Here is a 72,089-nt window from a genome sequence, read left to right on the forward strand (position 1 = left end):
AAAATGGAAGTCAATGGGGTCCAAAAAACAACACTGAATTTCGTTGCATTGAATTTAATTGGAAAAAAAGCTCAAAATATATTATTTTGTGTTCCACAGAGGGAAAAATTCAAACAGGTTTTGAACAACATGATGGTGAATAAATGACCTGTTCTTTTAACAGAGGCATAAGATTGTGATTGTGTTTTGGAGCAACGCTGTTAGTTACACACTTCGCCAGAACATTCTCCACTGTAGATGAAGCATGTCTCCAGTCCAAGCAGCCGTTTTGAATTTCATCAACCTAATTATTCTCCCTCCGCCATTGCAAGAAGTCACTGCGATGTGTAACATGGCTCCACCGTGTGTGATGTGTAGGTGGGCTGTAGGCATGAACGCCTGTGGTGGTCCCTCACGACGCTTGTTTGGTTTAGGGTCAAAGGTTAGAGGCATCTGTTCACTGACCTCTGGGTTTGTGTGTATATGTCTCTCTCTCAGGTGTAATTGAACCTCATTTCATATAGACTGCAATCAAACGCAGACATCTGGAGTTTCTCACTAACAATCTCTGGCACTGTATATGACACATCCGTCATGCCGCCTCCCATTCTCTTTGCTTTTCTCTCCTTCGCCCTTGTTTATCACCCGTCCGTCTCTCGCATTGAGTGCTGCAGTGCAATTTTGCTATGAAAGACAGATGGGAAGCTCTGCAGGCTGTTGAATGGAGTTTATGCTTGGCGTGTGGGGGAGAATCAAAGTGCACTTTTAGGTCAAAGTCAACTGTGGAGATATACAGTCTTAATTTTGACAATCAAAATGGGCAAATCTCACGAAACATGCAGAAAACATGTTACAACTCAAAAATAACATCTTAAAGTTACTAAACTTTTCATGTATTGGATTTCAGACATAACTTGGCACACCTAAATTTAAAGGAGCTACGATTGTAAATGGAAAAAAATTACTAGTTTTACAGAAATCCCCTTAAAGGGGTGGTATAATGCCCCTTTCACAAGATGTAAAATAAGTATTTGATCCCCCCAAAGTGTGTATGTGAAGTTTTAGCTCAAAATATGTAAATTTTAGGGTTAGTGATGTCACTAATCCGGGCGGAATGTCGTGTAGTCCCTACCAGCCGTTTGTTGTAGTCCTTAAAAAGCAATTTCTTTAAAAGAAAATATCTCCCTTTGCTTTTGATCCTGCAGCCAATGAGATTGCTTGCTCAACATTTAAATAATCTGGTTCAGTGTTTGCTGTAAAATGTCCTGCAGTGCGCTATCAGAGTTCCTCCGAACCCCTCCACCTCCCCCAGCTCCACCTGCCTAGATCTGCTACAGGATTTATTTATCTATTTATGCAGCAGCAGCGTAGCAGATCTAGTCCACCAAGACAAAATACATTAACACTGCCATATATTCAATAACATGCTAAAACTATTTCGAGAGTTGCAATGATTGAACCAGGGTTCTCAAGTCTCACGCATTGGCCGTGAGACACATGCAATTCAACCAGTTCACGCACTCACACGCCACACCGTGTATTTCTCACGCTGAAAAGGCAATGCCAACCAAGTTGTTCTGCAAGCTTTATATATAACGTTGTATACGAGGCGCAGGCACACAAAGTGAAGTTTCCTGCCGCCAGCACGTATCTCGGCCAGATTGCGTTCTATACTAGGCAACATAGATGCGCGAACACACGGAAGTTGACGGAACATTCTCGGCCACCGTACGTTCGTTACTAGGTAACAACAACATCGCGCGAACACACGTCGTGATGAAGAAGGTAAGTTGGAAGAAAGCTTTTCTAACATTTTTAGGCTAGAACATTTAATATATAGCCCATCGTATACATTATTATTGATGCAGTCAAAAACTCTACAACTACTGTGCAACCAGGCCAGAAGCTTTGGCTCAGTTTGGGTTGCTTACGTTATCTGAAACTAAGGGAAATGTTAGTGGGTAAGTTATGGGAAGGAATGAAGATGTATTTCATCATTTTATTTTAAATGATATATTATACTGTATTAATAGTCTTTCTAGTTACATTAAGGCTACATGTATTAAAGCAGAGTGCTCTGGGTAATATTTTAATTTAAATGTCTGGCATCGAGCCACAGTGCTTCAAGTGGGAGCCCCCTACTCCTGTTATCAAGGCATCAAAATGTGCAACAAACACTTAAGTTACAACACAAAACACATTTCATAAGCTGGAGTGTGTACTCTTGTGTACACACACACACACACACACACACACACACCTTATACTCTAATATGTCATTTGTTCACAATGTCCCACCACACAATAAATCATTATACCATTTCGACTAGACCACATGTCAAACTCAGTTCCTGGAGGGCCACTGTCCTACAGAGTTTTGTTCCAACCCTGCTTCAACACACACACACACACACACACACACACACACACACACACACACACACACACACACACACCTGCAGTTTTCAAATAAGCCTGAAGGACTTGATTAGCTGATCAGGTGTGTTTAATTAGGGTTGAAGCTAAAATCTGCAGGGCTGTGGCCCTCCAGGAAGTGAGTTGACACCCCTGGACTAGACAAACTGTTAGGAGCAATTTGTTATATTTTTGTATATTTGTAATTTTGAATATAATATTCAAATATAACATTAAAGAGTATATTTGATGTGATGAATTGCTCTGTCATTTATCAGATTTACCAATTGTTATCATTTCAATTTGTGCTGGTTAATTATGAACAATGGGTAAAATTGGGGGACGGGTGGGGGCGGGGCTCCATTAGGGCTCCTCCCCTAACCGCATGTGATCTCACTCTAAGCTTTTGATAAAACTTGAGAACCCTGGATTGAACTGAACTTTTGACAATCAAAATGGGTGAAGGTCACGAAACTCGCCAAAAACATGCCCGGGTCATGTTTCACTATTAAAACGTTCAACTTTGTTTCATAAGTTTGTATCACTGATCATGATCTGTTTATTATTGTGAAGCTGCTTTGAAACCATCTGTATTGTATAAAGCGCTATAGAAATAAAGGTCGACTTGACTTGATTAAAACATCAATTAAAGTAGGAAATAAAATTTTGCTTAAAGTGAAACCATTAAAATTTGTTGCAGAGACAATTAAGTGCATCTCCCTTCCTTGTTTTCGTGAGATTTACCCAGGAACATCTTTCACTTTCAGGCCCCATGACTGATTTCATCCCTGGATTTAGTTAGTCTCTAATAAAACACTCCATCTGCGGCACAACCGTGACAGGATTTATAGATCACACAGGAGGAGTGTGTGAGCGAGAGAAAGAGAGGGGCTGAGTCAGTCTTGGCAAACCGGCCTGTTGCTCACATTCTCCCACTCTGGAAAGACTGTGGCTGTTGCCCTCATCCTCTTCCTTCCATCCTGCACTGTCAGGATGCTGTTGTGATCTTGTATTGGCACTATTGGCATAAAGTCTGCTTCCCTTTGCAGAATTTTCTGACCAAGAACTGCTCAGGGAAAAAAAATGTTTCACCAAAGGCAATCATTTAGGCATGGACTGTACGCTTGTACAGACTGAGACACGCTGCCGGGAAACATAATATGTGGACTTGTTACACCTAAAATGCCTCAGGTTACTCTATTCAGTTCACTGACAGAGGCTGTGGAAATGTGAACTTGGACACCAATGCAGGATCTCGATCACATTCTTGTTTACTCAAGTTATTTGATCCTGAAGCATGGCTAATCTTAGTCTGAATCTTTTTCACAATCATTGCCATTCCATCGGAACTACTTTACCAATCTGTGAGGTTCACCAAACATCTGTTTTAGGCTCAGTGATTCATTCTTATCTTAGGAAGGACGCGTGGTAGTCTGAGTTCACGGTGCAGAAACTCATGAACTTCGATAGATAAAGAGCTTTTGTGTAAAGTCATTCTGGTCTTGAGTTCTACAGAAAGTCATACGGATGGTTTTCATTATGACCCGTGTAGTGTGAGGCGCTCGTGAAGAGTTTGCACGTTTGGCAGCTTCCTCCTCGTGTACTTGAGCTTTCCCTGGAGAGAAAACCAAATTGTGGACTGCGGGATATGCCCAAGCATCTTTCCTTTCTGCTTTTTTTCTCCCAGAGACCCCTGTGAATGTTCGACCAGAACTCTTTAAATTTCTATTTCGCAATGTGAGAACTCAGAATCAAACTCAGGCTTGACTTGATCACTCTATGCTCCTAAAAGAGTTAGTCAACATAGGCTCACTTGAAACACTTGCCTCTACTGTCCCTAATTGTAATTTTTTTTACCAAAAATGCACCAATACATAAAATTCACTGCAGTTTCCAGCTGAGATAAATAACACAGTCTCACCCCAAAACGTCACATACTGACGCGTCTTGACCATACGGCAACATACGACGAAAAGGGTACCCCTAAAACGTCCATATGTGACGTTTTGGGTTATGGGTAGGTTTAGGTATGTGTTAGGGTACCGCTAAGAGGCGCTGCTGGTGCGCTTATGTCTTCGTCTCATATGGACGTTTTAGGGGTACCCTTTTCGTCGTATGTTGCCGTATGGTCAAGACGCGTCAGTATGTGACGTTTTGGGGTGAGACCGGGCTGAGATAAACACTAGTGTCGGTAAAACACCAACATTTTTTTTTTTTTTTTCAATAATACTATCCTTTGTGTGTCATCTAGTGTAGTATTAGTCCAATAACACACACACACACACACACACACACACACACACACACACACACACACACACATATTACGCACACTCTACCTCTGTCTCACAGGGAAAGGAGCCTTTTTGTTCAGCAGAGAAGACTGTGGACAGATGGGTAATTGTGAGGATATCTGGCCCTTCATGTGATACACAAAAATATGGACACTTTCAAGGCCATGGCGAGTTTGTATTGTGATTTTATTTGTGTTATGCACCTTGAAGTTGTGACTCCCAACACCTGCACAGAAGGAGAGGACGGGGTATGTGGGAAATAGCTGACCTTGACCTGGAACTTACTTACTTACTTTAGGAATGAATGTCACTTGTAGAAATGAAATCAAGGTTTACAACAGGTGGACTGACAGCCGTTTTAACAGTAAAACGACAGGAAAGTGAAAATACAGCAAAGAAAAGGGTTGATTCTGTGAGTTTTTTCTATCAGGCAGCCCTGGTGCTCATATAGCACATACAAATTCAAACTCTTAAACAAGACTCAGTTCAGAATTGTACTTGTCCTCCTAACATTTCACTGGCCCCACCACTAAAGAATGCTCAAATTGTATTTTTCTGAAATGTGTTTTTATTTTTGCAATTATTCATTCATTCATTCACTCATGTATTTATTCATGCTCTCATGAAGTCATTCACTCACTCACTCACTCACTCACTCACTCACTCACTCACTCACTCACTCACTCATGCATCATTCATGCAATCATTCATTCACTCATGCAGTCATTCATTCACTCATGCAGTCATTCATTCACTCATTCATTCACTCATGCAGTCATTCATTCATTCACTCATGTATTTATTCATGCTCTCATGAAGTCATTCACTCACTCACTCACTCACTCACTCACTCACTCACTCACTCATTCAGTCATTCATGCAATCATTCATTCACTCATGCAGTCATTCATTCACTCATGCAGTCATTCATTCACTCATTCATTCACTCATGCAGTCATTCATTCATTCACTCATTCATGCAGTCATTCATTCACTCATGCATTCACTCATTCATGAATTCATTCACTCGTGCATTCATTCATTCATTCATTCACTCCTACATTAATTCATTAATTCATTAATTTATTCATGCATTCATTTACTCCTACATTAATTTATTCATGCATTCATTCATGCATTCATTCACTCACTCATTCACGCATTCATTCATTTATTCATGCATTCATTCACTCATTCATTTATTCATGCATTCATTCACTCATGCATTCATTCATGCATGCATGCATTCATTCATTCATTCACTCCTACATTCATTAATTTATTCATGCATTCATTCATGCATTCATTCACTCACTCATTCACGCATTCATTAATTTATTCATGCATTCATTCACTCATTCATTTATTTATGCATTCATTCATGCATGCATGCATGCATGCATGCATTCATTCATTCATTCATTCACTCCTACATTCATTCATTTATTCATGCATTCATTCACTCACTCATTCACACATTCATTCATTTATTCATGCATTCATTCATTCACTCATTCATTTATTTATGCATTCATTCATGCATGCATGCATTCATTCATTCATTCATTCATTCACTCCTACATTAATTCGTTAATTTATTCATGCATTCATTCATGTATTTATAGTATTATATTTATAATATATTTACATTAATTTCATTTTTAAAAGTGTTATTATGTTACACAATATAAATGTTTATATTTGTATCTATTGCATGTAATAAATAATATATAAATAAATAATAAATGTAATAAATAAACAATAATGTCAGATAATACAATTTTAAATGTTGCCTTAACTAAAAATAACTAAAAATAAGTTGAAGTTGAAGTATTTACATTACTAAAACTCAAATAAAAATAAATTGAAGCTAAACAGAAATATATATATAAAAAAAGAAAGAAAGACAAAAGCTCATATAATTACTGAAACTTAAAGTAAAATATGAATAAATACTATAATAGTATATAAATAATACTAAAACAACACTGTCCAAAACCTAAGACTAAGATTTTAAATGTGCTTTTCTTTTACCAGTGCTTTTCTTGACTTTTTTTTTTCCTTCAAAAAGCTGACATTACTGAATGCTGTGTCATTTTCAATTCATGTTTTACTGAAGCTTCCAAGACACGCATGTCATTTTAGTAAATTCAAGAAAATCTCCAGTCTGTTTTACATCTAGTAGCTGTTTCCATCATGTGGCAGGCATCTACTTGTCAGTGAGTGTTTGTCATTGGCATACCACGACACTAACAGCGCTCCATGTCCTCCCCTCACACACACGGCCCCGGGCATGTCTTAACCTGCGTTATATTGCTCATGACTAGCGCCCATAAAAGGGGGTTTATTTTGTGGGTGGCCATTTTGTAGTTAAATTGAAGCCTGTATAAAGAAGCCCACAGGCCTATGGAGCTACTATAGATGGAAAGTCTTGTGGTCCCACAAGAAGTCTTGTGACTAAAAACAGCACATTCCCTCGCTTGTGTGCACGCGAGCATGAGAAGGTCCCTGACATGCCTCAGCAGCGCACCTTATTCCAGGAGGTTAAAGGTCAGACGTGGGCAGCGAAGGGGGTACTAGCCCTGAGGCGGTAATGTGTGTTTCAGAGTCTTTCTGGTCAGGTAGTGTGTATACAGAAATGTTTCTTGCAGCATATTAGAATGATTTCTGAAGGATCATGTGACACTGAATTAGTAATATATTTCATTAAATCTAATCATCTTTGCGTGTTGAAGTCCTGGCCTGTTCAGAGCTGTCATCTCTTATAGAAGCGCTGCTGGACTAAGCTTGACTAAGCCTTTGTTATCTTAATCCATAACCATAACAGCTGCGCACAGCCCTGTTAGTTGAAACAGCTTGTCTAAATCATCCTTTTGGAGGTATGGCCTATTGCCAAGTTTTTACTCTTTTCACAATAAATAACGATAACTATAAAGTTTTAATAACCATTCTAATCCAATAAGAATAGGAAAATCCACACCCACAACTATAACCAACACAGGCTCATTGGAAAAACAAGCCTGTGGGGACATTTCTGCAAAATGATATTGCGTTGCTTATTGAATGTTTCACGACACCTTTGTGGAGAAATGATGCTCGATCGCATTTGAAAAAAAAAAAAATACAATATAAATATAGAAAGATATTCCAAGAATTACAATAACATTTTTACCACTTAATAAAGTGTTATTTTAGGGTCTGTTTACATTAATACGAATTTCTTATATTTTCTAAAATTTTTGTTAAAAATTGAGTATTTTTGTTGTTTTTATTATTTCTATTAGTTTTTTTTTTTGTCCATATAGTTTTAAGTTTTGTTATTTTAGTACTTAAAGATAATTTAAAAGAAAATGAGAAATGTAGCTGAAATGAAGTCTTTTTTTTCCCCATTTCATTTAATGTTTAATTTATTTCAGTATAATCGAAATACTATTATAGTATTTAACATTTTGAATTTTGTTTTATTTTTGTATTTTATCTACAATTTTTGTTTTTGTTGTGTTTTTGTAATTTTAGTTTTTGTTTAAAAAATGATATCCCTATATAGTTTTTATTAAGTTTTTCTATTAGTTATTTTAGTACTTCAATTTAAACCAAACAGAAATGAGAAAATGATCTGAAATAAATATTTACTTATGATATTTATTTATAAATAGCTGAAAAAGTAAAAAAAAAAAAAAAAAAAAAAAAATCATTTTGTTTAATGTTTATTTTATTTCATGTACTGAATTTAAAAAAAAAAATTATAATGGTTTTACCTTTAGTAACTACACTCCGCCTGAAAATCATACTTGTCAGAAATCGCATACTGTATAGGTACTACATTTTGTTTCAAACTTACTTCGTAACCATTAATGTTTGTAACCATTCGTAACGGCTGTGTGATAGTCACCGCCAATTTAGCATTTAAGTCCACTTTATCTTATCTGTCTTTAAAGTGAACGGTCCACGTAACCTGATTCATTCTCTTTTTATTTGCCGTTTTCATCTTCCTCACTCTTTCCCCCTCCAACCTCAGATCTGTTCTGAGAAGTGAGGAGTTTGATGTGGTGCTGTATATCTGCCAGCGCTGACCTGTGTATGAGTGCAGGAGGGGGCCGCTGACCGAGGGGCCCGTTTGAGCCATTATCAGACCCAACCATCAGTCTCAACTCAAGTTACAGCCATCCCCCACCTCCCTCTTTACACTCCATCCACCTCCTTTTTTCTACCTTCCTCCTCGTTATGAACCCCTGCAACCCTGACCCTGTATTATCAACGCCAGCTTTTTTTAAATAAATAAAATTCCTCTTCGTCTTTTCCCGTTTCCCCCACTGAGCGCTCTATAATGGGAACCACATTAGACGTGCTGCTGCGTTTAGTTCATAAGTGATTTAAGGCTCCTTTTGTATAGCGTCCATTGGGACAGTTTCTGTGTTCTGTGACAGACATCCACACAAATGTGCTACGAATGAACTGCATGTTCTGCTCCAGAAACATTATTGTCTTTGTCTTCATTTCATCTCAAACTCTTGGTTTTGGATTCGATTTATTCTCTGGAGTTAGAGCTCTCGCTAAAGTCCTCATATAAGCCCAGTCTAATTGAAACATGGTCCTTCTGACACAAAAAATACAAATACTGCATTTCTGAAAGGAGCTCTATTCTGAAGGAGTGTCGATTCAATTTCTCCATTCCTTCATTTTCAGGAATGATTAACAAAACAAGACTTAAGAGTAGAGGCTATTAGCTTTTTTTTCCCCTCTTGTTCATTTGCTTTGCCAGTCATTAAGACAAAACAACCCCTGACAGGATGATTAGGACTTTGTACATTATCCCACTTATGTTGGTGGTAACGCATTACAAGTAATAAGTCATGTACAGAGTTATGTAATCAGATTACTTTTTTCAAGTAACCAGTAATCGGTTTCCATTTAGTGTGAAAGCTCCGTTCGTCTGCTTTTCACTTAGCTTTATCATGTCGCGCTCAGTGTGAAAGTGCTTAAGTGTGTTGTAAGTGCGCTGTGTGAACATGATTATTGTATTGTAGTTCTAGATTAAATGTGAGCATGCATTTACTCATTTCACTTGCACAAAAACAGATTCAACATTTAGAGCCATGTAATGAAGAAACACACAACACTATATTTATATATAAGGAATGTTGTAGCTTAATTTTGTTCAATTTGTAGATAATCCCTGCAAAATTCTCAAAATGTTTGCATTAATTTAAAGCTTCAGAAAAAGTTTGATTAAATTATAGCTTTGTGGTCATGCTGTTACAAAATACAAGCATAAAGTTTCAGCGGGGAATAACAGTCACAGAAGAGTGTTTTTTCCATTTTATTTTCTCAACAGACGTCACATTTTTCTTCCAAAGAGTACACATTTTAACATCCAAAAAAAGAAGACTTGGCTTTGCACACAACTAAAGAGAGCAACAACAAGCATCCCAAAGTAAGCATGGGACTTGAAAGCGGTTTTGAAAATGTTTCAAATATTTGAAGCCCCTCATGCTGAGTAAAGCTGTTCCTCTTTCCAGTTCAAATGTTTGGATGTGCTAGACGCTGACATCTTCAGCGCACATACTGCATACGTTCACAAATATCTGAGGCGCAGGGCTAAAAAAGAGGCTGCTGAGAGTGGGGAGAATTTGACAATTGACCTTTCCTCACTTTGGATTAGAGTACTGGCTCCATTTCCCTTAACACAACTTTACTGCACTGATAATGCTCATAAATATGCAATTCCACAATGACACATTTGGCTTGAACACTTTCATGCTTTCACAGAAAAAAAAACAATCTCCTTGCACATAGGTTTTTTTTTATATTTATTTCTAAATTAAAAGGTTATTGAAGATTCAGTTAAAAGCTGAAGCAACTAATTTTGCTAAACAAAGATTTTTGTTATTGTATTTTTTTTTTCATTATTCAGTTCCCTAGTATTTACCATCGTATTACCATATGATACCATCATTGTACTATAGTACAGTTTTGTACGTTTTCATAGTCTGGAATAAACTGCGTTCAGCTCAGCAACATGTACAAAAAACCACCTGGCTTTGAAGCCTTACCCTAGTTTGTCTGTGTTTGGGGCCCATGCAGTCTGAATTATGACTAGAGGACATTTTTAGAAAACTGGCACGTCAAAAAACAGCTTTGTTAAAAGCGTTTGTTATCCATCTCCTTATATAGTACTAGTCTGTTTGTTAATGTGTGGAATTCATTTGAGGTCAAAAATGGCTGCGGTTGTTTATAGTCTTGCAAAGTGTTTCTTTGTCAAATGATTGCAGGACGGAGACTTCACACATGTAAAGTGAATTTGTTTTAATTAAGAAGTAAAAGCATTTTTACTTGTTGCACTTAAGTGTGAGGAGAAATAATGCTTGCTACAGTTTCATGTTTAAAAGTCAATACAAACACAACAACTAAACACAAAAAAGGACAGAAATGGCACTTAAAGGAAAAGGAAAATTCTGTAATTTACTATCCCTAATGATTTTCAAAGCCTGTGTGACATTCTTTCGGCAAACATGGAGGAAAATCATACAGGTTTGGAACGACATAAGGGTGAGTAAATAGCAGAAAAGAATTTATACTTTTGGTGAAATATTCCATTAAAAATACAAAAATATAATAACATAACTTTAACAAAACAGCGTAAACTAGACAAAGTAAGAAAATGTCTCTTCATTATGTTTTTTTCACAGCAAATCTCCTGTGCAGGACAGATGGGGTAGAGGGACAGAGGGATGCTTTGATGCTGTATAAAACCTGTTTGAAGCATCTTTTAAGAGGCTGATCACTTTCAGCTTCTTTAGGCACCTCACAGTCCCAGTGTTTCTGATCAGTGCAATTTTTTTTCTGGACAAAAAAAAGTCCAGGCGTCCAGGCAAGATCTTTTGACTCCTGTCTACCACTTCCAGAGCCAGCAACACAATTAATGAGCTACCTCTAAAGCGACCTGTTTTCCAGCCTAGCAATACTTTGCTCATTCATGTCTGGCCCCTTCTTAGAGTGAAATTCTCATTAGAGGCTGATATGCATGGTTATAAAAGGCACTTAAATTGTATCTGTAAAAAAATGTCAATTGCAAATGCAGCTGGTTTAAATACTGGCAGTCAGTTTAAGCGTTTGGCTGGGATGCGCTAAAATGTTCACCAACCCACCAGAGTCTATCTAGTGTCTGCATCGCACCTGCCTGCAGGAGTCATGGAGCACATTGCCCTCTGTGGGCTGGAGGTATGAATCCTAATATGGCTTTTACACATACAAAGGTTTTGTAGAAGCTACATTGTTGTTGGCTGGACACTGTCCTTGTATTAAAGGTGCCTCATATTCCAAGCTGTTTTGTGTTACAGATGAGCAAGGGGTGATGTCGGGTTGTTTTGGATGCGTCAGCCCATTCTCTGGACTGGTTTTCACTCCCTCCAACTCCAGAGGAGATGTCTCATGTAAGTCCATATCTACTGGATCCTTGGATTTCCTCCTGCGGCGGATGACCACAACAGTAGCTACGATGGCAGCAACCATCACCACCGCCACAGCTACTACAATGGGTATGAGAGAGGAAGAAGGTTCGTCAGGGCTGGGAATATGGGGGGGGGGCGGGATCCCTGCTGTGCGAGCCTCCATGCAGGCACTAACTGAGACTTGGACTGGCTCTCCCAGAGGGCTAGCACATACAGAATAGGTGCTATTTGGCTGTAGCCCTCTAAGCGTGTACTCTGGGTAAGTTGGAGGCACATTCAGCTGTAGTGGCCGCCGGTCGGGGCCTGACAAGTTTCGGTAAGTCAGACGAATTCCACGGATGTGTGGTCTTGTGTGGATGTAATGGTGAAGGTCTAATGAAATGGAAGTGCTGGTTATGTGAAGAGAGCTGATTGTGTTGGGCTGAACTGTAGCAATGGTCTCGATAGAAACTCTAGGTGAAGGCAGGGGAAGCAGAGCTTCATTTTTAATCTCACAGTAGAGTCCTGACATTGAAGGCGGACACAGGCAAACCATCCCATTTGAGTCAAATTTGCATGTTCCTCCATTTAGACAGATACTGGGAGGGCACATAATGTCCTCTTCTTCAGAATTTTCTATGATGATTCTGGGCAAGGCAGTGGTCTGGGAAAGAGGGAAGCTGTCTGTGTCTGCTGACGGCATCTCACTTGGTGGTGCTGGGGGAATGGCATGTGTTGTGCCTAATGGTGTTGTGGAGTTTGTGGGCTTGCTCGTAGGACTACTTGTCCCTGCGCTTGTTAACTCAATGGTTGTTGTGGGACAGCCAAAATCTTTATGCTCCAACTTTGCCAAAACCTTTCCCGAGTTTATTAGCGGAAAGTGGCAACGAGTCTCCTCCATCCTCAACAGCTCAACATTTGAATCCTTTAGCCATACTGGGAACCAGGCCAGTGGGCAGAGGCAGTTGAAGGGGTTTTCAGCTGTGGTGAGCTTCTCAAGTTTGGGGAAAGAGTTGAAGAAGCCCTCGGGGAAGCCTTGCAAGTAAAGGTTGCTCAAATCAAGCTCTAGCAAGTTAACCATATTTTGGAAGTCTTCTTGTTTTAGGGATCCCAAGGGATTCCCGGTTAAATTGAGATTTCGCAGGCCTCCCATTGCCTTCAGTGTAGGTTGTATCTCTACAAGCAGGTTCTGTGAAACATCCAGAACATGTAGGTTCGCCAGGCTCCTTAGCAGCTCCTCGTCCAGACTGGTCAGCTTCAATCCAGCTATTTTAAGAGACTCAAGGTGTGGTGTCTGTAAATCTTCAGGTCCAAGGGGTGGGATACTATTATAACTAAGGTCCAAGTGGAGCAGTCTGGGCAGTCGCAAAGCTGGCAGCACACTAATCTTATTGCCCTGAAGCTTCAGCTCCAGTAGATTCTCCAGTCCCTCAAAAGCAGCTGGGTGAATGCTTTGGATGAGGTTGCTGTAGAGATACAGCCTTTCCAGGTTGACCAGTCCAGTGAAACTGTCTTTGGAAATTTGAGTAATGCGGTTTGAGGAGAGATCCAGGTTGAGTAGAGAGGAGAGTGAGCTAAACACCCTATCAGGGATTTCACTGAGGGCATTCTGACTCAAGTCCAGCATTCCAAGCTCGCTAAGCTCTACAAAGTCCTGCTGTTGCAAGGTGTTGATGTTGTTCTGAAAGACATAGAGGTTCTTTGTGGAGGATGGCAGGCCACGAGGCATGTAGATCAAGTACTGCTGGACACAAAAGATGGAGCTACCAGGGATGCAAGAGCAGTTTTGAGGACATCTGCTGCTCAGAGATCCACACAGTAAGTGAAACAAAATGAGATGAGACAGGGGAGATAATGGCCGCATTGTCGGTCAGCGTCTGGCCTTTGTGATTGAAACCTGCAATAGAAAAAACAGAAACCCAATGTCAAAACTAAAATCTTTTACTGTATATACTGTATAAGTTTACACATTGTTGGGCCTTTCACAGGGGTGTCCGATCCTGCTCCTGGTGGGTCAATGTCCTGCAAAGTTTAGCTCCAACCCTAATTAAACACACCTGAAACAGCTAACCAAAGTTTTCACAACCTCAAAGGCAAACTTTCAGTCTGGTGTGTTGGAGCAGTTTGGAGCTAAACACTGCAGGATGTGGAGCAGGATTGGACATCTCATGGCCGGCCTATGCAGTTCATTGCAATATTGACATTTCATTGTTTGATGTTCAGTCTTTTAAAGACATTTTTGTTCGCTTCTGTCTGCTATACCATGTTGGTTCTTTTGTTAGGGCTGTATAAAATTACAAATTTTGGTCCTCAAGCAAAACCAGTTTTTAACAATTGCTTTGCATGACTTATACAAACAGAAACAGACATGTTTTAGGCTTTTGTCACGTCTTTGAAACGTCATCCCTACACAAAGAAAACAAGAACCACAGTAGGGCACAGTAATGTTGACTAACTAATTGTTGTGATGACCAGAATTGATCCAATCAAACTTTGATAATTAGGTTGCACAATTATTGCAGGTAAGAAAAAACAAGCTGGTCTAAAATGCTGTGGCAGAAATCACCCATTAACTACATTATTGTATTGCTCATTAATAACTAGAAATATTCAGTAAAAATTAATAAATGGGTACATAACTTCCCTGCTGATTTGTGCACTATAATTGAACCTTGTTTCGTGGTCTGGCTGATGAACTTTTATCGTTATTTTCCTGAATTTTCTGAGATCATCTTACAATGGCTGTGGTATATGGCCCAGTTGACCAAATGTCTGTTGACCTGCCTTGCATTTAGTTTCACTCTTTCCACTGTTTGCTTAATGAGTTCATCCCAGAGAGTTTAGACCTCATCCCTGAATGTGTCCTTAGATGAGTCCACCCAGTTTCTCAACTCTTCATTGACAACTAAGAATTTAAAAGTGAAAAAATAAATCATTACTAGCTTAAGCGGCAGAAGGCCTTGTAGTGATTTTAAGCCTCTTAATTTTCAATAAAAGTCCTTGTGTAATTTTGTCTAATTGTTCAATAATCTTTTAGATGTCTTTGATTTGGTGAACAAAGGGCTAACCAAGCCTCTCATCTTCTCCTCTGCTGAGATAACAATGTGTATGTTTGTGAGTACAAAGAATAGTTTACTGTTCCAACAAGAGTCCTGATCGCTAAAGGGCCAGACTATTGAGGGAGATGAACAACCATTCGTTTGGAAGGTACACTCACTCTTTTCATCCTTTTTTCCCCCTGTCCGAGTTCCCTTTTGTGAGCCTCTTTTTCTCGCATCAACCATTTATCTTTTTTCTCTGCCCTTTCTTTCCCTCTTCCCCTTGAAGGACAATGTCTTAGCTATTAGAAAGGCTTGTGATTATATTTGCTCATAGTCTTGTGATTATATGCTCACTCTGTTTGTTTTAATCTGATCTGATGTTTCCGCTGTTTGACTCAGTTGCGTCGCTGTGGAACATGACATCTACTTATTAGCTGGTTCAAGCTATAGTCATTGGCTGGTCAGCCAGGCATCACTTTCCAAACATCAGCTTTCTGTAGCTGGTAAAATATACAGTATCTACCAGTCAACTGGGACCAGCTAGAAACCAGCTACCTTGTTTCTGAAAGTGAACACCAACTTTGCCTTGTGTTTAGCTGATGTGACATTCAAATTGGCTTAATTAGTTGAATCATAATTATTCAACCATTTCATCTTAGTCTGATAATCCTTTGATTAACCTCTCCGTCTTATTTGATGTATATTTAGTATTGATATTTTACCAACTGTGTTTTAGCTGTAGGTTTTCCATATTTATTGTATGTATATCTTAGTCCTTTTTTTTTTCTTTTTTTTTGGCTCTTGCTAAACACTGTGTTTGGACTCTCTGTAGGTTGCTTGAATTTTGACAGAAACTAGAGACACTATTTCATTAAAAGTGGGTTGATACCTTTCATTTTGCCCTCCTTCCATTTTCCCTTTTTTCTCCGGCATATGCACAATCCCACCGGCACGGCAGGAATTTTGCAATAACCCTAAAAATCCATCTTCATCACAGGGAGCTATGGGGCTTCTAGAGGGTTTGACATTTCTTTCTCTCACTCTCGCTTTATTTGTTTCAGGGTTCATGCACTTGTCTGCCAAACTTCTATCACAACTAATTGCGTGAAAACAGGTTTGACGAGGGTGGCATGAGGAGCAGAAGGCGGTCACAGGTGAAGTGGAGCTGAATGCCACCAAAACACCTTTTGTTCCCTTCATTGCTCACACATAAAAGTGATTAAATCTTAATCATTGATTAATAATAATTGCCTGTAATTTACAGCATGATTTTTTATAAAGGGAGCGTTGGGGATTTGTACAAAAATTAAAATTGTCATCAGAATTTTCCTTCACTTTTCTTCACAAAATAAAGAAATGTTGAAAATAGTCAATGAAAATCATTTTGGACCCCATTGAATTGCATTGTACAGACAAAACACTTCAAACATTCTTGATGACATGAGGGTCAGTAAATGATAACTGGACTTTCATTTTTGGGTGAACTATCTCTTTAAAAAAGTCGTTCTGATTATGACACTTTTTTTAATCTCACACAAGAACGGCATGCTTACACACACCCAAAAATGAACACACAGGTTTTACTCCAACACACACAGACACACACTCCCTCTGGGTTTGGCTCAGCTTCATTTTATCTATAAGCCATGAATGATGAATAAATGCCAAGCCGAATGAGAAACCAAAAAAAAAAAAAAACATCCGTTTGCATTATTATTTGATTTCTCATTACTTCTGACGAGTATGTATTTTTTAAATATTAGTCAGCGATGAAAGAGAGGGCTCGGAGAGGGGGATAAAACAAGATTTAGAAAGTTGAGAGACACAATACGAGACACCTCAAATGACCCCGTTTACGCAGAATTTTGTTTGGGTTTTGTTTTTCACTCATTCTTTTTATCCTTCCTTTAAAACTTCTTTTGAATGGCAAAGTTCTAAATAAATACAGCCAAAACGGAAAGCTTTGCCTAAATCCTGCATAGAGACTCAGAAAGTTCAGTACTGTGTGTGTGTGTGTGTGTGTGTGTGTGTGTGTGTGTGCGTGTGTGTGTGTGCGTGCGTGCGTGTGTAGAGTAATTTGTTAATATAATCACGAGGAGAGGGAAGTGTGTGACTCATGGTCTTTTTAAAATAAATTTGAAATATTTTGCTAAATACTGCTGTTCATCAGTTGTTGTTGTATTTTTTAACTTAATTGAAATTAGGGTTTTGGTACTTTTATTCCTTGTACTGATATAGATGTAGCCTCTTTGATTAATACAGGAAAATAGTAAATATGGTATGTTTTTTAAATATATTGCCCCTTTTTAATTTTGTATGTATTTAGTAACTCATAAATAGTTGTCTACACTACAGTCTACGAACATGTTAATAGATATTTAGCTACACCAAAGGCTACATTTAGCAACATTTTTTGTTAGCTTGTTGTGTAGCTAACTATTTTTGTTAGATAATTAGCTACACCACACGCTACTGACAAAAATATTTAGCTACAACTTTTGCTTATAGCTTGTGATCTGTCTTTTAATTTTTGTTAATAGCTTAGAGTGTAGCTAATTATTTCTGTTATTAGATTATAGTGTGGTTAAATATTTTTCTTAATAGTGTAGGTAACTGCTTAATCTTAGTAGTTTGTAGTTTAGCTAACAGCTAGCTTGTAGTATAGCTAACTGCTTATTTTTAGTAGCTTAGTGTAGCTAATTACTTTTTTGTTAATCGTGTAGCTTGTAGTGTAGTTAATTACAATTCTAAATAGTAGCTTGACTGTTTTAAGCAGTTGACCTATTTTAAATGAGTTTCAATATGTGTGAAACACACATAGTTTAACATTTACTAGTGCAGACAGAGGTGTAAGTGTGTGTTTCTTTGAATAACAATAATACTGTCCTGAAATTACTCACAGCCACGCACACATATTGACACACACAGATAAATACACATTTCCGTCAGCAACTCCTGAGTACAGCTGGATTGTGTTACCCAGAATGCATTGGGCCGGTCTCTCCGGGTGACAGCGAGATCCCATTAAGTAACTGTTTTGCGATTAGGGTAGGGGGAGGATTTCAGAGAGGAAGCCAAAAGAGAAACAGGCATCTGCACTTAAATGTGGATTCAATGTGGAGTGTGTACACGCCCGTAAGCGACTGTTTGTGTTTACGCATGCTTGACTCAAGCTCATGAGCATGTGGCTGATTTAAAATATGAAACAGATTAATCTGGGTAACTGTGATTTACCTCATGCTTCACTTCAACCACAACAGAAGCTTCTAAAACAGAGCCAAAGCCAATTCGACTAGCACTAAAAAGCTTCAGTATCTTCATTGTTTCTCCCTTAGACATCAATGAGATTAAATGAGTAAACTGAGACTTTTGCTTGCTTCCTTTTTTTTTATGAGCAAAAAACAATAGGAATGTCACCTCACCAACAATATCCCTATGCTCAGATTAGTAAGGATTTCTGCAGAGATCTCAATATGAGTATTTCTTATCCAGTTCTTCCGAGATTAAATTATCTGAGCTGTGCTATCCACATTCATGCTACATGCTACACATTTACTGTATGTACAATTTTCAGCATTTGCAACCTTTTTTTTTTATTTTATCCATTGGGAATTGATTGGATCATAAAAATTGCCATTACATTCAGTACCATAGCAACTCTTGGCTATTTTTCATTTTTAGCATTACCCAATATAGCATGCACATCCTGACAATAGCTATGTTTTCCATCCAAAGTTTGAAAATTTGAATTGGAATATAGCATGAAACATTTGCGAATCAAGCAGCGTTTCCATCCCATGTGTTCAAGAGAACAGAATCGTCACATCCTGGAAATTGGCGCAAAATATCTGTAATAAAAATGGCAGTTGCTGAAATCAGGGAAGAAACTGTGACTCTTATCGAGGGATTTATTCAATAAATGTATTTCTATCGTAGTTTATGCGCATGTCTTCAAATTGGATTAAAAAAAAAGTAGTTTTTTATGCTAATTTATTTTAATTTCATACGCACTTTGGCGTTTCCATCAAGAGTTTTTTTTCTGCAATATCCCAAAATGTGCACAAAAAATAGGTGGATGAAAACATTGCTATTTTCTGACATCAGCAGATAAAGAAAGTTATTTCAGAGACATATATATATATATATAGTAATATAATTATTGGTTACATTTTATTTTGACAGTCCCCTTTAGAGTTGTCTAAGGGCCTGCTCACATATCGCGTCTTTTGCGCGCGCAAGTTCGTTATTTCAAATGTAGCCGCGCGGTATGCGCGCTCATAATGGAAGCGACGCGGTCGCGGTGCGACGCGCTCGTTTTTTCCAAGCGCGTCCGCGCCGCATCGAGATAAAAACATCTCAACTTTTCAGAATGCCGCAAGCGCACCGCAGGTCACGTGACAAGAACCAAGCTTAGCAACGACAGACGCCTCCGAAGCGCAACCACCTCGAGCGCTTTGGAAAAAGGAGAACGCGGCGCGCCTAGCGTTTTCGACGCGTTTTTATGCGCGATATGTGAGCGCCGCCTAACGCTGCACCAACATGTCGACTAGTATTAGTAGACTGTTATGGGTAGGGTTAGTAGAATAAGGGGTTATGGTTAGTAGAATAAATTGACATGTAGTTGCTAAGTTACCAATAGTCAGTAGAATGCCTGTTGGGGGACCAACACAACACAATAAAGTGTTAGCAGACAGTAATCATTGACATGAAGGTGCAATGTTACTTAGTCAACATAATGTCTAATGGGGACCATCAAAATAAAGTGTTACCAAATTTTTGTTATATATACATTTTTTTTATAATATAAAATATTTATAATTAATTTATATTATCTTATGTATAAATTACATTCATATAATTATATTGCTGAAAAAATTACATCACAAATGAAGTTCTTTGAGGTCAAAGAAACCATAAATCAAAACCAACCCAAATACACTATACGTTCCTTAACAAGAAGAGGGTTAGAAGTGGGAAGACTAAAACTTCTGCAATAAATAAATAAATAAAAACAGAAAAGATCCTTCATTTTCAAATACAGTGTAATTAATCAATGTTACACTGACAAGAACCCAAATTTTAGGTTCAGATTTATTTGTAATTATTATTAACCATAATTATGTCCTCCAGACAAACACACCCTCAAAAACAACACAAAAGACACTAAAAAGGTGGCGAGTGTCTTAAACCAGACTAGGTGCAATAAAGGTATAACGTCCTCCCCCGACTTTGCCCAGGGGCTCAGGCAGTTCAAGTTACAATCTACTCCGTGTGCGTGTGCACACCTGCTAGCCATGCACATCGCTGGAGACACCGCATTTCTGTGTGAAACATGAGAAACTTAACAAGACAAAAGACCAAAGTAGACCAACTTACACATGCCCCTGACACACGCCAACCTGGCATATACTGTTACAAAGGCTATCTATCTATCCATCCATCCATCCATCCAATACAGATGTAAAAACTATGAGTGGTCAACTTTAGCATTTCTGGTACGAGAAGTATTTTACGATGGGTGTGTTCAAGACAGATGTCATTTTGGTGTTCTTAGCATCCTTTTGTGCTGCACATATTTTTCTGAAGGGCTGCGTTTGAAAGAAGAGTGTGTTTGTGACCGGATTAGCCGTGCTGCTATGACTAGCATGTTGTCAAGTGGCATAATCTGCAGCCATAGCATTGTGTGTGCATGATTCATATTCACTTTTGAAGTGCATATGATAACAAAAAAACCCTCAAAATACAGAACGGACAACCGTATCCTGCTGCTATGTGACCTTAGAATTCTCGCTAATATTGCACCAATAAAATGTGCAATTAATCATTTATCTGTTTACAATAAAGGGGAAACTTTTGTGATTAATGAAGAGAGAGAGGCAAAGAACTGTTTGTTCTTGTCTATACATGTCCCTTTCCCTCTCTGCAGGTTTAGTTGGTTCAGGACAGGTTCCTAGTATTTTAAGCTCTGTTTTTTTTGGCTTACTTTCAGACCAAATCGGTGTGTAATAGAGTGAAACATAACAGCTTTCACATCTATCAAATAAAAACAAACACACACACACACACACACACACACGCACACCATATGAACATTTATCTGGCTAAGGTGAACAGTCTACACCTGTTGAAGCAGCAAGTTATTCAAGTTAGCACGTACTTTTGTTATTCGTTGTGCTACGTAACACATAATGGGTGTCAAAAAAATTGAAAAACATTGTTGGCCATAGATCTTAATTCCATGACTCATATGCAAGTACACAGATTTTAGGCGCAAGTGTCAGTGTTTAAAACTGGTTTGCAGTCAAAACATTCAGCAGACCTTATCACACGTTTACTCCCATTGCATAGCAACAACCAAAAACTGGTGATTGGAAAACCATACTTTGCTACCATACATCAAATTAATTTAAATCTGAATATGAATTGAATCTGAACCTGAAGTCGAACGTGAATTGAATTGAACCCATGGAGAGAAAAACAAAAAGAAATGAGAGTAAACTCAAAGAGTTTGAATTTGAATATGAAACTGATGAATGTCAATGAGAAGTGAACTAAACTGAATTAATCGACGTGAAAAGTTGCATGAAAACAATTAAATTAATTGGAATATGAATATGAATTGAACTGAGTGAGAGAAAACTTGTTTGGAAAACGTTTGCATGGAAACCAGTCATGCCAATTAAATAAGTACATTTGAATTAATTTGAATTTGCATAAGAATTAAATGTGAATGTGAATTGAACTGGACAGAGAGAAAAATAAAATGAGATCGGAGTAAACCATAAAAATGACTGCATGGAAACCATTCATTTGAATGTCAATGAGAAGTGAATTGAACTGAATTAAGTGATAAAAACTACTGCATAATTAAATTCATTTGAATTTGAATTGGATCTGAACATGAATCGAATTGAATTGAGCAAGTGGGAGAAAAAATATTTTCAATGAGCAAAATCGAAATTAAAGCGTTTTAATTTGAATATAATGAATGTAAATGACAAGTGAATTGAACGCTCTTAAAAATAAAGGTTCTTTACTGAGAATCAGGGGTTCCACGAAGAACCTTTAACATCCATGGAACCTTTATTGCACAAAAGGTTCTTTTACATTTTTTAAATGTTCTTCACACCAAGAAATAAAAATGGTTCTTTTAAGAACTGTTCAATTGAAGGTTCTTTGAGGAACCAAAAATGGTTCTACTATGGCATCACTGCAAAAACCCCATTAAGGAACCTTTATTTTATGAGTGAACTAAATTAAATGGAGTAAAATGACTCATGCAAATTAAGTACATAGAATTAATCTAATTTTTTAACATGAAATAAATGTGCATGAAGTTTAAAGTGATTAAATTGAATGGAGCGCAAGAGAGAGAGAGAACTCTGGGCTGGGACATGCTGGAACAACTCGCGCCCCGCCGCCCCCTTCTTGCCCCGCAGGGGGTGTCCTGTCTTCTGACCAGCTGTGTCAGCTTGAGTGTTTTCTGTGTCAGGAACTCTAAAGACTTCAGTCTGTCAGACCAGACCAAATCTCAAAGCACATTTTGCACAATTTCTTGGCCATTAATCAAATAATCACATTTGTGATACTGAGCATGTGATCTCCTTTGTTGAAAAGGTCAGATATTCATGCAACTCAAGCAAGACTGTATTTAAAGCAGACTTAAAATCTAAATACTCCAAAAAACGTGTGTGAAGCGCTGTTCAGCGCTCAACACCTAATAACGTAGCGAATCTATTTGCAACCGACAGCCCATTAAAACAAATAAACGAATGTCGGTTCACCTCCAGTGATGACGAGGTATGCTGGAACAAGGCCAGATCGGTTTCTTTGCCTGCCTGTCCCGGCCTGTTTGTACCGCGGTGACACTGAGGCCCTCTTGGAGTACGTTTACCTCCTCCGAATGACGTAGCTCTTGCTTGTAATGTGTAGACATGGTTTAAGCGTGGCTGAAGTAACTAAATACTAGGGAAGTTCTCCATCAATCTCCAGCATACTACTTTGTTTGTGTACTGTTGCAGCTCACTGAAAAGCAATGAAAGACAGTGTGCACAATGTGTATGTTTTAGAGGCTTATCTGACCCCATCCTGGCAGTCTGCTGATGAATTTGCTCCGAGACAGTTCAGTTGTGTCACTGATTGATTTAAAGTGTGCACAGCTAGAATTAATGCATTGGTGACCTCAGTGTAACTCTTTCAAGTTGCTTCTATTACTTTGCTGTGTGAATATGCACATTGATTAGCTAATCATCATAACAGATATCATTTACAACTTAAAGGGATAGTTCACCCTAAAATTAACATTCTGTCATTTACTCAATCTAAAAACACACACAAATTATATATTTTTTTCCATTCAATGAAAGTCAATGGGGTCCAATTTTGTTTGGACCTTATTGTCTTTTATCGTATGGATTAAAAAATATATATTTTTGTGTTCCACAGATGACAGACATTCTTAAAAATATATATTTTGCGTGCTGCAGAAATTACAATATTGTAATTTTTCAGCGAACTATCCCTTTAAAGCTAAAAACGGCCTGTTTATTTTAAGTGGAAACCAATATACAGTATGTATATATACAAATGAAGTCTCTTATGCTCACAAAGGCTGCATTTATTTGATAAAAAAATACAGTATAAACAGTAATATTGTGAAATATTATTACTATTTAAAATAAATGTCTTCAATTTAAATATATTGTGAAATGTAATTTATGTGATCAAAGCTGAATTTTCAGCATTATTACTCCAGTCTTCAGTGTCACATGATCCTTTAGAAATCATTCTAATATGATTTGCTGCTCAAGAAACATTTCTGATTATATTATCGGTGTTGAAAACAGTTGATATTTTACTTAATCTTAAATATTAAACGTAATATTTTTGTGGAAACCGTAATACATTTTGTTGTCAGGATTCTTTGATGAAGTTCAAAAAGAAGAACAGTATTTATTTGTAATAAGTGATCAATTTAATGCATAACAAATCTTACTGACTTTTTGAACCTTTGAATGGTACAGTATAGTTATTTAGCATAATAAGAGAATAACCTTGGGTTAATGGCCTATATCAAACAAACATTTTTCTGACCTGTCAGTGACATGTGCATGTTTTGTAAATGTTTTGTAAGAGCTTAATGTTACAGCCTTAATATAACTCATGTATCAGCCAAAGTAATCAGAGAAGCAGATCCCTTTGATGAAACACTGCTCTCGCGAACGCCCGCATTTGAAGGTAGGTAGACGGATGTTTGCTGTTCTTGACTTGTGAAAAACTGAACACCACCCAACAGACGCAGCCAAAGGACATAACTCTCTGTCCTCAAGCAAATATCATAGGTTACAGCTGACATTCAGAAAATAAAAAAGATTTTAACAAGAGTGGAAGAGATGCTCTTGGTGATTTTTTTATGCAGTTTGTATCCTTAAAGTTGAAGAGTATAGTTTCCCCCCCAAAAAAAGCTAAATAATGATTGTTTCCAAACAGGTTTCCTGAGCACTCTATATACTGTTCTATTGGCTGGATAAACGGATAGCCCCGCCTCAAACTCACACTATTGGTTGAGCTAGTGTTGCTATGTGCAATGTTTTGAAAGCGCTAGAGTGTTTATACTTTTCAGGGAATTCAACCAACGAATGCTTTATGTATAGTTGTCTCTGCTGCATATTAAGCTATGGGAGTATGTTTTATGTTATTACGTATATTAGTGTTGCATGCAATCTTCTTCATGCTTATTTCTAACATCTCCTGACCTCTGTTATGAATTATATGTGTGTTTATATTTCTTTGTTGCTCTTGGCATTGGTTCTTGCCTTCACTCCGCTCATGATCATTCAAACAGCAGGGTTGCAATCTAAACTGTGTTTTTACAAGTGGACACCACAAAAGAACATACATAAAATAAATCCTAAAAGCCACAACATGAGATAATACAGTATTTGAGCTTTTCTTCACCAGCCTTCCTTATCTCTTGTCAGCAGTTTTGGGGGAAGCTATTACAGCTCATAATTCAAAGTAGTTAAACTACACTCAAGTTACTCTTATTTAAAAAGTAGGGTTACACTTTACTTTAAGGTGATGTAGTTGCATTGTACTTACTCAAATAAGGACTGAGTAATATTAATTAACGGTTAGGGTTTGGTTTAGGGTTAGTTACTTGTAATTATGCATGATTTACTGTTATTTCAATAGTAAGTTCATGTAGTAAGTAATGTGTAACTACGTCACCTTAAAATAAAGTGTTAAAAGTAGTTAGCTAGTATTGAAGTACTTTTGGAATTACTTAAGGTGGCAGTATCTTTCAAAATATAATTATCTGATTATATCATTTATAATATTTATATGTATTACGTTCAGGCACCCAAATCAAAAATATTAATTAATTAAATATCAAATCAAGTATTGTAAATAAATTTATACTAGCATACAACTAAAAACAGAATACCTCAAAAACAGAGTAATGAACAGCAACATTTAACTGAATAATTTAGTATAATGCCTCTCTGAAAAAATGGTAGTTAGGTTAGTAGCATTGTTAGTTTTAGTTAGTTATTGAAGAAAACGTCATCCATTCAACTTCTTAAGTCAATCCTAAAAAAGATACAATTTTCATCCTACAGATTATGGAGGACATGGAGATTCTCTTCCATATGGATTCCAACATGGACATTTAAAAATTCCTGAACTGGATGCTTATATATAATTATTATTTTTCATTTTTGTTTCTGGTTGTGTTCCAGGAAAACTAATCATCCTACAGTTGTAATCGAAATTATTCAACCCTCATTGCAAATATGGTTTATTGGCAAAATGTACAGACTTCCAGCTGTTTGCAATAAACAAATCAAACAAAAGTAATTGAAATAGCTCAACACAACAAATGTTTCAAGTCGTTTCCCCAAATACAACTGAAAATGCCCACTACAGCACACATCTTCAAAGCTTGTTGTTCCAAGCACACCTGATGCAACTATTCAAGGGCTTCATTAGTTGCACCAGGTGTGCTTGAGCTAGAACACATGAAATATCTGAACTGGCTAGGTTTGTTGAGAGTCACGTTTCACTGCATGTTAGAAATATGGCTAAGTCAAACTGGTCCAAAAAGTTAAGAGAGGATATCGTCACCCTTCACAAACAAGGAACAAAAAGATAGCAAAGGCACTAAATGTTCCTAGAGACACCGTTAAAAGCATTGTTCGCAAGTTCAAAGTTAAAGGAACAGTGGTTACACTGTCCTGGACGGGGCATAAAAAGGAATATATCAAAGGCTGCAACCAGATTTCTGGGAAGGCAGGTTCAGAAAAACCCTCGAGTGACAACAAAAGACCTGCAGCAAGACTTGGTGGCAACAGGCACTGGGGTTTCAGCTTGCACAGTAAGAGCTTGAATAATTTTGATTACGACTGTAATTCTGATATTTTAAAAGAATTTTTTACAGGCCCATATGGAATCTGCAAGCATACATAAATATTTAACCTGATTTTTAGGGTAAAATTTGATTTATTTAAATAGTAAATTAGTCAAAATATTTGATAAAAGAAAATAAGGTGCAGAAAATATCAAACTTTTGAATGACAGGTGTTTAAATTGTTCTGAGCTCTCTGACACTAATAAGGTTGCATGTTATTCCATTGTGTCAACTGTAATGCTCCTGTATTGCAATCCTTTGTTTAGCCAACACTTCAAGGAGGAAGAAACCAAAGGAAAATCAAATCCCATGTTTTAGGAGAATGGCTCATGCTTTGGCAGTCACTACAGCAACAGATTTTAGTGTTTTTGAGTGATCAGTATAATCCAAACAACAATCAGAGCGTTTCTAGAGTTTCCATCTGACCTTTAACAACAGCCAGAGTCGTAGTCAAGACACAAAAGCCCCAATCTTTACAATTAAAGTGCTTCTAACTAAATAATCTTCAGATGTCAGACACTTGACTCTACCTCTCAGCCCATAAGACTGTTCTTCACTCAGCATCTGCACACACTTATTCCTGCTCACTGTGTCTTAACGTCCATCATGCAGTTATTAACTGTGACTGGGAAGCTCTATCTGAGATACTCCCCTATTTAGTTGTCATGGTGGCATGACCCGAGCACTTATTAGCTGACCCTTGGGATTAGTCCAAGCCTGGCCAGGGGGGGGTTAAGCCTTCACCTCCAAATGCCCACTCTAACGTCCCACTAGTCCCTTTAATTAAATTGCTGAGACACCGCGTCAGGAATGTTTGCTTGTGCTTTTTGCTTTCTCTCCTTCTGTATCTCTGTCTTTGCTTTTCTCATACGCTCGTCCCTTCTTTCGAGCCTAAGTGCCCCCTCCGTATTTACCTCTCCTGAACGATGACTGGCAGACTTCCAGCTAATCTCTAACTCTGACCGAAACAAAGTGAGAAGAACGTGTTAACATGCTTACTACAGATATTATCTCAAACTGTATAAGGAATGCGGCCCAGATAACTAATGACGGGTCGGATTTAACTCGCAGCTGGGTTCTTGGTCTGCTCTGACGTCATTCATAAACAATATTTTACTAAACAAACAGATAACTTGGGTTTGCTGCTCAAAGGGTCAGTTGAGTGCAGAACAAATAGGCTATGTGGTTGTGCAATCTGTTAAACTACTGAAACTTCATCATTACCAACAATAAAGGTTCTTTAAAGCGTTCTCAACCTCTCAGGTTCTCCTGAAGAGTATGTAGAGTTCATGAGATGCTTACATGGTTCTTTAAAGATTAAACATGATTAAACTTCAGAGCAGAATATTGATTTCTGGGTCCTTGCCAATATGGTTTCTAAAGGACTTACTATAAAGAATGAAAAGCAAAAGTCCTGTACACTCAAAAATTAAAGGTTATATATTGGTATATGTGGTAAAACGTTTAAAGTGAGTGACATGCTTAAAAGTGGTAGTTGCGTAGACTGTCAATTGAGGGATTTGTGTTTCGAAGATGAATGAAAGTCTTACGTGTTTGGAATAACATGAGGGTGAGTAATTAATGAGAGAATTTTCATTTTTTGGTGAACCATCCCTTTAACATCTCCGGAACCTTCCCATAGCACAATATAATGGAAAAAGGTTCTTCAAATGATTAAAATGTTCTTCACAATATGAAAAAGGTGGTTCTTTTAAGACCTGTCCACTGAAAGGTTCTTTGAGGTAGGCTACCCAAAATTGTTCTTCTATGCTCTTCTTTCGCTACCTTATTTTTAAGAGTGTATTCTAAAACCTGAATAACTTCACAGATGCTACACCACCTCATATGTTGTGATAATCTAGTGGGTATTTAAAGGTTGTGACCATTTTAACATCTCTCTCAGACCTCTAACCAACCACTGAGCAAAGGAAAGAGGCGTACAGCTGAGGAGGATTTCCAAAGCTATTCAGAATCACTCAAATGAATGGCCAAAATCTCAGCATGTCACTCAACCCTCGATCCAAAGTACTTCTTAATAGAGTCCTCCACAAAAACTTTCTCCTCGACTTGTGAGATTTCTTTGAAGCAATGAAAATAATGGGTTTAAAAGCTGGAATAACTGGGCATAATCTTCTTTACACCCTGTGCAACTAAACTAATTACTACTAACCCGTTTAGATGCCAGCAGCTTGGGTGAGAAAGGGGATGGAGGTTTAATGACATTGCAGGGACAATATTAGGAGGAGCTTGATTTAAACAGGCTTCACATTGACACCATACTGTATGTTTATCACAAGCGAGTTACCATAATTTAGCAATAATGTTAATGTACAAATGATTTTTTTAACCCTCTTATATTTTATATTAACCCTATACAACAGTGGTGCTGGTGCAACTACATCAAGTTGCATTAATAACAAAAAAGGCGGTAGCCTTTAATAGGCCTACTTTTAAAAGGAATCTCAGTCAATAGTTTTCAAGATTGTGCTGGTGATTTTTGTCTTGGGTAATGTCGTGTGTGTCTGATATAGATTTGTGTAAAAAAATATTTATATAGCGCTTTGTTTTGTAGATGTAACGACCGCCTACTGAAATCACCTCAGGCGAACGCGACCAACTTTTTATCTACCTTTGTGGTTAAAAGCACACATTGGTTGGTGTGCTTAAAAACCGTAATTAGGGATGTCAGCCCCACCAAAACCCACCACCATATTGGCACAGATGATGTAAAATAAAAACATCTACGACTAATAAATTGAATACAATATAATAGCCTAAAAGTTTTATTGTGCTGTAAGATTCACATCCTAATATGAAACCTAATATGAAACTGTTATTATAGATCGCATTATGTTTTGTTTACGTTCTTGTACCGGCTGCCGCGGGATAGTGAGATAAACAGAAATTTACAACCAATCATCATTCATCACCGACTTGCACGATGGTATGTTGACTTGGGTTGCCAGTAAACAAAACTCATAAAAATGCTTTATTGAAAGTAGCCTACTATAAGCTCACGAGACCAGCAAAAAGAACAGGTAAATTAAAGTTCAGACATTTTAACAGTTCACTGGCAAAATTGTTTCCCTAACAAAAGTAAACAAAAGTTCCAGAAATAAAACTAATTCCTTCCTGTAACAATTTTCAATGTGGCGGGCTGAAACGTTTTGTGCAACCCACACTCCGTCTTTTAAAGGTTTTTTTTTTTTTTTTTTTTTATGTTTACATTCTAGCATATTTAGTCAGTAGCAATCTACAAATCATTTATTGCACTGCTTACCTGTAAAACTTCGAAACGTGAAGCACGCGTGTGTTGTTTTATCCACAAGACCGCGGAATAAAAGAATGAAGCTCAAAACTCTTGTATGGTCATTCCCTTAAGCAGGAATAATTTCTCCTGAAGGAAAGCTTTGACATACACCATATGCAGCGATCCGTGCAGGTTGCGTCCAGCCAGACGTCTGAACTTTAGGAACACGATGGTGTTTTTACTGAATGGCAGGAGCGCAACACCTCCAGAGTTTTAGGAAGGAGGAGCAAAACTCTTCAGGCTTGACACAACTCTCCGTCGCCGGGCTGTGGCAACAAGGGGTATGTAGGCTTTACCGACTACCGTACTACTCCACAACAAATGTAGTATGCAGTATACATGGTGCCGTACAGTTTGCAATGGAATAGAATAAAGTTAGAATATTCTATACAAAATGCTATAGTTTAAGAATTTATTCACCCAAAAATTAAAATTATCCCATAATATACTCACCCTCAAGCCATGACTTTCTTCTCCCAGCCAAACACATTTGGAGTTATATTTAAAAATATCCTGGGTTTTACAAGCTTTATGATGGGAGGGAATGGTACCTGAGATTTTGAAGCTGCATCCATCCATCATAAAAGTAATCCATGTGCGGCTCCAGGGGATTAATAAAGGAATTCTGAAGCAAAGTGAAGCGTTTTGGTAGAAACAAAATCCATATTTATAACTTCATAAACTATAATCATTGGCTGTGCAGAGAGTGACCTCTGACCTCTGGTACTAAATGTGGCTGCACCTTTAGTGCAGTTATTATAGTAAAGCTTGTAATAAGCTGATTATGATTTTACAGCAGTTACAATACTTGTAGCAGAAATTATTGTTACCATGGTAAATTGTTCTTGCTTAGTAGGTTTTTTGAGTATCTGTTTGCTTAAAGGAATATTTCACTTAAAAATGAAAACGCTGTTATCATTTACTCACCCTCAAGTTGTTTCAAACCAAAAGTTTCTTATTTCTGCTGAACACAAAAGAAGATATTTTGAAGAATGTTGGTAACCAAACAGTTGATGGACCACATTGACTTCCATAGTATTTTTTTACCTACTGCGGAAGTCAATGGGGTCCATCAACTGTCTGGCTACCTACATTCTTCAAAATATCTTCCTTTGTGTTCAGCAGAAGAAAGAAATTCATAGAGGTTTGAAACAACTTGAGGGTGAGTAAATGACAGAATTTTAATTTTTAAGTGAACTATTCCTTTAAAGGGGTCCTATTATGGCCTTTTACAAAGTCTTGATTTTGTTTTTGGGGTGTACTAGAATATGCTTTCATGCTTGGTTGTTCAAAAAACTTTTTGATGAAGTCCCTCTTTCTGAAATACCAAAAGTGCTGTGATTGGTTACAGTGACAGTGTGTTGTTATTGGCAGCGCTTAGTGCGTCTTTGGGAAATGTCATGCACCTCCATAACTGCGAGTTCTTCACTAAATATGAATAAGGATGGCGTCTATTTCAAACCAATTCAAGCCTGATTCAGACCCTGACAATGTTAACGAACAAGAGGATCATGCAGAACGGATTTCTGCATGAACGGACTTTGCAAGCACAGATTTCACAGGACGTTTCAGAGTGGTACGTTTTTTGTGTGTGTCATTTTCGTATAGATACGATGTTATACGGGGCGGTATTTTCCCGCTGGGCTTACGTGCTTTTTGGGCCGATACATCTCATCGTTTTTTTTGTTTGTTTGTTTTTCCGGACAGATCGGCCCATGAAACACGTAGATCAGCGGTCCATTGGTTCTTTTCTTGATTGACACTGGGCTGGTCCAATCACATCTTTAAACACCTCCACCTTTGGGTGTGCAAGATCAGTGTGCATCTGTCAAAATAGTCAGAGAAATAGGGAGGTGCCGAGAAATTGTGTGAAAAAAAAGAAGAAACAGGCCCTTCAGTGATACAGATGTGTGTTCTGCAGCAGCAGCAGGGCCTTCATCATCTCCTGTGAGTGTGATGCCAGCACCGACACACACGGAGAGGGAGAGAGATGAGGGAGTGTAGAGCCTGTGATAAGCAGAACTGCTGTCAAAACATGAGTTTACCTTTTGATAAGACTGAGCCAAAAACACAAGTGGTGGAAAACTAGCTGTTTGCAAGATTATGGTGATAACACTGCAATTAAATAATTGCACACTATAACGTCGCAGTGTTTCCGTCAGAACGGCTAGTTTACACATTGTTCTCAACTGGCTAAGGCAATTAGCAGATCTTTAAGCTAGTTCTTTTATGTCTTCCCTGCTACTTTTTAATGTATCTGATACATTGTCTTGTTGAAATTGAAAACATTATTTTATTCATCAACAATAACTGGCAGTATTCATGTTTAGTTCATATTCCATCCATTTAATAAATGGTATTGTTATGCTAATGCAGCTTATAGCTTGTTTTAGGATTCATCGCTGTGGAGTAGTTAATGTGTCAGCTCTCACTCATACCTGCTTACTCAGTACTTGGCTTTAGTGGTATTAAGAGGAGTTGGTTTGCAGATTCAAGGGTGAGTAAAGATGGGTGGTGTTTATGATCATATGTAGTGAGCCAGTCTGGGCCAAAATGCCCAGAATAGTCTTTTATGTTCAACAGAAGAAAGAAACTCATACAGATTTGGAACAACTTGAGGCTGAGTAAATTATGACAGAATTTTTTCATTTTTGGGTGAACTATTGCTTGTAAGCGGCAGATGACAGGACGTTATCCTGCGTAAAGTTGACGTTAATGTAGGCCTATCTTTATAGTTATAATTCTTGGTGTGAACGGGCCTTTATACTTGGAGGTTTAGGCTATACTTTAAGCTCGAAGATCTGTATTAAGGTGAAAACAGGCTATTTAGAGCCGCTGTCTTGTGAAATCATCAATGGTGTCACATTACACTTCCGACATTCACCTAAAGTAGCACTGACACACTATTTAGTTGCGCCAATGCCAAATGCTCACCCAGGACGTGAACTTGTCAAATATTTTTAAATGCCGCATCACAATGCTATATTTAGTAAGATGCATCACTTTAAGTTAGATTGGTATAGCATATGATTGGTTAACACAGCAAAACGTTTTTAAGTTACTTCAAAAGGTGAAGTTCATGCTTCCTTTTGAATTTCCCCCTAAACTGAGCACTAAAACATGGTAATTGATGTGGACAGTTTGGGTTTGTGAGTTTTAGACTTTGTACATGAAGCTATTCTTAGAGGGGATTTTTAGCTTTAGCCCTGTGAGTCAACAGTTTTGCTGTTTGCAGTTTTGCTCACTCTGTTTGTACCTCTGAGATATTTATGAGATGAGATGACATCTCGACCAAACATGAAACTCGGCTCTCATTCCTAGAGCAAGATTAGCCCGTGTATGTGTGTATTGTTATGTGACTTGGTGAATAAGTGTGGTGAACTTTTCAACTACCCTTTGGCAAAAGGATGCAGTGATTATACATTTTCCTCACAGTTTATGCGTGCGTCATGAACCCGCTCACATGCCAGCGTGGAGCACTCTGCACACTCCAGGATATCCAAATAGCCAGTTATTTTGAGTTTAGTTAGTTGTGGCAGAGTGGGAATGGATTGCATTACTGAGAGGTATTACAGTCCCTGCACTGCAACCAGCAATTATACAACCAAACCACAGAACAAAGATCGTACATCATACACTTAATATGATTGAAATTATTCAGGATAAATAGGCTTCCAGTAAAAGATAAACAGCAAGATAAACCTATTTAAGCACCAGTAAGTACGCTGCATTGCTGTCTATTGCTTACTTAGCTGCAGGGTTTTTTTTAAAAGAAGTCGATTTTATCAGGGCCAAACTGTTATCAGGGTTATCATTTACCAAAGCTGCATTTATTTGATTAAAAATACATCAAAAATAGTCAAATTTTTAAATATTATTACAATTGATGAATATATTTTAAAATGTAATTTATTCCTGTGATCAAAGCTGAATTTTCAACATCATTACTCCAGTCTTCAGTGTCACATGATCCTTCAGAAATCATTCTAATATGATGATTGTCTGCTCTAGAAACGTGTATTATTATTATTATTATTAATTATTATTATTATTATCATCAATGTTGAAAACAGTTGTGCTGCTTAATTATTTTTATTTTTTTCAGAATAATTTTGATGAATAGAAAGTTCAAAAGAACATAATTTATTTGGGATAGAATTTTTTTGTAACATTATAAATCTCTTTACTGCGTGATGAATATAATGTGTCTGTTCTGGATAAAAGTATTCATTATATGTATGTAATTTGATACACGGGATGCAGCCCTTTTTAAAACTGTGTTTTTAGCGCCATCAGCTGATCAGATCTGATCAGTGTGTGTGTGTGCATGAATTCATGAAATGTCTGAAACTGAAAACGTGGCTGTTTTTAGACACAATCTGTCTCCCTCTTTCTCTCTCTTTAGTGTGACTGTGGTATTAAAAGTTCAGGCACAATGTTGAAGTCTTTGACCTCCGCAGACTTCTCGGTCTACGGAAATGACTTTACTCTGTGTAATCCCTCGCTCTCTTCTCCTCCTCTCATTTCCTCCAAACTTGACTCATCCCATCTCCCCTTTCAGATGTAGCAGAATTTAAGCTAACATTTTCAGTCATCTCTTTAACATTTACAGTGTCAGTCCATGATTTGAAACTAGTTCATACCGTTTAATCCCACCGGTCACAATTGTGACCGCATCTTTTTTCGTATTTCTGGAAGCTCTAAAAATGTTGTTATTGTAGTATGTAAAACATCTTAATTAACAGATAGAACTATCATATTTTGTACATATATTCTTTAAAGGGTCTACTACTGATATATTTTGAGAATTATACTCCTGCATATACATTTTGCTCGTAAGACATGTAAATTTGTTAACGGTCACAAATGTGACCGGTAGTATAACACAGTGCTTCAAATGAAAACACAGGTTTTGGCTGTTAATCCTACACTGAACACAATTATAAACACAACAGTTTTGTTTTTGCCTCCATTTTTCATGAGCTGAACTCAAAGATCTAAGACTTTTTCTATGTACACAAAAGGCCTGTTTCTCTCAAATATTGTTCACAAATCTGTCTAAATCTGTGTTAGTGAGCACTTCTCCTTTGCCGAGATAATCCATCCACCTCACAGGTGTGGCATATCAAGATGCTGATTAGACAGCATGATTATTGCACAGGTGTGCCTTAGGCTGGCCACAATAAAAGGCCACTCTAAAATCTGCAGTTTTATCACCCAGCACAATGCCACAGATGTCTCAAGTTTTGAGGGAGCGTGCAATTGGCATGCTGACTGCAGGAATGTCCACCAGAGCTGTTGCCCGTGAATTGAATGGTCATTTCTCTATCATAAGCCGTCTCCAAAGGCATTTCAGAGAATTTGGCAGTACATCCAACCGGCATCAACGTTGTGGATTGAGTGGCCCATGGTGGCGGTGGGGTTATGGTATGGGCAGGCGTATGTTATGGATAACGAACACGGGTGCATTTTATTGATGGCATTTTGAATGAACAGAGATACCATGATGAGATTCTGAGGCCCATAGTTGTGCGATTCATCCACAACCATCACCTCATGTTGCAGCATGTACACAGATCTGTAGATCTGTACACAATTCATGGAAGCTGAAAACATCCCAGTTCTTGCATGGCCTGCATACTCACCGGACATGTCACCCATTGAGCATGTTTGGGATGCTCTGGATCGGCGTATACGACAGCATGTTCCAAGTCCTGCCAATGTCCAGCAACTTTGCGCAGCCATTGAAGAGGAGTGGACCAACATTCCACAGGCCACAATCAACAACCTGATCAACTCTATGCGAAGGAGATGTGTTGCACTGCGTGAGGCAAATGGTGGTCACACCAGATACTGACTGGTTTTCGGACCTGGCCTAGGACAGTGCCCAAGTGTAGTCATGGTCTAGCCCATTAGGGGTCAAGCCGAACAAGCAGAAGTTCCTCCAGGGTGTAACTTTGTACATGACAACCTTTTCACCTCACTAAGCCTCCTTCATGAAATGACAAAACGAGGTTATGGATGTCTTGGAATGTGTTGTGCAAATAGGTCTAATTTAAGAATTTGTATGAATTCTGACTATGGTGTTTCCCACCGGTCACTTTTGTGACCGAGTATAAAACCTAATATTTCACTAACTTAACCAACATAAAATCAAAGAGGGCATAACGTTTGTGTGTTAGGGAGGTCTAAGGAGTAAAATGCATGTACTCAAATTGCAAGAAAAAATTTGGGATTAAACGGGTTAAGACCAACAGGACAAAAACATGGTGTTGTCTCGTTTTTCGTATTCTAGCCACTGTGGTAAACATCTGTCGCTAATGCTAGTTAGCAATGTGTAAAGCTGGATGTATAGTGTAAGTTGCTAGTGTAAGTCTTTTCACACCACAAGCTTTTGTTTAGTTCTACATTTTTTTTCCTCATGGAAGAAGTGAAATTGCTGAATGGAATCTGGCCTGCAGCATCCAGCTCTGTTTGTGTGTGTGTGTTGGTTCATATTCCTCAGGGGAGACTGTTAAATAGCGTCTGGTACTTGGCCAAATTCCGCTTGTTACTCACACACTTCCCCTCTCGCTGTTTTATTCCTTATTCATTCAATCTGATAAAAAAAAAAATAAATGTTTTACCGTTTCTATTTTAATTCTCGTTATTAAACTAATTATTATTATATTGCCTTTCATTCCTTTCCCACATTTCTTTTTACCATTCTTCTCCTTTAGGTTTACGTTTACTTTACTTTATCAGATAAGACAAACAAACGCCAAAATGCTGCAGTAGTCACACACACAAACACGCGTTGGGTTTTCATGTTTTATAGGGACTTTCCATAGACATAATTATTTTTATAATGTACACATTGTATATTCTATCCCAAAACCTATCCATCATAGAAAACCTTCAGCATTTTTACATTTTCAAAACACATCATTTAGTTTGATTTATAAGCTGTTTTCCTTGGGGACCAAAAAATGCACGGAAACACGGAAAAGGATTTTGGATATTGCCATCTTTGTGGGGGCATTTTATCCTCATAACGTGGTTTACCTAGACCACACACACACTCTCACACACACTCTCACACACACACACACACAGAGAGAGACAGAGAGAGAGAGAGATACTTTCTCTCTAGTGTTTACACTATCACAGACTTCCATGCTGTACTACATTGTAAAAAAAAAGAAAGAAAAAAGGCTGTGATACTTTTTATTTGTAATACATGTTATCTTATCATAATAAATACGTTTTTTCATAAAGCAGCAAAATTGTTGCTCATTGTATGTCAGATGCTAAACTCAGTGAAAATCAGTTAGAGTTAATTAATTCAATTTAAAGGTACACAATGTAACTTTTTCAGTTCAAAATTAACAAAGATTTAAATGAGTAATACATAATCAATCCTTCTTCCAAAATGAGTTTTTGTCCAACCCTTCTTCACCATGGCAAGCCTAATTTAAGTGTATATATTTTAGACCAGACGGAATGTTTTTTGTGACATTCGCCACTCGCTCCTGCATGTCTCATCATATCTGTAAATAGAGAAAAGTTGCTCTGGCTACTTTGACACTTGTATGGTGTGTGAGTGGCAGAGGTTGGTTCTCACAACGAGCGAGAAAGGTTGACATGGAGCCGCTAGATCTCCAACCTCCGGGGAATCACCTGTTTTAAACAAACGGCGAACAGAGGAGAGTCTGCTGGCAAAAAGAGAAGGCGACAGAGCTCGTAATAAAACAAGAATCAACATTGGCCTGGCTTTTTTAGAGATGGCGAGAACTGAGGGATTTGAAATGTTGTAAAAGCAATGCAGAGATGGCGTTTTTATTACTCAACAGGCGAGTAAGGTATTTTATAAATTGCCATGTGTAGCTGTCTAACAGAGTTCACTGTAAAACATTATCTATTGTGAAGGCTTATTTCATTATGGTTGTTGTGCTGAAATTTAATTTTAAGAAAGTACCGTATCGGTTAATGGGTAAAGCTTGAGATTCTTTCATCTAAATTTGTTTAAATCTCTCTCTCTCTCTCTCTCTCTCTCTCTCTCTCTCTCTCTCTCTCTCTCTCTCTCTCTCTCTCTCTCTCTCTCTCTCTCTCTCTCTCTCTGTGTGTGTGTGTGTGTGTGTGTGTGTGTGTGTGTGTGTAATTGAATTATTTTACTTTACACTTACAAATTATTGGTAACTCTTTATTTTACAGTGTCATTGTTACATGTAATTACTGTAGTAATAACTAAGAATTATGCATAATTACATGCAATTAACCCTAAACCAAACCCTCATCCTAACCCTGTGGTATTTACATGTAGTTAAGTATTATAACTCAGTGCTTAAATGTATAATTACACTGTAATACTGACACCTGACACTAAAAGTGTAACCAAATTATTTAATTACAGGAACAAACTTGACATGACATGACAAGGCAGTAAGTTAGTAATAAGAAAATAAGAGAACAAAACTTTCAAACAATAGAGCTTTATTAATTATTCATACCCCAGTGTGTGCAAATGAGGCTGAACCACAATATATAAAAAAAAAAAAAAATCAGTGTATGCATAAATTAAAAAATGCATTAATCCAACTCACCGGCTATGCTTGATGGTTTGTTTTTCAGGATTATATACTCTTTTTTTATTATTATTTTATTGTTGGGATCTTTAAAATATGTCAAATGTCTCCCATTCCTGTTCTCGTACTCATTTTCACTCTATCTTTCTGTTTGTGAACCCGTCTCACTTTCTCTATTTACCCGTCTGTAGCTGTCTGACTGTAAACGTCTTCCCTCTGCTGTATTAATAGAAGAGCATGTGTAATGATAGAACCACCTGGCTAAAACAGCAAACGGATCTAACACATTCACATACTCTCTCTCTCTCTCTCTTATTTTATCACACTCGCATGCTTCTCACAAACCACTCAGTGCCTTATCTTCACAAACACATGCACACACTTTCCCACGCATCTAAACACAGCTAGTTACATCTCTGGAGAGTTTCCCCCATTCCTGTTTTAACACCCGATCCAGCAGAATAATATCTCGTATCAGGAGCACAGTCGTGATCTGCACATAAACTTGAATATCTGATGACCTTTAATGAGCCCCCTAAATTATAAATTATTATATGCAATCATATTAAATAGATCGATGTGGTTTGGAATTTGTAAATATATGATAAAGATATTGACCTGCCTAATAATATATAATAATAATAATAATTTTATTAGCTTTGCAATTTTGTAACTTTTGAAGTTTGCTATTGAAATATAACCTAGATTTTATTATATTGAGGACTTTATGTGTATTATGTAATATGAACTCTCTTTCTTACAGCACTGATTTCAGTTTCCCAGTAAAAAGGTTTGAAGCCGGTGTGTGTGTGTGTGTGTGTGTGTGTGTGTGTGTGTGTGTGTGTGTGTGTGTGTGTGTGTGTGTGTGTGTGTGGCAGCAGCAGCAGGACTTTACCGAGGCATCAGAGAACAGCTGTGTTTGTTCACACTCCTTAAGGGCTTGTGAGAGTGGTGCGGATGATTATCAATACAGCATTGTATGTGTGTGTGATCCCGCTAAATGACTGTACGCACTGTCCATGAGCACACAGCTGATGATGATGACACTGCCAGCAGTACGGACCCCCTCCCACCCCCAGCCTGTGACTTCAGGGTTACCTTCGTTCCCACAGCCCCAATGTACACGTCCTCATCGCTTGCCATGGGAACCCACAGGCTTTATGGAAATCTCTAGCCCCTCCTGCTGCCTGTCAGTAGTGGAGAGTGAAAAGGCCTCTTGGGTAAATATTTCATTTTCAGGTCTAAGATCAGTTTAGTTCTCTTCAGATGTGCTGCTGGTTCTCCTTTTATCAAATTTCATGTTTATATATATATATATATATATATATATATACCATCAGATTAGGCACAAAAAGCCCTGAATAGCTAAATCACAACTGAATAAAAAACACACATGGTATATATGAAAAAGGTTTTACAGGGATTGGACGATTAAACTGAAACACTGGCCAATATATTGTTGGTTTCACGCATATACAGTGCTATGCATAAGTTTAGACACCCATACTAAAGTTGACTAAAAAGAGGAATAAAAAATCATCTTTTGGAAATTGAACTTAATGCCTTAATTTAAAAAATTAGGAAAAATCCAACCTTTAAGGACACCAATTTTCGTTGTGAATGAATAATGTATCGTAAATAAATAAATGTTCTTCCTTAAAATAGAGGGTGCATAAGTTTGGACACCCCTATGTTAAATTCCCATAGAGGCAGGCAGATTTTTATTTTTAAGTTTTTTTTTTTTTTTTTTTTTTTTAGGATACTATGCATCCTGATAAAGTTCCCTTGGCCTTTGGAATTAAAATAGCCCCACATCATCACATAGCCTTCACCATACCTAGAGATTGGCATGGTTTTATTTCAGTTAGCCTAATAGCTAGTTTGATTTGCATTGAGAGATGATCTTATGGAAAGTACCCCATGCCAATCTCTAGGTATGGTGAAGGCTATGTGATGATGTGGGGCTATTTTAATTCCAAAGGCCAAGGGAACTTTATCAGGATGCATAGTATCCTAAAAAAAAAAAAAAAAAAATACTTAAAAATAAAAATCTGCCTGCCTCTATGGGAATTTAACATAGGGGTGTCCAAACTTATGCACCCTCTATTTTAAGGAAGAACATTTATTTATTTACGATACATTATTCATTCACAAAGAAAATTGGTGTCCTTAAAGGTTGGATTTTTCCTAATTTTTTTAATTAAGGCATTAAGTTCAATTTCCAAAAGATGATTTTTTATTCCTCTTTTTAGTCAACTTTAGTATGGGTGTCTAAACTTATGCATAGCACTGTATATGCACGGTCTGTTGGCCAATATTCACTGATTTTACATTCCATCAGTAAGAGCTCAGTGTGAAGGATGAATTAGCGGAGCAATATAGCACAGCTGTACATAAAATATAGCAATCCGCACAACATAATGGGAGATATCTGGGTTCAAAAGAGGACAAATTGTTGGTGCGCGTCTCCCTGGCTCATATGTGACCAGGACAGCAAGTCTTTGTGGTGTTTCCAGAGCTGTAGTATCCAGGGTAATGTTGCCATATCAGCATGATAATGCACCAATACACACAGCAAGACTTGTGACAGAATGGTTTGATGAACATGAAAGTGAGGTTGAACATCTTCCTGCACATGACCTGCACAGTCACCACCCAGACATCAACATAGTGTCGGCCCACATCCGGGCCACATCTGGTACATGTGGATTCAACGCGTGCCAGATGTGGGCCGGATCTAGGCCGACACTATGTTGCTGTCTGGGCAGATCTATGTTTTTGAGCCACTTTGGGGTATTTTGGAGGAGCAAGTCAGAAAACGTTTTCCTCCACCAGCATGACGTAGTGACCTGGCCACTGTTCTGGAAGAGGAATGGCTCAAAATCCATCTGGCCACGGTGAAGGACTTGTATCTGTCATTCCCAAGATGAACTGATGAACTTACACCATACTAAGAAATGATTGTGGTCTAAAACCAGGTGTTTCAGTTTCGCTTTCCATTGTTTGCAACCCCTGTTGATGTTTTAACCACTTGAACCACATGTAAAATGAAAAGTGACACTGGAAAGTATAGGCCAGATTTACACAGCTTGATTATCTTTTCCAACAATTGTTCTTGAACACTCATATAAAAACAAACATGAGAAACAAACATAAGATCCAAATGTGTGATTGGTCATTTAAAATATGTAATCTTGACAAACAACTTTGAAGGTTTTGGTCTTTCCATGCAAGTAGGCTGCCTAAAATAAAAACGTGGCAACTTGCCCCACACTCTAAAAAAAGATGGTTCTTTAAATGTTCTTTATACGTAGTAACAGTTCTATTTAGAACCGTATCGTCCTGAAGAACCCTTTATATGCTGAAATGGTTCTTTGTGTTAGAGTTTAGGGTTGTTTATTCCCGCCTTTTTGTTTTTCAAATCTGTAACTGTCAAAGCCTCCTCATTACTGATTTTCTGGAGCTCAGCTATACAACTACATAGACTGTCAACATACTCTCAACAGGTAAAGTATTTCTTTCTTAAAATGTCTATAAGTTATAACTTTAAAAATTGTAACAATCATTTCCTAACAATCATTTATTTTTCTCTTTTTTAAAAGAAACATGTAAGTGTGAGCAGCTCTGTTCAGTTAAAGATACCCAGTTAAGGAAACCTTCTCTTCTACACAAAGTAAGTAACAGAGATATGGAATTTATGATCAATATTGTTTGATTTTTTTAATTATGACTTTATGCCTAAACATACCCAATCACAAAAAAACATTAAAGCTATACCATGACTTTATATCACTTTTTCTTTTAACACGGTAAAGGGCTCATACTGTCCATTTTTGCTAATTATGGCCTTCATTAATCAAATGGAAGAGACACAATGTAACTCTAAACTCATTTGTGTATTTCAGATGCTGTCACGTATCATAACCTCATCATCTGCAGAGAGAAACTGCCACTTAGAATACACACATAATGAAGGATGTAAAGACATCATAGGGGATTGTGAAGATATTTCACTGGAACTTGGTCTTCATTACATTGTGTTCAATGTCAATTGCTATGTATTAATGTATTCAGCTAACAACTGTTGTAAGAGCACTGTCATTTTTGCTACAATCTGCCATGTCAATAAAAAAGTTTTTTTTTAATATATTTTTTTTTTAATGTAAAACCCAAATAGAGGCAACAAGATAATACCTGGCACATAGGCTAAACAAAACTATATTAATAAATAATTAATAAAGAATAATAGTAATATTAATATTATGAAGATGCTAATATTCTAATATTAATGAAAATAAATATAATTGAAAAGGTTATTTATAACACCATTAAGGTCCTATCCACCTTATTCCTGATGATCTTACTGGGTTTTGAATTATGGATGGCACTTTGGGGAACTTCCATTCAAAAAGACTGAAACGAATCATTTCAAATCATAAGGTTGCCCTACAAATAAAGCTGATAGGGCAAAAATTAAAAGTATGAAAAAGGACAACATATACTGCACATTTGTGGTCTGTTCTCCCGATTTAATTTACGATATGCCATTTATAATTCACTGGAATGCATTAAGAATCTCTCTTTTTTTTTCTCCCCAAATCCTCACTCTCTTTCCAGGTTTGTTTTCACAGGTAAATATTTATTATCTGTCATAATGACTGAAATCACTTTGAAATATCACGCAATGCTGAAGTAAAAAAAAATTATTTAATTTTTTTTATTAAGGCAACGTATGTTACATAATACAGATTACAAAAGGGACAAAAGGCCAAGGGTTCTATTTAGCACCAAAAAGGGTTCTGCTATTGTTACAAGCCGAAGAACCCTAATTTGGCATTTTTCATGTATGAAAATGTTTCCGTTAAAACAATTAAAAGCTGCACATAATCAGTGCTCTATCTATGGCACATTAATTTAATTAATTACAAAAACATTTATACTGCCTATAAACAGCTCTGGGAATTCAATGATATGACTTGCAGTAGACCTAATTCGTAATGTCACCAGCAGGGTGCAGCATTTAAACATGTATGTCTAAAGATGAACTATGATGCCATTTTCTGTACAAAAAGTAAAGCCTCTTTATCCACCGGAAGTCGCCTCCTTAAATACCAACATTTGTCATGTACGTTTTCACTAACTGAGTGTGCAGGACAAATTCCTCTGTTAAATAATTTATAAACCACGCTGAAAAATCGTTATGCTGGTGTTTCATACGAGGCCCATTTCATGTTATTTTGTTAATGTTTGTGACCACTTGATGGAGCTATGTCTTTAGAAAAGGCATAATGTTGAGGCAGTCTAGTCTTTATTGATACAGGGCTGGAGTATAGAGTCCTAAAACCTGAAATATGTTTTTAAGTTTTTTACTTCTGGCGATTGTGTTTAGGCTTCAAAGTTCATGAAAGGTGTGTTCACTTGTGAATATTCTCTTGATAAACAAAATGTGTAAGAATCACAAACTTTTGTTGGTCACAGAGCTTCTGGAACCAGGATGATGCCTAAGGAAGCATTAGGAAGCATGGCATTAGTGTTTTTACTGTTATGCTGATACTCAGCTGCTCTATATTTCTTTGCACCCCAACTAAAACTTACCAATCACAAAATTAACAGAATGCATAGCTGATAGAAAAAAATTGGATAACTAGTAATTTCCTACAATTTGGTTTAAGTTTCTAAATATTGGACAAAAACCTAAGCACGTAGAAACCTAGAATACTGTCTAACACATGATGGATGTTCTGACAAGTCTTCGTCGTCAGTTAGTGTGCTCTTTGATACCAATCTTTCATTTGAAAGCATGTGTGAACAGCATTCTTCCATCTTTATCTTAGCATTCATCCAAAACGCAGCAGCTAGAGTTCTTACTAGAACCAGGAAGTATCACCATAGCCCAGGTCTGTCAACACTGCATTTGCTCCCTATTAAACATTGCACACATTTCAATATCATTACTTACAAAGCACTAAATGGTTTAGCTCCCCAGTATTTGAGGAAGCACTTAATGCATTGTAGTACTTCACATCTATTGAAATCTCAAAATTCTGGCCAGTTGATAATACCTGGAATATCAAAATAAACTGCGGGCGGTAGATCCTTTTCCTATTTAGCAACTAAACTCTGGAACAGTCTTCCTAGCATTGTTCGGGAAGCAGACACACTCTGTCAGTTTAAAAAAATCATCTCTTTAACCTGGCATACACATTGCACATTATCAATTTCTATAATTCAAATCATGTAAAATGATAGTTAGTCTGCATAAACTAGGTCAGTCGGAAAACTTTCCATAACACCTGATGTACTTGTTACATCATATAAGAAGAATGGCATCTACGCTAATATTAGTCTCTCTGTTTATCCTCAGTTTACCGTAGTCAGCCGGATCCAGGCCGTATCCAGATCAGATGGAGGACCTGTGGCTAGACACAACCACAACGCATGATGTAGTTAGCCGGATCCGGGCAGTATCCAGATCAGATGGTGGACCTGCGGCTAGACACGACCACAACGCATGATGTAGTCAGCCGGATCCAGGCCGTATCCAGATCAGACGGAGGAATTGCGCCTAGACACGACCACAACGTATGAGCCGGATCCGGGCCGTATCCAGATCAGATGGAGGACCTGCGGCTAGACACAACCACAACGCATGATGTAGTCAGCCGAATCCAGGCCGTATCCAGATTAGATGGAGGACCTGCGCCTAGACACAACCACAACGCATGATGTAGTCAGCCGAATCCAGGCCGTATCCAGATCAGATGGAGGACCTGCGCCTAGACACAACCTCAATGCATGATGTAGTCCAGGGGTTTTCAAACTTTTTGTGTGTGTGGACCACTATTTTTATTTAAGAATTTTCGCGGACCACCTCATAATACACATAATAAAATATGTCTACACAGAGTCCTACCTGAATTAATCTGCACATCTAAATAGGCTTACTAGCACTAAAACTATAACTGGTCATCACATCAGTACAACAGGCTTGTTAAAAGAAAGTTTACTGCACACAACGGCTGCCACATATTTAATTTATTTATTTACTCAAGCGCCTGGTCGAGGGCAATAATCAGGTTCATTTGAACAACAGGCTTGAAATCTACACAGTAATAAGAACACTGGAATATAGTCAACATTTCAAAACCTTTGGCGATTTTAGGGGATTATTAATCTTCAGAGTTTTACAAGTCCTCAAAAAGTACCTAGGCTTGAGTTTGTCCACTTAACAGCACATCTGCAAAACATTTCAGAAACTCGAGATCAAGAAACTAACTGGAAAATAAAATAATAACAGGCCTTATTCATTCCATTTATAAACATTTCGTTTCATAAACTGCCTATGCCTAACTGTGCGTTCACACCGGACGCGAATAGCGCGTCAAATTCAAAAAGGGATTATGTCAAATTCGCGCCTGCCGCGTCTAGTGATACGCTTGACCACTTTGTATCAATTCGCGCGTCAAGAGCGAAATTGACGCGCGTAAAAACAAAAGTTTGAAGCGAAATTTCGTCCGGTGTGAACGCACCATTAAAGGCTATGCGTGTGATGTGATAATGAGAACATATGAATTTGCCTCTGCCCTTTTCTCTTCAGAGAACCTGTTGCTATCCACCGAACCAATGTTGTGGTTCTAACGGCACTGAACTTGAATGTCACGGCCGAACACCACTAGGCTATTTTAGTAATCACACAATAACTTGACTATTTAATTAAAATGTTATATCAATATAGGCCTACATATTCTTTTTACTTTTCTTTTTTTATGGGAATTTCCTGGTAAAATGAAGGTAAAAAAAATATTATTTTATATTTTATTTTGCCTTTACACGGACCACCTGCAGTACCCTCACGGACCACTAGTGGTCCGCGGACCACAGTTTGGGAATGGCTGATGTAGTCAGCCGGATCCAGGCCCTATCCAGATCAGATGGAGGACCTGCGGCTAGACACGACCACAACGCATGATGTAGTCAGCCGGATCAAGGCCGTATCCAGATCAGATGGAGGACCTGCGGCTAGACACGACCACAACGCATGATGTAGTCAGCCGGATCCGGGCCGTATCCAGATCAGATGGAGGACCTGCGGCTAGACACGACCACAACGCATGATGTAGTTAGCCGGATCCGGGCCGTATCCAGATCAGACGGAGGACCTGCGGCTAGACACGACCACAACGTATGATGTAGTCAGCCGGATCCAGGCCGTATCCAGATCAGACGGTGGACCTGTGCCTAGACACGACCACAACGCATGATGTAGTCAGCCGGATCCGGGCCGTATCCAGATCAGATGGAGGACCTGCGGCTAGACACGACCACAACGCATGATGTAGTCAGCTGGATCCAGGCCGTATCCATATCAGATGGAGGACCTGCGGCTAGACACGACCACAACGCATGATGTAGTCAGCCGGATCCTGGCCGTATCCAGATCAGACGGAGGACCTGCGGCTAGACACAACCACAACGCATGATGTAGTCAGCTGGATCCGGGCCGTATCCAGATCAGACGGAGGACCTGCGCCTAGACACGACCACAACGCATGATGTAGTCAGCCGGATCCAGGCCATATCCAGATCAGATAGTGGACCTGCACCTAGACACGACCTCAACGCATGATGTAGTCAGCCGGATCCGGGCCGTATCCAGACCAGAAGGAGGACCTGCGGCTAGACACGACCTCAACGCATGATGTAGTCAGCCGGATCCAGGCCGTATCCAGATCAGACGGAGGACCTGCGGCTAGACACGACCACAACGCATCCCTGAAGTGTCAGCAGACATTGTGTCAACTAGACTCTCCCCTGTGAAGGCCTCATTAACACGACAGCCTGTGGCACAAATCCTCAAAATCCATACCGTCTCCATACCGGTGTGATTACAGTTTTTCTCAATTGCTGAACACTCAATTGCTGAAAAAACACAATTTCTGAAACCTTGCTCCATTTTCTGAAAACATTAAACACAAAACCTCATCTCCAAGCACTATTTACAAAATCTCTGACTCCTCTTGCAAAATTAAACTTTCGCCTCAAAACAGTTTTACCTGTGTTCAAAATCAAACACTGCTCTCAGATCATAAACAAAGTGATCAAAATGATATACTCTATCAAGCAGTCAGTAAACAATACACCAAAAAATAGAAAACACATTGTTCAAAACATATAGTTCTCGAAAGATATCACAATGTTCTGGGCCATATAATGTGTTCATTGTACAGTATACAGCCTACAATGCACTGTACTACATACAATACTAAAAAAGGGACAACAATCAAAGGAGTAAACGTGATCAGTGTGCTTCTTCTTGTCTCTGGGCATCATTTGAAACAGGTTAAATCAGTTTTGAGTAGTTGTGTTCAATCAATGACGTGTGTTCTCTATTTGTATTTGATTGTTGCCTCTTGTGTTTACCAGTATGGATGACGTGTGCATTTCAGTGCAGAATGTGTTTTGAGAATGAGAATGTGTTTAGAGTTTTGCTGAAAAGTCTAAGTGAGATCTGCAAATTGTGTTTTACCATGTGAAATGGTTTAAGGTATTGACAACAGACTGCACAATTAGCTAAATGAGTTCAGGCAACTGAGAACTTTGTTCAGCCAATTTTAGTGTTTTAGCAATTGAGAAAAACTGTAATCCGATTTTCATCCAGATGGAACTGAATTAAATATTCTGAATGTTCTTATCCAGTCTGACTTCTGACCTGTAATGCTTCCTGAATCATAATCATACACTGTTCGTTCGTTGGCCAGAGGAGAACTGGCCCCTGACTGAGCCTGGTTTCTCCCAAGGTTTTTTTCTCCATTCTGTCACCTGATGTAGTTTTCTCCAGAGCTGCTGTATAGATAAATGAACTAAATTCATAATTAAACAGTATGTATTTCTGTATCATCTCTTCCTCTTTACTACTAGTTAATAGTAAGTAAACATGAATGAACATTAAAAGGAATGTTGAAAGATACATAACTTACTGAAATGTTGGGTGAATGCAGATAAAGTGGGCCGTTTAAGTTTGATTATAGTATGCTCACTTGGTTTACACTTCCAGAGAATGACAACGGTGTTTAATTAAAGAGAAACTATTTCTTTAAATGATAGAAGAATAGTTTTGGTTGATACATGACACTGGTGCGTGTGGCCACACCTCAAAGGAGGACACCTTCATGGCTTAAAGGAAGAAAACCTTATGACATAAGATTTTATTTTCTAACTTATAAGGTTGCTCACTAAATGTAAACAAATATTATTGTGACAGTTCCTGTTGTGTTTGTTACTACAGTTAACAGGGAATAAAATGTTTAAAAATTAGTTTAGTTAGTTTTCTTGTAAGGTGATTAAAAATTGTTGGCCCACTTTGGCGGAATATTTTAGATAAAGTGGGCGACCTTTAACCTTCAGTAATTATACTCAAATTCATTAAATAAATTGACATTCACTCACTGGTAATTTTATAGTTGACATGTATAATCTACTTTTTTAGAAAACAGAAATGAGTGTGCCGTTAGGAAATTCAAGTCAGAGATGGAAGAAAGGACAGAAAGAGCAGAAAAAAACGAGGCATTACGTTCAATCTGTGGAGTGAAGAAAGGATGAGAAGTGCAAAATGCTTAAATATAACGCTTAAAAATGTGGACATAATTTAAGTTCATTTAAAGTGTTTAGAGAAAACACAGACAGAAAAAAGTTTTACAATATGGTTCCCATTTTAATTTTTGTTCCTCTTATTAAATTATTGTTTGCCAATTTGTTATTGCATGTGTTGTAGTCCCATTTTTAATGTGTTGTAGAGTTTTTCATCCACATTCTGATTTCTGAATATTCTGATATTCTGATTTCATCAAATTTAATGTCAACAACACATTCTATCATTTGCCGGAATTTTACACATGCATTGAGTGAACTGATGAATTTTACTCATAGCCTATAGGGTGCCTATATGCTTTTGGGTTTGTTGATAATATGTGCTAATAAATCATGTTTTTATTTAAGATACAGGATAATTTATGATATATCAAGGATGGTCCACTTTACCTGACAAGAAATGTGTCTGGTGGCCATTATCTCAAAATGTAAATGATTACACATTATATCAACTGCATTCAAATTGAAATATTATAGCTGGATCTTAAAGTTAACAAAAGTGATAAAGTAAAACAACCCAAAAGTAAACTCAAAAGTTGGCAGCCATGCTTCGAGGCTATAATGGAAATAGTGCCCCAGAAAAATGCATTTCCATGTATTCAGTTAGTAGATTGTTTTATCCGAAGCAATTTACAAATTAGGAATATCACAAGCAATTTGTCAAATCATTTCAGTGGCTTTTGTGCTCCCGTGCTTTTCCCTTCCCATTGTTCTCTTCTTCAAGTGTTTAAACCGAGATCATTGTTTAAGGCTACGAACAAGTAAAATAAAAAATTGAATGTAATGGAAAAATTGAGTAAGCAATGATTACACAGGTTATACACCACAATTTAATTAAATTATATATAATTTAATTTTATAAATATACACTTTTTTTTTTAAGTTGTAACCATTTTTAAAGAATAAATCATTAATGACATCCACAAAACAGTAAAAAAAAAAAAAAAAAAAGTAATGTACATCAATATAAAACCTTCTTCTGGCTAAAATTATAATTAATTAATTGTATAAAATTACAATATGACACCAGTTAGCAACCTTCCCCACCAGACATTTATGAAAAATACCCGTGCTTTGTGAAAACAGTTTTCACTTCAAATATATATTACCTGGATTTCTATATACATACAGTATATTAATTCCATATGACTATATATAGATTTTAACTTTTTAATTGTTTCTATGTTTTTTTTCTATGTAAAATAACTTTGCAGACTTTTGACATCTCGTGCATGAGCATTGCGTTTTTAAAAACCCCTTCGCCAATAACAAGTTCAGCTTTAAAAACGCATCTCAAGACCTCAAGTTCCTCTTCAATGTTATGTCAACGGCCAACCTCTCAAACGATCTCCTTTCTGAACGTTTTGTTAACAGGTTGTGACCAGCTTTAAAAATGTTCTTAAATAAACATCCACCATGTTTCATGTCTTTGTAAACAGAAATCTGTGTTTCTCATGTTTGTTTGTTTGTGCTCCCATCCCAGACAGGGATTTTGGGATACTTTTATGTATCCCAAATTATACTTTTAGGAAACTTTGGGATACTTTTATGTGGGCCTCTTTACGTCCTTCCAGATGTCTATTAGCTGCTGTGGGGATCCCAGGATTGTTGTAATGACCCTGAGAAAATCCTCTCGATTATATTGTCCCAGATAGGCTCTAAACTGTGAAGGGTCTGGGGGGGATGAGGGTGCAATGCCCACATGTTTCACACAAGCGCCCACATATGCGTCTTCAATGTTAAAGGGCTTTATTTCCTTGGAAGCCTCAACTATTTTTTCTGGCAGGTCATTGGAGAAGACATATCCCATTCCCAGCAGGTAAGTGGGGTATTTTGGTTCGGGGTACAGCTCCTCTGACACGTACCATTTTGAGTTTGTGTCTCTGATAACGGGCCGGTCCCACATCATCATTCCAGTGATGTAGTTCTGTCTGGGTGTGTTGGGTGCCAATAGGAGAGTCACCAAGTTTTCCAGGTTTAAGTACATGTCAGAATCGACCTTCATACTGAAATTGGCTTGAGGGCAACGAGTGGCCAACCAGTCCATGATCACCATTGTCTTTATGGTCAGGTTGAAGTACGAGTCCACAAAGTTGCTCTGCAGTAAGTCTCTGTGTTGTCGGCTCTCTTCCTCCAGTTGCTGTTGAGCTTTTTCAGAGTCGGATCCTCCAGTCAAACCCACCAAGAACAGAGTCATCACTGCTTTTCCCTGGACTGTGCTCTCATTCCCCCACGTGCTCCGGATGGCGTTACGAGCTTCTACCTGATGGGGCGCCACAGGGACCATCAAGACCAGGAACGGATTCTGCTGACATTTATCAGGTTCATCCAGAATGAACTGATAGTTGCTTGGATGAGCTATATGATAATAAATTGTTGAACCTCTTTGTTGTATTTGCTGATTGGGCAAATGCACTAATGGATCTTTTTCATTATGATCGGCCCAAATGCTGTCAATTACCTTATGATGAGTCTCATTGATGATTTTAGTAAACCAGGTTTGAGGGAACGTAATTGTGTCTAAAGTGAAATCAGAGGCGTAAGCAACGGCAAACAATAAGAATGTCAATGTAAGCAGCAGAAAAAATGCCGTTTTAATTTGATGTATAAATGGACCTCTATTTTGAGCCAAACTGCAGAGAAAAAAAAGAGAAACAGGTCAAAATTAGTCTCACGGTGAAACCTCAGAATTTTTCAATTAAAATATGATTTATCACAAAAACAACTCTGTTGTAAATCTTTAACTAAGTTTACAGTTAGTTGATTTAAGTTTAATGAACTTTAAGAACACAGAGCTTTTGTCAGAAATTTTGACATGGACATCACTTTGATTGGATTCATCAGTCTGATTCAAATGCCATAGGATTTCCGAATCACGGGCTGGAGGACGGAGCTAGGGTGAGAAAACGCTGAATTTTAACGTGCGAAACAATTCTGAACAATTCATTAAAGGAACGAGTCATTTGTTCATAGATTGTAGCCGAAAAATTCCTGAATGACTTTTTTGCCGCGATTCCAAAGAATGTAGGTTGACGTTAGGAAATAGTCGTCATCATATTCATAAATAGTGAATCCAAAATGGCGGTATGTAGGCTACAGTCTGGGTTTTATTACATTTATGCATAACGATAAATAAGTTCTTCATCAAATGCAGTAGTATTTTGACTATAGGCTGCTGTATTTCAAGATATTTGATGGAATCTAGAATTGATGCTTGCAGATGATTTGCATTTATGGATGTTTCAGCAACTACGGGCACTTTTGACTCTCCCAAATTAAAAAAAAATAACCCCTATGAATTAAAATTTTAACCATCACAGTCTATAATACATATAAAGATACACAAAATTGAATGCAAGACTTTAATCTGGAACATGTTTATTTTTGTTATGGTTTTCATCTCTTCTTCTTACAAAATGTCCTTACCGCAACATTACTATAACGTTAATTTTATCCACTTTACTTTTTTCATTTCTATAATTTTTTTTATACATAGTTACTTTCAAGATTTATCCATCTTTGTAAAAACTAATATTAAAAAATAATTTAAAATTAGGGAGTTTTATGATTTTCTTAATGCCATGGAAAATGTTGACGCTAACCTAGATATCAATTGTTTTCATACACGCCAAAGATAAAACACTTTGCTTTTTATGACTGTCATAACGTGTCCCGTGGAGATCAAGGCGAGGTGGTAGATAGGCTCAGGACTCAGATATCATCCGAAGAGGATTTTTATTAAATTCCAGTGGAGAAGTAGGGGTGTAGGCTACATATTCACAGTGATGTGTCAAAGAAAAAAAGAAAAAACAATATTTACAAAAAGAAATATATAGGGCTACACTTGACTTGCAAATTTTGATGTAGCCTATCAACAACCAAAGGAAAACAAATTGCTACCGGCAGCAAAATCTACATGAATAAATTCACCAATATGACCCCATCTTTCCCTCCTCAAGTTTCAGGTTAGACTGGCTTATAGAGGACAGGCTCATTACAACCAAGACCGTACCAACTGCAGTTACATCGATACCAAAAACCTTTGTAGCCTAAACATATGACCATTTAACCATTTAACTTTCAAAAATAAATAAAATAAAAAACTCATTCGGCAACTTAAACTAAATGTAAACACCACAATTAAGACATTTCTCCATGCCTATACACCACCAAGGGTTAGGTTCCCTTGCTTATTGATAGAAATGGTTTAATCCAACACAAGAAGGAAGCTGTGGTCCTGCCTCCTCCTCTGAAGAGCCACAGGAAAAGGATATGGTGAAGAGACAGCATGTGTGCTTGCAATGTGGGCATAGACAAAGACATATATAAACGTTGTTTTGACTGCTGATATGTGCACCTATCTGCAATCAACTCAAACAGCATATCTTAAACTTATTATAAATGAATGTTATAGAATAGGCTAATGAACCAGATCAAACAATTGTATTATAAACCTAACAGACTGCAACAGAAACACAAAACCATATAAATAACAAATGTAAAGAAACATAAGCCCATAAGCAGTTTGTAAAGACTTCACATGCTGCCGTTATCGCGGTAGTGATGACGTCATCTTAGCCCCCCGTCATCAAAATGGGAAATATTGTCATTTTAATGTGTAAATCATCTCTACTGAAGAGTTAAAATTATTTTTGTGAGCAAAAATCTGATTAATAATTAAAATAAACCATTGCTGCTGTAATGACACTTTGTATCGGTAAGGACACAATGTTAATGGCACATGTTAATAATGTAACCTTTACAATAGGTTACTGTAGAGAAAAATATAGTTACAGACAAAAACAGAAGGTATTTTGTCAAAGATAGTAGTGGTATTGCAGTAAAGACTGGGTCAAATGGATTCTCTTCAGTATTTTGTTTTGTCCTTTTGTTTATCCTTCACTGTCTTTTTTTCTGATTTGTCATTTGGGAGACAATCTTTATGTTTTTTTTTTTTCATGCTCTTTTTCCATAACTGAGTCTTCTCTCATTACCTCTCTGCATTTCTGTCATTTTATTGTGGATTAATCTGGTATCATCTAGAGTTGCAAAAATGTCATGTTTATCACATTTAATATTTGCAATATACTCTGTTTAGCCACAGCATTAAAACCACCTGCCTAATATCATGTAGGTTCCCCTCATGCTGCCAAAACAGCTCGGATACCTCAAGGCAAGGACTCCACAAAGAACTCCGTATGTGTCCTGTGGTATCAGGTTGCGAGGTGGGGCCTCCATGGATCAGATTTTTTCCTCAAGCACATCCCATTGATGCTCAATTGTGTTGAGATATGGGACATTTTAAGGCCAAGGCAACACCTAGAACTCTGTCATGAATTCTTGACTATTCACTTATATCCCAAAATACACAATTACTAAGGTGAATGGTAAGGACGCACAATAAATACTTAAGAAGAAAAGATGATCTTTATTTTTTCTGGATCTTGTGAGTGACAATGGAGGTAGACCAGTTTGTCAGACATGTGCTCACATGCTAATCTCTGTTTACAGATAAACTAGATTTGTTTGGCTTTGAACAAATGTCATTTTAAGAGTCTTTTTCAGTGTTGCGGTAAGGACTCAAAAGTGTGGGACAGGTTTATTTAGATGAAAAAAATCATACACACACACAAAAAAAAAACTTTAAGATGTTGTAAAGTCATATGTATATGAAACTAATTCATTTGAAATAATGTCACATTGTAAAAGAATGAGCTCATTTCAAGGATCTCAACATTGAGACCACAGGTGTGGGACATGAGCAAAAATGGTGCTTGGACCTATAAATGCTTTATAATTTTACATTAAATCATATTATTCATTCATAATTTTTTATGTCAAGCTGTGTAATGACACTACATTTATATTTAAAGAGCATCAGATGACAAATTTTAACATAAATCTTAACTACTCTGACTTTATTTATAAGTGCCGTAGTTGCAGAAACACCCTTATGTTTCATTTCCTGGAAACGGCAACTTTAAATATTTTGAGTCAATGACATTACACCCAATTTGTTTGGTGTTGTAGGCCTACACCTAAATACACCTCTTAGATGATACATGTTTTCGATTTCTAAATTAAAATTCATGATTTCAAGCTAATGTTTAAATGTAAAATGTATTCATTTTAATTCAACTGCCAGGCATATCACATTTGTGTTTCCCTTTCTATCACATATTGAAAGACACTAAACAAAACAAAGTGAAATTATATATGTATATGTATATATATATATATATATATATAGGGGAGCGCGGGGCACAACCTAACGCAGGGTTAGTTGTAACACGCTTGTTTTAAATACTTCCGCACATGCTTGGATGACGAAACTTTGTTTATTTACTAGTTGCCATATCAACACTATATAGAAAAAAAAAATCCCCAAAATTATTTTATTTTTGGAAGATATCCATAGACATTTATTAAACCATAGCAAAAGTAAATTTCTTACTTAAGTTAATTTTTCATCTCTATTTTTTGTGTTTATTTAAAATAAGACAAATCTTATATTATTTTAATCTCCAAGATGTTATTTAACAGTTGAGATAGTTATTTAATGTTTCGCTAACTAGCAGAATACACTAGCAGGGTTTAAATCCCAGTTGTGCAGGCGGGGGCATGTTGTAACACTGCGTTACAATGAGTCCCTATTAGAAATATGCTATTATTCTATACTTTTATTAATTTTCTTGAGAAACGTGAGAAAAAGGTGAATAAAGACTGAGTGTCAATGTTCAGAAATTACTAATTATTTATTTGTTTTGAACTATGTTGTATAGCTGTGTTTTCATGTGTTCATAGTCAAAACTCAAAAATGAGTTTATATTTAATTATTAAAAATTGCCATTATTTTATATGAAAAAGTTTTTTAATTGTATTTTATTTAGAAAATATTTTAGTTTGTTTTGTATATTTTTTTTATTAGATCAGATAACAGTTTAAGCTGCCATATGTTATGTTACAATGTGCCCCACACATGTTACAATGTACCCCACCTATGGGGCATGTTGTCACATTTCACTTCCATTCTTTCGGGGTATATCAAGAAAAAAGTATATACTGTATTAATAAAACAAAAACACATAATTGTAGTAGACATGTGGGAAATTAATGTGGGAAAAAATAAATACTCTGAACCATAAGTAGATTTACACAAACTGAGAAAGTCAAAAAGCGTTAGGTTGTGCCCCGCTCTCCCCTATATATATATAGATAGATAGATATATAGATAGATACACTCACACACATACATCTGAGCTCCTCCTAATCATTTCAGAAATACAGTATTCAACGTTATATATATATATATATATATATATATATATATATATATATATATATATAGATAGATAGATAGATAGATAGATAGATAGATACACTCACACACATACATCTGAGCTCCTCCTAATCATTTCAGAAATACAGTATTCAACGTTTAGCTCAGCTGCAGTCAAATGTTTTAATCAGATTTTGACCAGCTTAATCAAAGCACATTAACTACTTCATTATAAGTTAATCTAGTTGAGAGATCTTCAACTCTGTTCCTGGGGACCCACTGTCCTGTAGTGTAGAGTTTATCTCCAACCCTAATCACACACCTGAAGCAGCAAGTCAAGTTCTTCAGGATCGCTTGAAAATACACAGGCAGTTGTGCTGAAGCAGGTTGGAAATAAACTTTAAAGGACAGTGGGTCCCCAGGATAGTGTTAAAGACCTCTGCTCTAGTTTATAATAAGACATGGTATGTAAACAGCACAAACATTATAAAATATCTAATATTAAAACAAATTCTAAAAGGATGGGTGAGCTTACCTGTGCCAAATGTTCTTAATAGCCATTCTAGTGTGTTCAACTAGTAACCCTACTTCTTGACGTATTCCTTCCTGAATAATCTCTTAATAACCAGTTAACAGGGGCGGAGAGAGGAAGCAGTTTTTTTCTCTTGCACCTATGAACAAACCCACCACTGAAACTTGTCATGAGTATGATAATACTCATTTTTGAATGCAATCATCAATATTAATATATAGTTATATATATATATATAGAGAGAGAGAGAGAGAGAGAGAGAGAATGGGAGAGAGAGAGAGAGAGAGAGAGAGAGAGAGAGAGAGAGAGAGAGAGAGAGAGGGAGAGGGAGAGAGAGAGAGAAGCTATCCAGAATCAATGAGAACATCCTCTCTAAGGTATTGTTATCTTGTGGGGATCGGTTTGTTACAGTGAGTAACATAATAGCTACACCTTTGCCAGGAGCCCTGTTATTGTCAGAATGAATTTGATTCTAACAGGAAGTGAGGTAAAAAGTTGCTTTAAACCTTGAAGAGGAATAAATGCAATGGATGGAATAATGCAAAATGTGCTTCAACAGACACTCCCAAGGGAACGTGGCATATTTCCAATTTGTTACTCTGATGCTTAGAAACATTGATGAGCTTATTCAAAGTTTTTGTCTGTTCACGTATATAGGCGTAACTATCTTCTTAGAAATGGATGAGCATAACAGAAATGTTGTGAAACCAGTATTTCTGGTTTTTTTTTGTTTGTTTGTTTTGTTTTGTTTTTGTTTTTAACAATGTACTGTTTCCAATAAAAACATTTTATATAGTTGCTGTTTTGTTGCAGGAGGGCTGACTAATGTCTCATACAGAAGTAAAACAAGTAAAATTGACTTAATTGTTGTTTTTTAAGTTTTTGCTCTCACATTTAAGTAAAATTCACACATGGAAAGTTAAGTTATAAGTTAAGTTAAGTCCAATTGACAAAGGGAATGAGTACAGATTTTTTGATTTAACCATTTTTTTTAAGGCAAGCTTTTATTCAATATTAATTTATATCCCTGCTAGACATGTCACTGTACTGACATTAGCACAAGTATGTTCATTAAATTAAGCATTAAACGCTGTAGTTTTAACCATCCTACACTCTCAGAAAAAAGGTAGCCCTCAAAGGCTGTCACTGGGACGGCACCCTTTAAAGAGGTTCTAATATGACCAACCACCATGGGGAAGTCCCAGAGTAAAAATGATCACCAGTGTTTTGTCTGATGAGGAGAGGGAAATCATAGTATTTAATAGTATCTAACCCTTCAATAACTCTCAAACATTTGAACCCATACAGGTTCAAATGTTTGAGAGTTATTGAAGGGTTAGATACTATTAAATACTATGATTTCCCTATGATTTCCCTAGAGAAGGAACTTTAAGTTTAACTAGGCTGATAGTGGTACAAGACTCTGTTTTAGAAGGAAGTGAAAGGTTTGTTGATGTGCTAAACATGTCTGTGTGTATTTTTAGTCAATAATATTGTGCTGGTTAGAGGAAGAAGAGCGCAAAAAAAGAAAGCCGATGCAGAAGGAATTGCCATGTAGGGAAGTTGGGGAAATAAATGAAAAATGGAAGAAGAAAAAAAGGTTTTACTTCTTCATCCAGTAAATGGATGCATGACATTACTGAAGATGTCTAGAGTATACAGTATAATAAGGGTTGAAGGAGCAAGCAGCTACAGTATAAGGCTGTCTGTGCAAATTTTGGATTGAGATATGATTAATATAATATTTTGGTGTCTGGAAAACAGAGATAAGTGGCACTGAGACAATAATGGCCTTTTCTTGTTATATCTGTAGACTAACCATTTGATATAGGTATACTATGAGTAGTTATAACAAAAAGAAATATGGCAGCAATGTTATGAAAATGAAATTTCTGATAGAATTTATGGAACTATTTATGAATACCTGTGCTTTACAAAAAGCAAGTAAAGGAAATTTTGGACAAGTGTGACTCAAGTTAAACAGAAACGTTGTGACAATCTCTTAGAATATGTTGAGTGTTTCCATGCAATTATGAAAATTGATGTGCTGCCAATGATAATGATGAAGATGGAATGTTTTTTTGCTAGTTTCAGCCAGACGCAGTTATCATTACCCTATTTGAATAGCAAATGCGTTCAGTTTTTCCGCTTGCAAATTCCGCCATGAAAATAAACAATTTGCCATTGTGCAACTGGCTTTGAAAGGGAATGGGAGATGAGACTCTGATTGGTTTATTGCACGTTAAGCCCAAAACACACCAATTACTCATTAAGAGAATAGAGACAACCGACCATTTTTCCCGTCGTTAAACTAGCAAAAGTGGATTCGGACACGGCTTCTAAGTGCACTTGCGCCGTGTGCTTTAGACCATGCGAGATAGCAAAATTTGTCTGGCCCACCACAGGGCCACATCCTTGCTTCAATTCTGGCCCAGTTCTGGCTGGGTCCCCGGCCCAAAACTGGTCCACACATGGAAAATAGACACAAAAACAGTTCCTCCGGCCCAGATGAGGTCCACACCCTGTAAAATTATTTGTTTTGTTTATGTGGCCCAATTCTGGCCCAGACACTGTAAAGTGACTTGTATTGTTTTATATGGCCCAGTTCTGGCCCAGACACTGTAAAGCAACTTTATTGTTTTATGTGGCACAGTTCTGGCCCAGACACTGTAAGACAGATCTGGCTGAGACTCGGCTTGGTCCCCAGGCCAGATGTGGTCCAGAAACTACAACATGTAATACATTTGATCCTTCAGAAATCATTCTAATATGATGATTTGCATATTTCAGAATCAGAAACATTTATGATTATTATCAATGTTGAAAACTTTTTTTAGGATCATTGATGAATAGAAAGTTCAAAAGAACAGAATTCATCTGAAAGAGAAGCTTTTGTAACATTAAAATCTTACTGACCCAAACTTTTGAACGGTAGTGTATAAAGACTACTTTTTCATAGCTACTTTTTATTTAGCAAGAGTGCATTAAATTGATCAAAATAAATTAAATTTGATTTAAACAATAATAAATGTGCAAAGTACATTTCTTTCTTTATTTATATTTTGCAAGTATTCTTATAAAGTGAGAAGGGGATTATGAATATCTGACAGTTCTTGTTCAAATGATAAAAATGTTGGTAGTGACAAGGCGCGCTGTGCCGTGCCGAGGCACAACCCACGTAAAGTTTATAATTCCGCGAATAACTGCAATTGCAGATTTCGAACAGAGATGGCGACAAAGAGGAAAAACTACGGACTGCAGCTTTAAATAAAAGATACTGCATTTAATGGCCAATAATGCAAGATTTCCTTGCGTGAGAAATGCGAGCAAAGTTAATGAGCACAGGAATAACCTGACAGGACTGTCTTATTTCTAGTCAACCAAACAATGTGAGCTGCTTTATGCCCTAAAACTATCATGCCACAGGAATGCTCAGCACAGTATTGACCCTAAACAATGTGTTTCTGTAAGACTGGAAAAACTGGAAAATGCCGGGCCGTTTGGTTGAGAAACACATTTCCAGAAATTAACATTTGAACTCTCTCTTGCGAAATTAGCATCCTCATCCGAGACGCAAGTCTCACCTCAGCGTCGTCTTAATTTACATCTCTTTCCTTTGACCCCCTCTTCCCCCATCTCTTCTCTCTCATGCTGAGATCACCTGAAATTCACACAAAAATCTATATGATTTAATGTGAACAATTACCATATAACACTATATATGTTTGGTATCATTTGAAATGTCTTAGTGCGACTGGTACAAAGGTCTCGTCTCCACAGAAAGGTAAAAGCCAAAAGCTAATAAAGGTTCTAAGAGTTTAGAGATATTTTGCTTACTGTGGTGGGCAGATAATGTAAATTGTCCTCTGTCCTCAGTAAGGTGTAAACTGCCCAGGACTGGGACCTTGATTAAAGCAGATTCCCATTGTTATCTCATGTTTCCATTTGAAAGAGGTTCCTGTCTTGGTCTGAGTATTTAAAGAAATGTTTCAAGAGTACCCCTGTCTAGTGACCAAAACTGGTGAGTTTGTGATCGTGTACCAACCGCATCAAAATTACGGCCGGGGCGAGGACCCTGTGCGACTTTGGCAACCGAATGAACGAGTACAATAGGAGTAAAGGGTTAAAATAGAATAATCATATGTCTAGATAAATTATTATATAAATGGTCAATAATAAATTGGCATTCTAACCTAAATTCGAGGTCGAGATCAAATTAAGTCAAATAAAAGTTTAATTGGAATTAAATTACTTAAAGACCGAACACGCAGAAACCTTCACCCACCATAAGAAACCATCGTTGGGATATTTGGGTGGGCCTTACAATTCCAAATTTAATTTGATTCGATTTGATTCAGATATATTTCATTTATAATGTCCATTTCATAAATTACATAAAATAATTATCTGCAGATAATTATGCAGAGCCACTGCCACTAAAAATATTGAATCTGTGCGCCTCTTTCTCATTTTATTATTGAAGTTTGAATTTTGTTGTCATACTTTATTGTATATGTAATGGAGGCCAGCTAGTAGTCGCTGTGCGAGTAAAACCTCACGTTCCTGATCTCAAGAGGCGCTCTAGCGACTGACGCTGGAGGCTGCCGTTTTTAGCCTCCTTGTTAGAGTGTATGACTCCCACGCCGAAGCGGGGCGAGTAGGACCTGGGTGAGGGGTAACATTGGTGCCGTGACCCGGATGGGAATGAGGTTTAGGGGGTGAGTGTAAGGAATGCCAGCTAGTAGTCGCTGTGCGCGTAAAACCTCACTTCCCTGGGCCTGTATTTATCAAGCCTCTGAGAATTACTCTCAAGAACACTGCTAAGAATTGACTTAAGAGTAAACATTTTTTTGCCTCAAAGCTGAGCTTAAAAGTTAGTTATCAAGCATCTCAGTCGTAATTTAAGTGAAGTATAGGACTAAATCTTAAGTGTCAGTCTTAGAGATGATTCACAACACTTTACTGTGCCATAAACGGGATTTTGGATGAAGACAAAGGCATGGACCAATCACTGAATAGATTTCCTTATTTAAGGATATTCTCAGATAAATTCACATTGAATGGTTAAATTCCTGAGAGGAGTTTACATTCAACACACATTTGACAATAAATAATTTTCAAGTAAATTCATTGATATACATGTGATATGCACATTGGAAATGAAAGATAAACACGCTTTCCACCATGTCTTACTTACAAATTTTAAACCGGTGAGCTGTTAACTGATCATATATAGACTAGATTTTATGATATAATCAGCCACCATGGATTCCAAAATAAAGTTCAGCCCAACATTAACCAGCGCTGACAAAGATGATGCCTGCTCTGTCCAAACGATACCGTTTGATTAACTGCTCGTCGTCAAACATTTCAAAAACATTCTTCCTCTCCTGAAAGATTTGCGCACGTCTCTGTCTCCTCAGTGCCATCACAAGGCCCTACTGGCAACTCCTAACCACTTGAGAGACCTCTCGAGCTGTATTAAATAACTAGGAGAGTAAGAGTGATTCTTAGCTTTAAGAAATTTAATATCTTGCTTTTATACTTAACTTCGAAAGTAGGAGTAAATTTCATGAATTTAGACTAAAATGAGCACTTTGAGAAGTTTGATAAATACAGGCCCTGATCTCAAGAGGTGCATTACCGGTTGCAGTCTTTAGCCTCCTTGTTACAGCACCCGACTTCCATGCTGGAGACCAGCAAAGCCAAGTTCCCCTTTTCATTGTCTATTCAAATATAGTAGCCTCATCGCAGACACTGATGCAAGATTAGATTTCTGACTTTAGTGGTTTCTAGGTCCCTGGAGGGAAGTACAGATTGTCACATTGTCTGGACTATATGTCAGTAAATTGTTTGTCTCAATACATACATACACCTTATCTAAAAGTAGCTGCTATTGTACCCTTTCCTCTACATGCTAGATGTTTCTTCTGCAGACATGATATTTAAAATAAACATTTGTTTCACTGTGGTCTGTCTACTGGAAACTTTAGACCTAAACTAAAGAACAAAAGGTCAACTCAAGTCAACTACATATAGAGACATCAAGGATAATAGGTGAAAAGAGCATTAAACATACATGTCAGATGATATTAATAATAAAAACAACAAACTGTATGATTTCATAAGATATGATTGGTTAGATTTTATTAAATGATAAAACATAAACAAGAGAAATAAATATTTTTCTTTTCCTGCTTCATCAGAAGATGTGTGGGATGTTCATTAAGCATGTGTGGGATGTTCTGGACCAACAAATTCAATCCACGTTGCACGTCGCTCCACCTTGCAACCTACAAGACTTGATGGATATTCTGCTACATTCTACATTCTGCTCATTCTTCTATTATGCTAATCTTGTTCGACTTCATGCAGCTCTGCGCAGACCGATCGGCAGCTGACTTGGAGCAGTGCATGCCGGTTATAAATTGTGTCCGACTTGATACAGCGCCGACGCCACGTGACTGTGACGTATGCCATCAAAGTACAGCGAGAGCAATTCGAGAGTAGCCGGAGAACTCAGCCAGCGCAGCTTCTCAAGAGCGGCTGCACGAGGGCTGATGACGACACAGCTGTTCCACGATTGGCCGGATTCACCCCATGACAACGATCACGTGACAAGAAAACCCAAACCGTGACAGGCATTAAGGAATGTTACTGTTCATCCTCTATTAACTCATCTATGACATGCTGTCATTTACCACAAAAAAAAAAAAAATGTTTTACTTAACCCAAAATTTATAAAAAATGCATTTTCAGTGGATGAAGCACCAGAACGTTTTAATACATACTGGTTCAAAAGTATAGCCACAAGACTTAAACTTGCCACAAGACTTGTACTTGTTTACAAGAGACAGATGTAAAAGATTCGGTTAGCAACCATGGACATGACTTGAGTATCTGCAAACTAGAAAGTTCAACTATCTCAAACAGAAATTTATTCAAAGAACAAAAGAAGTGCTTGAACAAAAAAATGACCTTCACATTCCAGGTTTCTGTCAGTATTCAGTATTTAAAGATTTTAATCCCTCCACAATGGCTCGCCCTATTGACTTCCATTGTAAGTGCAATACTGTACATTGTAGACAATGTAGACAATTGTAAAATGTAGACAATCAACATATTTAAAAAAAAACAACCTTTAATCTGTATTTTTCATTTTTGTTTGTTTCTGGTCATATTCTTTTTATCTGGAACTCTTTACGTCCTTCCAGACATCCATTATCTGCTGTGGGGATCCCACGACTATTGAAATGATCCTGAGAAAATCTTCTCGATTATATTGTCCCATATAGATTCTAAACTGTGAAGGGTCTGGGGGGGATGAGGGTGCAATGCCCAAATGTTTCAGACAAGCGCCCACATATGCGTCTTCAATGTTGAAGGCCTTTACTTCCTTGGAAATTTCCACCATTTTTTCTGGCAGGTCATTAGAGAAAACATATCCTGTTCCCAGCAGGTAAGTGGGGTATTTCGGTTCGGGGTACAGCTCCTCTGACACGTACCATTTTGAGTTTTTGTTTCTGACAACGGGCCGGTCCCACAACACCACTCCAGTGATGTAGTTCTGTCTGGGTGTGTTGGGTGCCAATAGGAGAGTCATCAGGTTTTCCAGGTTTAGGTACATGTCAGTATCGATCTTCATAGCATAAGTAGCTTGAGGGCAACAAGTGGCCAACCAGTCCATGATCACCATTGTCTTTATGGTCAGGTTGAAGTACGAGTCCACAAAGTTGCTCTGCAGTAAGTCTCTGTGTTGTCGGCTCTCTTCCTCCAGTTGCTGTTGAGCTTTTTCAGAGTCGGATCCTCCAGTCAAACCCACCAAGAACAGAGTCATCACTGCTTTTCCCTGGACTGTGCTCTCACTCCCCCACGTGTTCCGGATGGCGTTACGAGCTTCTACCTGATGGGGCGCCACAGGGACCATCAAGACCAGGAACGGATCCCACTGACTGCATTTATCGGGTTCGTCCAGGATGAAATGATAGTTGCTTGGATGAGCTACATGATAATGCAGTGAAACACGTTTGGTCACAGTGGGTGCTGTAGCTGTATTTTGATTGTCATTGCCAGAACGACCACAAGCCATTATATAATAGGAGCGTATCTGATTTACAACACCATCAAACCCAGTTTCAGGAGGCATAGAAGGTTTGACAGAGAAATGGTAGATGTAAAGGAGGGCAGAAAATGATAATGCCATTGTAAGCAGGAGAATGAGCTCTCTTTTAATCCGAGCCAGATTGTGTCTAAGAAAGAAAAAGAAACAGAAAATATTTTCCATGAAAGACCAAATCAGCAATGTATTTATTTGGAAATTATAAAGTATAACTTCATTCATACTTTATGACTTCAGAATTCTGAACTAGTTACACACTTGTGGGTCATTCCGTGTCAAATCAACCAAACTTCGGAAACTTCCCCAGCTCAATTTTTTGATTTTGTTAAAAAAATGTCTGTACTAAGACAAACATAAATAGTGATGAAAGCCAAAATATTAAATGTCACAGATGTATATTTACTGAGTAATCCACTATTTTGTAGAGGGTGTTTTAAATGACGGTTGATGGATCAATCCCAGAGATATGGAGATCTTAATGCGGCTCCGAGAGTAAATTAGTAAATTATACACAATTTCAGTGGCCAAAAAACAAATGTGGGTTTGCATGCAGCTGATACCCTTTTCTTTTGAAATCAAATTAATATCTGAAGAACAAATAATGTTGAAACTAGAAATGCATCTTGTGTTTTTCTATCAGCTCAACTGCATAGAACATAGTGCCATAAATATTTATTTTCCAAAGCTGTCAAGCCTGTAACTCTAAAAGTATTCAAGATATCTTAATATCCTTCAGCATTCTCATTCTTAAACTTTCCTTTTGAAATCTTCATTTTCAAGGTCCTTGAGTTGACATGGAATGACCTTTGTATTTCTATTATAATCTTGAATACATATATAAATATAAATAAATATTCTGCATTAAAAGCATAATTTAATGATAAAAATAATAATAAAAATGATCATAGGAGTGAACTTACCTCTTCCATTCTGTTTTTCTCACCATGGTTATTTCATGGGCTATACCATATACTGTACCTGACAACTTTTCATGGAATACCTGACAGGTTTTTAACAAAATATTTGTATTTTGAGATGCAAAAATAACGCTGAGCAATTAATCTAACCGCAGGTGGTTTGCTGTAATTCTAAGATAATAACCAAAAGACCAATCACAAGGAAGATGTTTAGGAGGAAGACATTTACTTTACCAACACATCTTAATTATCTTTTTTTCCATTGTATCCTTCTCATTTTAGAAATGTATCACATTACAGAAGTAAAGTGGGTTGCAAATATAATTTTATGTTGACTTTAAAATGGTAAGATCAAGAGATGGTTTACTTTTTGTTGGTTCCTGGAAAAAAAGTTACTGGGACAAATTGTTCCATGTAATGTCGGTGGAAACGCGGCTTAAGTTGCTGTAGGCAGGCTCAACCATTCCATTCAAGCTCAAATTATTGTGAGAAACAAAGTTCTTACATATAGTAATTAAATATTTGCAAATGTAACAATAAACCATTTTGTTCCAAAACAGCTTGAAATAATTATTTAATAGAATTAAGTCAAATGAGCTGTAGGGCAGTTTTAATATTGACCACTCTGCCATTAAGATTATGACCAATGGTTTCCTCTCCATGATCAACCAAATCAGAAACGGCCCCCTCAGAAGTGACTGAATAACTTGACAAAAATAATACATTGTCAACCAACCAATTACCCTCTCCCTTAACAAACATGAACCTTCATGATTCACATATTTCCTACTCAACCAGAACGTCCACTGCGCTCCTGTCACACCCTGTCCAGCTTTGTTCTCCTTAAACCCAGACGGCGGAAAAGATTGAAATCAGCAGAATTGGGGTGGGAATTTTGGGGCGGGAACGGTAGATATAAATATATAGGCCTTTACATATAGCATACACACATTTAATTTTCAAGCATTTTTAGGGGACAGTTTTTATAATGACCTTATTAAATCTACATGAATCTGCGTATCTGTGTTGTTCAAATACCTTAATTTAACCAGTTACTTTAATCAATCACAGTTCTGCAGACTGTTACAAATGAAAACATTCAAGCATTAAGTAAAGCCATTTTTACACTGCAAAGGTGGAACAGAAGCTGCATCTGACATGGCATTTATGTGTATTTAAGAAAAAAAAATACAAAGAAGGTGTACACATCCCAAACACCCTGTGCACCTGAGCCCAGTTAGGGTGTTTGGGATGAATCTCTTGCATAAGGTGAATAGCCTATAAACATAAAGGGCCCTATTTTAACAATCTGAAACGCAAGTATCAGACATGAAACGGAAGTAACTTTGTGGGCGCCTGACGCAAATCTAAAATGGGTTGGTCTGAAGTAGCTACATTACTCGTGTGGTTTGGGCGTAACGTGAAATAAACCAATCAGAGCATCATCTCACATTCCCTTTCAAAGCAGGCGCGCTTGCTCCAACGGCGGATTGCTATTATAACGGCGGATTTGGCAGGCGCACACCAGCAGCGGTTCACAGCCGAGGAGACCGATGTTCTCGTCAGGGCCGTATAAGACACTTTGTCAGGTGTCCTTATGTACCTATGTGTCTTCCCACTATTGTTCAAACAGGTTTGATCCGTCATTACTACAATTAGCTTGAATAATTTGGGTAAATGTGTAAGCTAGATTTATGCCTATTTTTTTCACATCTTCATGGACATCACAATGATTTCCCTCGTGTGGTAATATTTTTCCTTGTAATTATGTATGGTTTGCAAAAATGGGAACTGCTGCATCTGTGTAGATGAGAGAAGCAAAGTGTATGCACGTTGTGCACACGCTACATTATGGCCAAGCATGTGACCTTTAAAATAGCATCTGAATAACGCGACACTGACTTTAGACTAGGTTTTTCCTGGTCTGTGACGGAATAGTTTTCTGGAACTGCAAAATAGCACCAGGGAACGTTTGCGCCGGAACACGCCTCCTCTTTTCACTGAACCGCCCCCGAGAGCGCAAGTTCATTTCCTAATTTACCGACGTGCGTCTGTGGAGGGAAAAGTCTGCTGTGCGTCAGGTGCAAAATAGGAATGATACATGCGTCAGTGTACAAAGTCAATTGACCCTTCGCAGGGAGCTTGATTGACAGGCGATCTAACCAATCATAATCCGCCATCCGCCATTTTGTCCGACAAAGCAGTCAGGAGAGATAGCAGATTAACATGGGAGGATTTGAACTTGAAAAACGGAGTGTACTGACGTCTTTCCGCGGTTAAAACAACAATCCTTCTTATGTTCATTCATGTTTATTTGATGCTATAAATGAACTAGAAGGAAGAGATGATCGGTTCACGAGCAGCTTTAACTGATGCTCTACAGCGATCTGTCAGACACATTTAAGAGCCACAAAACGGTATGTATCGTTTAAATTTCTTTTAAAAAATTACCAAATTTGAAAGGTGAGACTTTGTTTAATATGTTTAATATCAAAAGTAACCGAAAAGTAACCTGGTCTGTCCTGTCTGTCAGCGTGTTGTCAGTGTCCTCTCTGCTCCGCAATGTATTTTTCACTGCTTGAGAACCATAGGTGAGAACATGGTGTGTGCGTGAGAGCAGCGTAGCTTGTCGGGCATAGCGACAGTAACTAAGGGGGGCGGGTCTTTGCGAAGGGTCAATTGTGCTGGGTGCAAGATAGGGCCCATCGTCATTATAGGGGTGAAGCTGCAATATCATGACAAAATCATTATGGTTGATTATTGCTCTTGAAATTGTAATGATGATTATTAAGTCAACAACGTTTTTTGGTGGGGAAAAAGGACCAAGCTAAGAACTGCTAATAATTTGTTTGTTGCTTTTTACGGATTAGAAAAACAAGTAATAAAAACTCGGTGAGTGTTTTAGCGCAATTTTCTGACCTCATGGGATCACAACACTAAGAGATAGTAAATCTTTTCCTGTATTTTTTTTTTATTTTTTTTTTTGTTTTTTTTGTGCGTTCCCGAGATTAGACCTTTCTTAACATAATGCCGAAAACCCGAAGTCTCTAGGTGGTCTGGTTGAGGAGTAGATAGAAGTACAAGATTGGTGCGCACAGACAGAACAGAAATCATGAGTTAACAATCGCAATTTTGTCCGGTGGAAAATTGCGCTAAAAAAGAGTTAACATTGGTTATTTCAGTATCATGAAAAACAAAACAGTTATTCAAACTGGGAATATAGCTATTACCCGCTTCGTGTCGGGATCCTCATCACCCTGTCGTGGCGCAGACAGCAACATAGTGTCGGCCCAGATCCGGCCCACATCTGGAACGCATTGAATCCACATGTTCCAGATGTGGCCCGGATCAACATCCGGCTGGATGTACATTACCCCTTACATAAAACATTGAATATAGGTTACAGTATGTAATTAATCCTTAGATAGGGTGGAACATAGGTTTCTATTACAGGCACTCATAGCAATAGTTAGATGAGGTATTATAAGCCATTGGCTTACTTATGTTCTCCCTTGTCTGAATCATTTGTTCATCTATTCAAAACTAGAATGTTGCTGGACCCAGTGCAGACAGTTCAGTTCCTGGTCCCATTCCAAACTAGAATGTTGCTGGTCCCTGACACATTTACTGCCAGTTTCTTAAAACTGGCTCTAATTAACTATTAGGAGGAACCTGTGCATGTGTCACACACACACACACACATTTTGCTGCAATGTTTACATCCTATATTGTGTTCATTAACTATATGTTGCTGGAATCAGTACAGCCAGAGACCCCTGGTCTTCCAATACCAGTTCTGTGAGGAAGGATGCTATAGGCCTAGCTAGCAGAGATAGTGAGGACTTTGGTAGAGGTAGGAAAAAAAAAAACATTGACACACAAATGTACTTTGGGTCAGCAGACAAACGGCATAAACAGACAGCACAACATCCTCAGATTATTTTTCTTTACTTTTTACTGCAGTGTAAATTTGGTATAAACGTGTGCTCTTTAAAAAGTATATAGTAAGCACTGTTTGCCGGTCACATAGCCTACATTAAGGGCGCTTTCTAGCACTTTTGGTGCGCACCCGGGTTCGAATGACATCAGAGTTCGGTTAGTTTTGATGTTGTGAACGCTGTTTTCCGAACTCGGGTGCGCACCCGCGAACCGTACTCGAGTCCGCTTAAAAAGGGTGGATTCTGTCCTTGCCATCGGATTATATCCCCCTACAGCAAAGTAGTGGTGCTGGAGCAGGCGCATCTCGGCGCAGTAGATGTGAAAGATATGGATAAAAATGATAAAATTTCAGCCAGCGCACATACCTGTATTTACATCCTGTTTTCGGCTGAAGTCCACAGTAGTCGATTGTCGAGTTCACGCGCATAGGTTTAGTACGTACGATCATGCGCCCGAACTCGACAATCGACTACTGTGGACTTCAGCCGAAAACAGGATGTAAATACAGGTATGTGCGCTGGCTGAAATTTTATAATTTTTATTCATATCTTGCACATCTACTGCAGTCAGGTTCACCGCGTGTTGACTCTGAAGGAATCACTCACATGGCTGTGCACTTGTAATGACACATCAAGGATGTTAAAGCTACACTGTGTAACTTTTTTAGTTGATTCTTAGCAAAAAACACTTAGTTCTTTCAAAAATATATGTGCTCATTAATGTATATTTACTTCTTTCAAGTAATAAAGTATTCTCGTAAGTTTATAATCTGCCATTGAAAGTACATACGGGTGAGGGGTTTGAATGCCGGTCGCCATGTTGCCCCTCCATCTTGAAACTACATTAGCCAAAGAGGGACATGCCTGTAAATTCAAGCTTCGCCTTTTGCGTTTTTCACTCAGTGACACCGTGACGAATGCGAGGGGGAGATTACTCGCGAGCTCGCGAGTGCCGGCAGATTTGAAAGATAGTGTGATGTGTGTGTGTGTGTGCGTGCGTGCTCACATTTGAAAGAGAGAATGAAAACGTCAACGCGACAGACAAATCAGCAAGACCATAGTCAATATTGGAGTAACTTTTCCCAGATGGAAAGAGCTCATGAGGAGAAAAGATTTTAAAACGGACGCCGAGGTTGCCTGCTTTCTTCTCGACAGGTAATTCAGCCTGTTGTAATTCATTTGTGTAAATTCTAAGTTTTACAGTTGCTTGTCTAACCATAGCATGGTTGTGCATAACGCCAGATCGACCTCTAGTATAACTTCATCCTCGCGTCAATGGTGAAAAAGTATTGTTTACCTTGTAACATAAATATGTGCTGCGACGGATCACAGGTAATGAATAGTTTTAAAGGCGCAATTTTTTAAGCTATATAAAAAAAGGACACTGTAAATTTTAGTTATTTCTAATTGCTTTTACTTTGTACACATTGTAACGTTAGCCTAATCTGATTATGCTGGGATAGCCGATTCCAAGGGTGACGTTTACCTCCTGACATCTGTCCTGTAGTTTTATTCATTTTAGACGTATTGTTTATTATTGTCATGGACGAAGTGATAACTGGAAGCCATGTTAATCTTGGAATAATACGGCCACCGTAGGAGTTAAAACGCCCTTGGAATTGAGAGGAACAGAAACTAATATTCACTGGGTAGTCATATACAATTTCACCGCTAGATGGGGGTAAAAATAACACAGTGTAGCTTTAAGAGGCTAAAAGCAGGTTTAAAACTTGCCCCATTGAAGTCAACAGGGTGCAAATTTTAAAAAGAGGATAACACGGTGTAGGCAACACCGATTTTTGTCGTTGTTCTCTGTACTGACAGCACTCCAAATTTACAAAAAAATGAGCTCAATGTTAAAATTGACCGGAGTTCTCCTTTAAATCACTTCTGTGCGCAGGTATCATCTATTATCTTGTGGTGTGTCTTCAATATCTTCTGAAGTATACACTTACCGAAAAGTGGGATTTTCGTCAAGCAGAGATGATTTCTGCTTGCCTCCGCAAAAATTGTCTGCGGAGGACAGCCCGCTGTCTTTGGAACGATTTTAGTAGGCTATACTTTGCGGCAGACAGACGCAAGTGTGTTTCTGTATATTTTCTTTGAAGACAAAACCAAAAGTTTAAAAAACAAGAGCAAATGTGAAGCGAGCCATTTATATCAATTTATATCCATATCCATCTATCCATTTTGACGCCTTTTCATTCATAGCGG

The 72,089-nt window shown here is 37.7% G+C and overlaps 2 protein-coding genes and 1 pseudogene across 4 annotated transcripts in view; all 3 read right to left on the reverse strand.

Moving 5' to 3' along the window:
* Positions 1 to 11,360: 11,360 nt before the first annotated feature.
* Positions 11,361 to 30,032, reverse strand: vasna (vasorin a). Its single transcript, XM_079891228.1, has 2 exons — positions 29,850 to 30,032; positions 11,361 to 14,015 (listed from the first exon to the last, which is right to left on the reverse strand). The coding sequence occupies exon 2, from the start codon at positions 13,980 to 13,982 to the stop codon at positions 11,931 to 11,933; it is 2,052 nt and encodes a 683-aa protein (XP_079747354.1). The 5' UTR covers positions 13,983 to 14,015; positions 29,850 to 30,032; the 3' UTR covers positions 11,361 to 11,930.
* A 19,938-nt stretch (positions 30,033 to 49,970) lies between these two features.
* LOC307170270 (beta-1,3-galactosyltransferase 2-like) lies at positions 49,971 to 56,975 on the reverse strand. 2 transcript variants are annotated; one of them, XM_079891355.1, is made up of 3 exons: positions 56,905 to 56,965; positions 51,552 to 51,723; positions 50,130 to 51,395 (listed from the first exon to the last, which is right to left on the reverse strand). In XM_079891355.1, exons 1-3 carry the CDS (start codon positions 56,928 to 56,930, stop codon positions 50,637 to 50,639), a joined length of 957 nt encoding a protein of 318 aa, XP_079747481.1. In that variant the 5' UTR covers positions 56,931 to 56,965; the 3' UTR covers positions 50,130 to 50,636. The 2 variants fall into 2 exon arrangements, with proteins under 2 accessions (XP_079747480.1, XP_079747481.1); XM_079891354.1 differs by having other exon boundaries at positions 49,971 to 51,723; positions 56,905 to 56,975.
* Positions 56,976 to 64,087: 7,112 nt separating this feature from the next.
* LOC307169595 overlaps positions 64,088 to 72,089 on the reverse strand; it is a 22,372-nt pseudogene continuing 14,370 nt past the window's right edge. Inside the window, exon 4 of the transcript in view lies at positions 64,088 to 65,150. The product of the transcript in view is annotated as an uncharacterized misc_RNA (transcript). The remainder of the gene's footprint in view (positions 65,151 to 72,089) is intronic.

Source organism: Squalius cephalus (assembly GCF_949319135.1).
Source record: "Squalius cephalus genome assembly, chromosome: 13".
Classification (NCBI taxonomy): Eukaryota; Metazoa; Chordata; class Actinopteri; order Cypriniformes; family Leuciscidae; genus Squalius; species Squalius cephalus.

Excerpts from the sequence above, each read along its gene's own strand:
- vasna (XM_079891228.1), bottom strand. The coding sequence starts at position 13,982 with ATGCGGCCATTATCTCCCCTGTCTCATCTCATTTTGTTTCACTTACTG.
- LOC307170270 (XM_079891354.1), bottom strand. The coding sequence starts at position 56,930 with ATGGCTATTAAGAACATTTGGCACAG. Across the intron at positions 51,724-56,904 it reads ATTAAGAACATTTGGCACAG|TTTGGCTCAAAATAGAGGTC; the intron begins GTAAGCTCACCC and ends TTTTCTCTGCAG.